The sequence below is a fragment of the Bidens hawaiensis genome, unplaced genomic scaffold (genome assembly GCF_021521415.1).
Source record: "Bidens hawaiensis isolate Kalapana, Puna unplaced genomic scaffold, B.hawaiensis_p1.1 tig00024866_1, whole genome shotgun sequence".
NCBI classification, from domain to species: domain Eukaryota; kingdom Viridiplantae; phylum Streptophyta; class Magnoliopsida; order Asterales; family Asteraceae; genus Bidens; species Bidens hawaiensis.
The window spans coordinates 239,281-306,407 of NW_027493949.1; the positions used below are offsets into that span (position 1 = coordinate 239,281).

The 67,127-nt window shown below is 37.7% G+C and overlaps 3 protein-coding genes and 2 long non-coding RNA genes across 6 annotated transcripts; 1 reads left to right on the plus strand and 4 right to left on the minus strand.

The window, feature by feature from the left end:
• Positions 1-14,566: 14,566 nt before the first annotated feature.
• LOC143570267 (uncharacterized) lies at positions 14,567-32,430 on the minus strand. Its single transcript, XM_077055951.1, has 6 exons — positions 31,609-32,430; positions 27,305-28,358; positions 27,160-27,206; positions 25,771-27,042; positions 25,611-25,677; positions 14,567-14,700 (listed from the first exon to the last, which is right to left on the minus strand). The coding sequence occupies exons 1-6, from the start codon at positions 32,428-32,430 to the stop codon at positions 14,567-14,569; spliced, it is 3,396 nt and encodes a 1,131-aa protein (XP_076912066.1).
• A 2,762-nt stretch (positions 32,431-35,192) lies between these two features.
• Positions 35,193-36,015, minus strand: LOC143570262 (uncharacterized). Its single transcript, XR_013141898.1, has 3 exons — positions 35,963-36,015; positions 35,780-35,851; positions 35,193-35,603 (listed from the first exon to the last, which is right to left on the minus strand). It is a non-coding gene; the product is annotated as an uncharacterized LOC143570262 (long non-coding RNA).
• Positions 36,016-36,532: 517 nt separating this feature from the next.
• LOC143570268 (uncharacterized) lies at positions 36,533-38,101 on the minus strand. The gene is made up of 5 exons (XM_077055952.1): positions 37,994-38,101; positions 37,278-37,898; positions 37,015-37,211; positions 36,815-36,929; positions 36,533-36,724 (listed from the first exon to the last, which is right to left on the minus strand). The coding sequence occupies exons 2-5, from the start codon at positions 37,431-37,433 to the stop codon at positions 36,533-36,535; spliced, it is 660 nt and encodes a 219-aa protein (XP_076912067.1). The 5' UTR covers positions 37,434-37,898; positions 37,994-38,101.
• A 4,976-nt stretch (positions 38,102-43,077) lies between these two features.
• On the minus strand, positions 43,078-45,084 carry LOC143570263 (uncharacterized). 2 transcript variants are annotated; one of them, XR_013141900.1, is made up of 4 exons: positions 44,938-45,084; positions 44,823-44,872; positions 44,456-44,527; positions 43,078-43,343 (listed from the first exon to the last, which is right to left on the minus strand). It is a non-coding gene; the product is annotated as an uncharacterized LOC143570263 (long non-coding RNA). The 2 variants fall into 2 exon arrangements; XR_013141899.1 differs by having other exon boundaries at positions 44,823-45,084.
• Positions 45,085-48,415: 3,331 nt separating this feature from the next.
• Positions 48,416-49,975, plus strand: LOC143570269 (CASP-like protein 1). Its single transcript, XM_077055953.1, has 4 exons — positions 48,416-48,454; positions 48,542-48,912; positions 49,012-49,141; positions 49,582-49,975. Exons 1-4 carry the CDS (start codon positions 48,416-48,418, stop codon positions 49,807-49,809), a joined length of 768 nt encoding a protein of 255 aa, XP_076912068.1. The 3' UTR covers positions 49,810-49,975.
• The last annotated feature ends 17,152 nt before the right edge of the window (positions 49,976-67,127 follow it).

Consider the following 67,127-nt stretch of genomic DNA (forward strand, 5'->3'; position numbering starts at 1 on the left):
CCTTTGCCCGGGCAGCCTCAAGAAGGGAATTCTGTTTTTTAAGGCCTCCTTCCATCGGCGAGCAGCAGCAGCATTCCGATCTTTTTCACCCTTGAGGGCAGTCTCCGCATCCATCTGCTTCCACTTAGCAGTTTTAGCTGCCAAACGATGCTCCTCAACTTCTTTCCTTGCAGCTTCAAGAGCTCGGGAAGACTCACCTTGCTTCCCACCCATAGTACGCCATTCATGTAAGATTTCCTGACTTCCGGCCAAAACATTAGCCAAGTGATGAGATAAGTTCGTATGAAGGTCGTGGCGGGAAAGCTCACGCTGGTGCACCATTTCGGCCGATGGCACGCAGTGTTCAACAAAACTCATACAGACCCCGGAATCAGTAAACCGAGATCCATTGGTAATATCCCATGGAGGGACAAATAGATCAAACTTATCTCCCAAGTTCGCATCACCATAGTAACTAGATTTTTGTTTACATTATGATGCAGATATTACGTGGCAGCACTGTCGGTTACTTGCTTTTACAGCATCATTACTGGTGTGCTATCAGTTCTAATAATGTTGAAACCAAAAAGAAGCTCCACTCGACTTCTGTTTCGCTTTCTTATCCTTGACACAGTATGAACAAATTACAAACTTATCCTTATTGTATGGTAGTTCATATAATAAAAGTATGAACAAGTTACAAACTTGTAGTTATTATCACTTGTTTGTATGTTGCAGCTTTTGTTTGGTATCATGGCTTCTGCTACAGGAGCAGCAGGAGGTGTAGCATACATAGGATTCAAAGGAAACTCTCATACGAAATGGAACATGATTTGCAACATGTACAATTCGTTCTGTGGTCATAGTATTTCCGGATCTATTGCTCTATCACTCTTACCCTCCATAGGACTTCTACTGCTAATTTGGCTATATATTTTCGTGCTTTCGAAAAAGATCGTTAGATGATAGTTAGGTTGGCATGGTAAAAAGTTTCTCATATGCTACAATATTTGTTATTTCCTTCTGTCATGAGATTTGAAAGGGTGTATACAATCCTTAATTTGTACAAGGTTACTTTTTGCGAAGTTTGTGACAATAACTGTCACATAAGAGCAAAGAATAATTACAGTGATTGTTCTTTGCCACAACACAAAGCTGTATTCGAGGTCCTAAGTTGACCAACACCTGAAACGAAGGCAAAAAAATACTAAAATAGCCCCAGGACCCCCCCCCCCCAAATTGACTTTTATGAATTGTCAAACTACCTTTGACTTTATCCTGATCATGCGCCAAACCTTCACCTCGTGCACCATTTAAAAAAAGTTAACTTCCTTGTACTGCGTCGTATGCTCAGCGCATCACCTACTACATCGTTTTCTTATGCCCTGACGTTTACTCATGTGGCATTAATTTTACCAAAACACACACAAATGTCATTTTCTCTTACATCATCCTCTCTTTTGCCAATATTTCTCCTGCACCATCTTTTTGTCTCCCGTGCCAAAATGATATGCGTCGATATTTGATTAAGTAATAATTTAACAAAGTTTATGGCTATTTTGGCAATTCTTTTAGTCAACTGGCTATTATAGTGACTTTCACCCTGTCAGTTGCAGATGATATAGATATATATACCGACGTACAGTCCAAAGTGTCTCACTAATTTATGTTATATACATGATATACTATGGTTTATATACGAGAGTTTTTCAATTGAAACCGCCTTTAACTTGAAAACCCGAATACAATTACCAACCAATTAGTTTTTATTTAATCTTCTTTTTATTTTTTTTAATTATAACGTTGGTATTGTAGAAAAATAAAAGGCGGGTCACAATAATATAGACCAAAAGTCTAGTGGGTTGTTTGATAACCTCTTATTGATTCCATTAAAAAGCTACATCTTAATCGGTAAGAGGTGGAGTGTGTTTGGTTCACTAAAAACACATCTTTAAATGTGTAGAGGTAGGGTACCAAAAAGACCCATATACCCTTAAATACTACCGCGGGTCATTGAGAACCCTCTTATAAACCACCCGCGGGACACTCGGGTCACCCGCACATCACGAATGAGAAGGAACGTCCTCATAACACACGCGGAAGCATCCTGGCATCCTTAAAAGTCACCCGTAGGACAAGACATTTGTCCGCCTAAACAACCGGAAGGCAATGCCAGTACGACAGCTGCCATCACTCAAGTATCCTCTAGAAGAAGGTTTACGATTCTAACTTGGGGAACACATAATATATTAACCAATGAATAAAGGACACCTGGCCAGGTTGTTATAACCTTGCACATGGCCAGGGCGCAATCCGTCCTATCATTTGGTGACGCGTGTCCAGGTTGTTATACCCATGCACATGGGACGTATAGCCCAACCTATCACAAGAAGACACGTGTCCAGGAGGTTATCAAAGATCTTCTAGAAGAGGACAGATGCCCCAATCATCTTCCATCATCCTTCGGCTATAAATACCTTGTCAAACGATATGAGGCATTCATTCACTCACAGATATTCGGACTACACTTAGTCTCTGTACTTCAGTACTTTCTTCATTACGAACGTTACTGATTCTCACGCCGGAGGGTGGTTATAGGAAGACCCCCCCTCTTGTCCTTCCTGTAACGAGACTCACGGTGTCTATTTTGCAAGTTCCGGTCACTGGACTTTAGGAGCTTTACTCATATCGTGGTAGTAGATATCGTATTGTACCCTGTGGACTCATTGGATCCAGGACCCATACCTGGGGAGTGGATCTGTGTTTCTTCATTGGCGCCATCCGTGATTTGTGTTAGAACAACAATAGTTTTCGTTGGTTTTTGGTTAGTTTGATATGAGTAAACTTCCTGAAGGGCCGAGGGGAACCCCTGCAACTAAGTCACGTGTAACTAACACAGAAGCACCTCCGGGTCTTAGTGTTTTTGCACGCACCACGACTCCAAATGGCCATACTCTTGAGCGAGTCACAGCTCCAGGGTCACGGAACATTGACGTAACACCTGGGGGTTTTACCCTAGAGAACGTCACAGCACCAACCGGTACCCCCCCCCCCCCCCGATATGGGACGGGCCTCGGCACCGAAAGGTTCTAATTTGGGTAATCTCAGAAGGATTGTGGAAGAAACTCGCCGAAAGCGGTCAGTGTTGGATCTAGAAAATGATTCAGGTGACTCTGACGTGGCGAGATCTCATAGACGCAATTCCAGATCCAGAGGAGCCTTGACTCATGAGGAGTGGCTCCACACGCAACAACAAAGTTTGGTGGCTGAATACGAGCGTAGAAAGCGTAACGAGCAAATTCACGCCCGCACGTTGGATTATGAGGAATCCCCTAGGGGATCTCCTTCTCCTCCACCAACAGTGCGAGGAAGTCAAACCCGTTACAATCAACAGACGGAACTAGAGTTTGGCGAACTTCCAAGGCTAGATCCTCGTCCTCGCATAAATATGTGGATGCCATCTTATTTAGATGAGTTTGACGGTTATGATTCATCCTACCACCCAGGAGATTACAGTATGTATACCGGAGACAGTAGGATGAGTTCTCAGGCAAAAAGCAGCCGTCCGCATGACATAGTCCGCCACACCGAATACCATAGCAATGCGGAACGAGACTTTACTAAACCATACCGTCCCGTGGCTTTCGCTGAAAAATCAAAGTTCATAGCAAGTATTGCCACAACACCCTTTCCCGTTAATGATAAGATACCTACATCGGTGGGTAAGTATAATGGTATGACTGATCCAAGTGATCATCTCCAGAACTTTATTGCGGTAGGTGGTGTTAGTGGTTGGATGTTGCCTTATTGGTGTCACATGTTCGCATTGACACTAACAGGGGCTGCAAGAGAATGGTTTGAAAAGTTACCTAACGGTGAAATTTCTAGTTGGGACGATCTGGTGAAAAAATTTTCCCAACACTTCAGTCAACAGAAAAAACATATGCGGGACCAATCAGAAATTTTGGATGTGGTCCGCCGCGATAACGAGTCTATAGAAGATTTTATCACCAGGTTCAATGACGAAAGTTTGAACATCGGTGGAATCAGTAAAGACATTCTTTGTGGTGCCTTCCGCAAAAACGTCAAATGTGACGATTTAGTCTGCACCCTTACGGGCAGAGATGGAATGCCAAAAGAGTGGGACGACCTAATGACTGCGGTAAAGGTGTATGCTAACACTGAGAAAACATTGAGAAATGGTAACACGAAACAAAAATTTAAAGTTGAGTTTCAGAATCCGAGACCTAATAGACAGGCGGAAGGCCCTATATGGTCAAGGCTTCAGCCAAGTGCGAAAGCGTCAAAACCGTTTGACGCAAGATCCCTCATAGGCAACAAGAACAAAGCGGGACCTATAAACCGAGGTCCCAACAATTGGACTCAGCTTTCAAAGACTCCCGCCGAAATTCTCACCACAGAGAATATAAAATTTAGAAAGCCGCAGCCATTAACAAGAAGATCATTCTTGGATGCTACTAAGCATTGTTCGTATCATGACGACATTGGTCATAATACGAATGAATGTAGAACATTGAAAAATGAAATTGGGACGGCTGTGAAATCTGGAAAGCTCAAACACTTGGTAAAAAATGGAAAACCGGACAATGGAAAAACACCTGTTCGGGACATCCAAGGCCCGAGTAAGAAACAAATTGAAGATTTGAATGTTCATATGATACACGGAGAGTTCCATACAAGGAATAAGAGGAAAGAATCTGATGATGAAGAGTGGAAGAATGAACCAGTGATCTTCCCTCGAATTAAAGGAGGCCCGAACAATAAGAACCCCCTGATCATCATTGCTCTCTTCGGACACTATCGTTCTCATTACGTCTTCTTCGACACCGGCAGCACATTAGATATCATGTATGAACAATGCTTTGATCATCTTGGCGAAGAAGATAAAGAAAGATTGAAACCCATCCACGCTCCAGTATCGGGATTCGAAGGAGAAATAATGCATCCGCGGGGTGTAATTTCATTTCCAGTCACCCTGAGTGATGGAATTCATTCGAGGACCGAGGAGGTCGAATTTCTGGTTTTGCCAGCAACATCAAGACATGATATTATCCTTGGACGAGAAGCGATTGGCGATTTCAATGCTCATCCGTCCACAGCACACGGTGCAGTAGGAATCCCAACTTGTACTGGCATCGCAATAATTCATGTTAATAGGCACTGCTTTGCAACCGAGAGCTCGAAGCCCAGCAAGATCCCAAAACAAACTTTGAACTAAACCGGAAAAGTGGGTCTTGAACAAAGATTTCCCTGATCAAACTATAACAATTGGACCTGCTATCTCCGAGATAGTGCGGACTTTCTTGAAACAGTTATTATCAAAGAATGTCGATGTTTTCGCATGGCAACCTGCGGACATGACGGGTGTCCCACGGAACATTGCTGAACACAAACTAAGGGTAAACCCGTTGTTTACGCCAATTGTTCAAAAACAACGTAAGATGGGTCTGGAACAAACAAAATCAATGAACGAACAAGTCCAGGACCTCTTGCAGGCAGGGATCATTCGTCCAATTCGTTACCAAACTTGGGTCGCCAACCCAGTTATCATCCCTAAAAGCAATGGGGCATGGCGGATGTGTATCGATTTCAAGGACTTAAACAAAGCATGTCCCAAGGATTGTTATCCTTTGCCTGAAATAGACCTCAAGGTTGATGTTGTAGCACCGTTCAAATTTAAGTGCTTTCTGGATGCCTACAAAGGCAACCATCAGATCCGCATGGCAGCGGGTGATGAGGATAAAACAGCATTTCGTATCGATCAAGGCACCTTTTGTTACAAAATGATGCCTTTCGGACTAAAAAATGCGGGAGCCACATATCAACGATTGATGGACATAGCGTTTAAAAGTCAAATCGGTCGAAATCTAGAGGTGTATATGGATGATCTCGTAATCAAAAGCGTTGAGGAAGATCAAATGTTGAGAGATATCGAAGAGACATTCGACACTTTGAAGAGTATCAACATGAAATTGAATCCAGCCAAGTGTTCATTTGGAATGGAAGAAGGAAAATTTCTGGGAGTGATTGTCACGGATGCAGGCTTCAAAGCTAATCCAGACAAAGTTCAAGCTATAGCCCGCATGCCTTCCCCGTCCTCCCTCAAGGAAGTTCAGACACTCAACGGGCGTTTAGTTGCTTTGAATCGATTCTTGGCAAACCATGCAGCCAAATCTCACCCATTTATCTCAACACTAAGAAATTGCCTTAAGAAAACACATTTCAATTGGATTGCGGAAGCAGAACAAGCTTTTTTAGAGGTTAAAAAATGTTTGATGGAGCTGCCCACGTTAACAGCACCCTGTACGGGGGAACCTTTAACATTATACCTATCAGCGTCAGACATTGCCATTGGGGCCGTCCTCCTGACAGATCGAAAGAATATTCAAACACCGATCTACTACGTCAACAAAACATTATCGGACCCGGAAACAAGATACTCCATGCTTGAAAAACTTGTTTTAGCACTGGTCTATGCTGCCTGACGCCTCCGCAGGTACTTTCAAGGGCACCCCATCAATGTTTTAACCGGATACAAGCTCAAAAATGTTCTCAGTAAGCCCGAATTATCTGGCCGACTGGCCAAATGGGCCATCGAACTAGGGGAACATGCAATAGAATACAAACCTAGGCCAGCAATCAAAGGGCAGGTATTGGCGGACTTTGTGACAGAAGTTCTGCATCACAAAGAAAAAGAATGTTTAATCGAGCAACAACCCCAAGCGCCTCCGGAATTAGGACAAATTTGGTCCTTATTCACGGATAAAGCTTCAAGCAATGAGGGATGTGGCGTAGGCCTCAGGCTGGTCAATCCCGAAGGCCATGAGTTTACATATGCCATAAAGCTGGACTTCAAAAGTACCAACAACGAGGCAGAATATGAAGCTTTCCTGGCAGGCTTGCGGATAGCTAAAAAGCTCGGGGTTAAACATTTAGAAGCCCGGGTGGATTCCATTTTGATTGCGGGACAGATCAATGATACATACGAAGCAAAAAACGATATCATGGGTTCATATGTGTCAAAGGCAAAGGATTTGATGCTTCAGTTTTCTTCTTGCAAAGTCATTCATATAAAAAGAAGTGAAAACAAATCAGCGGATGCTCTCAGTAAATTGGCTTCAACGAACTTCGAACATTTCGCCAAGGACTTCCACATTGAAGTATTAGATCGCCCGTCTGTTCCGCAACACCAGGATTTAGTGATCCAAACAGGAGTAGAATCCTGGATGACACCCATTATGGCATACTTGTCATTTGGAGCACTTTCAGAAGGAAAAACAGCGGCCCGGAAGATAAAGCACAAAGCCTTGAACTATCAGATTCTTGATGGTATTTTGTACCGACGTTCTTTCCTCTGACCACTACTTCGATGTGTGGATGCCGAGGATGCGAATTACTTAATCAGAGAGGTTCATGAAGGCATTTGTGGTCTTCACGCGGGTCCGCAGATGGTTGTAGCAAAGATAATGAATGCCGGGTATTACTGGCCGGGGATGCATATGGATGCTGTACATGAAATCAGAAAGTGTAATTCATGTCAACGCCATGCTCCTTACACGCTTCAACCAAAAAACGAGTTAGTCCCAGTCACTTCAGCTTGGCCGTTCCAGATATGGGCAGTTGACATAATGGGACCTTTCCCTGAAGCCTACGGACGTATCAAGTTCCTGATAGTAGCCATCGACTACTTTACAAAATGGGTGGAGGCCAAATCAGTTGCTTCTATAACAGCAGTGAGTGTTAAAAAATTATTGTGGGAATTCATCATATGCTGTTTCGGCCTCCCTCTAGAGCTCGTTAGTGACAACGGGACACAATTCGCGGACAGTGGGTTACAAGAATGGTTAAAAGAGTTACACATTTCTCAAGTCTTCACCTCTGTAGCCCACCCGCAAGCGAATGGTCAAATCGAAGGAACAAATCGGACGATCAAAGAAGGAATCAAAATGAGGCTGGGAACAAAACGAACGGGATGGGTGGACGAATTGCCCCATGTACTATGGGCCTTCCTCACTCAATGGAATTCCAGCAATTTCGAAACCCCCTTCAGTTTAACATACGGCACAGAAGCCATGATTCCCACCGAGATTGGTATCCCATCCGCCAGAGTCCTTATGATTGAAGATAATGATCATGAGCTCCGGATGAACCTCGACCTCCTCGAGGAAAGGAGAGAAATGGCATCGATCCGCGAGCATAATTACAAACGATAGTTGCAAAAGTATTATGACTCGCGGGTTCAAAGATGTGAATTCGATACGGGTGATTATGTCTTCCGCAATAACGAAGCCTCAGGCAAGAACCTCCGGGCAAGTTGGCCCCTACATGGGAAGGACCTTATAGAATCCAGAAAGTTCTGTCTAAAGGTGCCTATAAACTAGAAAGATTGGACGGGACAGAGGTTCCCAGAACTTGGAATGGGGCCCAACTGAGGAAATGCTAAATTTAGTATGTTTATTTTTAGCCTGCGTGCCTAACTAGAAGTTCACAACATATGTAATTTCATTTCTTGTATTTTGGCTTATGCCTCAGTTATGAAAATTTTCATTTTAGTCATTTGAGACTTGTATCAATAGGTAATCCTTTATTGGCGTACAAAGAAGATCCTACAAAACACTTATATTATGACAAATAAACAAAGTGTAACGGAGGCAAAATTAAAGCCTTCTTTATTCATACAAATGGGATTACAACAAAAGGATCAAGTTAAAAAAAAAAGAGAAAGTCAAGTTACAAGAACAAAAAAATATTTACGATGCGGCATCTTCAGGCCCCGCACCTCCGCCTTCCGCATCTTCAGCATCTTCTTCTTCTTCTTCTTCATTTCCTCCATAAAGTTCAAGAAGAGTCTTTAATTGCTGAATGTTATCCTCTTCATCAGCAAGCCCGGATATCTATTCCGTCAAAGAAAATTTAAAAGAATCAAAATCCTTTGATTTCTGCTTCAAAATGGCAACAGTATCCTGACCAGCCAAAACGTACTCCTCAGGAAGCTTGGAAGTGGAACTAAACTGATAACCTTCTTTAAAGCCCAGTTGGCGACCAGCTTGCTTCGAAGCTTTGAGGAGGATAGCAACACAATTCCCAAGTTTGTCACTAGCCCGTACATCGACAATGACCTGATAAGACAGTTACACATAAGTAACTCTAAAAATACTTGGAACATTTATGATGAGAATAAGGCACATACCTTGGGAATAGCTTCCGCCAATAACCATTTTCGGTCTGATTTGGCCTGGATGATTTCCATCTTATGTTTAGCACATTCCAAGGCTTGATCACGGTTTTTAGCGTTAAGATCAATCAAGCGCTTGTCCTTGGCCGCTGCTTCAGCCTGCAGGGCTTCCAGTAATTTGGCATGTTCATCTAATTGCTTTTGAAGAGCGACCCTGGCTTCCTCAGCAGTGGACCGAGCAGCTTTTTCCGCCTCCAGGGCCTGGCTGGCCTCCCTAGCTTCGTTTCTAGCTTTAAGAGCTTCTTGTTTAGCATCAGAAGCAGAGGCCGCCAGCTCATCCCATTGTTCATTCATCGCCAACCAATCTCTGGTTATCTCATGAGTAGTGGACATAGTATTCGCCAAATAATAAGAATGAGAGTTTAGTAATTCTTGGCGAATACTAAGGCGACGTCTCTCCTTTTCACCATGAAAGACATTCCCCCAGAAATTCAAAACATGTGTACACGTCACGGAATGTTGAATCCCGACGCAAGGACCAGTTAGGCTGGTGCGGGGTGGGATCTTCCTCCCCAGGAGAGGGAAATGTCGGGGAAGCATATGGAAATGTGCTCACACCCCCTTGATCCCTGAAGCGGTAAACGTTATGAGGGGGTGACACCTTAGTACGATCAGTTGTGTCATCCCCCTCCTTCTTCAATGGAGAATCATTCGTCACAACGACCGGATTCTCAACTATGTTAGGAGGTGGTTGTGACGGATGAACATGACAATCCTTCAAACCGGAAATACCTTCAGAAAGGTTATCCATGCTCACTGAAAAACATTAACAATGAGTTAGAAACATTCCAATTCAAAACAGATAAAAAATAAGGAACTTTGCATACCCAGCGAAGGGTCCTCCGCATCAAGTTGTTCCAATCGTGCTTCCAAGGCGGAAGGTTTGGTCTTTTTTGACTTCTTCTTCTTGAGAACATCCTTTACAGGATGAATTTTCCGCTTGCCCGCCGCCTTGGAGGCGCCCGCATCAACGGCCGAACGTTTACCCTCAGCAGTAGTATCATCAGGTCTCGGACCCTCAACTTCTGCAGTGGTGTCAGCGTCATCTGGGCCCGATGATTGAATGGTCGCGGCTCGTTGACGGGTGAGACCTGCAGTTGAGCCTATAATTTTGTTAACATCAATCGAACATATTTCTCCAGACAGTGACGACTCCTCGCTAGACGAGAAGAGCACAATCACTCCGCTGGAACTAATAGCAGTCACAGGTTTGGGTTTCAAAGCGCCCTCACCTTTCTGGATGCATTCTTTAACATATGCCTCACCTTTGGCATACATCGCCTCGGAAACTTTGGGTTCCGGGCGGAAAGCTGTGGGAAACACGAAATTAAAACGGGTGCGCTCGAGAAAGGACGCATCCCTTTTATCGATTGGGCGGCGCACCATCATTCCCTCCTTGCGATCCAACAAAGTTCTAAAGGCGGAACCTTCACCTACGAAAAGAAAGAAAACAAATTAGAAAATTCTTAATGACAAAACAGAGATAACAACAAACTTACTCTTGTCGGTCTCCTCGTAGTACGGCTCCAGAGTTGGAAATGGCCACAATCGGCTCATCCTCGCACTCACCATTGCCCCTTCGTGGATTGGGCGCATGGGAGTCGGTGTGGAGATCAGCGTTTGATAATCTTCATGGGCGGAGGCCACAACCACTGGCATAGCCTCTTTCGCCTTCCGTTTATGCATCGCGAAAGGAATAACATCCTCTCGGATCCAGAAAGAATTTAGGTTTCTAGCCATGGAGGCTACGGAGCCATTCCGTGCCTATAACCCTCTTCTCCACAGTCACGAAACTGTACCATCCGTCACGGAAGGTCATCTTGTAAAAAACGGCGAACATGCCAACAGTCGGTTCAAGGTCGTGGGTCTGGCAACAGAATTCGAAATGTCGAATCCTCAACATCCCGAAGGGATGGATCTGGGAAAGATGAATCATATAAGTTGTTAAGACCGATTGGACAAATTTGGTAATCGGAATCCGGAAGTTCTCTGTTGTAAAGTGGTCTATGTATACAGCTATTTTCTTTGAAGGCGGACTAGTAGCAATAGTACCACTAGCAGGAAGTTCTGGTTCCCACTCCCTCGTCAATCCATAAACATTGACAACATCATTATAGTCTTCTTCTTTAAGAAAAACGGTAACCTCGTCGATGGTAGGGGTACTCTTCTTTTCTTTAGCCATCGGAATAACAGTAAGATGAAGAAATCACAGAAAAAGGTTGAAAATCTCGAGCGTTTGAAAGAAATCTAAAAGTGATAAAGATTAAGTGAAAACCACAAAGGTCATATTTATACTCATCGCAATTAATGCGATCCATAAAGCGCCAGAGGAGAGAGAAACCGCGGACCGACAGATGACTGACACGTCAGGCGGGAAATTCAAGATAGTGAAAACAGACTGTCGGCGGCGTCATATACGTCTCGTCAGTTACGCTCAAAAAGTTTCTCTCTCCGCCACGTCACTATTGTTATCCAAAACTTTCAAATATTTCAACAAATTGAAGGATTCAGGAAATTCCTCTCAGAAGATATTAAAAGCAGTAAAAAGATCACAAGAAGTAAAAAGAAATATTTTTCATTAATGATCCAAAAAAGATTACAAGAAGGAAAGAACACCTTTTACAATTATAGAAACAGTAAATCTATCCTAAGGGTTTGCAGCGGACGGGTCTTCCGGAGCCTTCACAGACGTATCTTCCGAAGAATCTTCCTCAAAGTCTTCCCCAAGATAGGCCTTCAAAAGTTGTTGGCCATCATCCGCGGATGCAAACTCCGGAAGCATTTGCTGAAGCGGAAACACTAGGTCATCATGTTCCTTTACCCGCGTAACTCGGGCTTGCTTAACATCAACTCCATGAAGAGGATGATCTCTAAATGTGCGGTTGCTTTGAGCATACTTCATCCTTTCATGAAAGCCCACAACACGCCCAAGTGAGGAAGAAGCAGACATCGCATTGGCAAAGCTGTCATTTAGCTCCTTACTTTCTTTGATATGGCGAGCAACCTGTTAAGACAAAAACGTAAGTTCCCAATATCAAAAGGTACGAGTGAAATAACAAGTAATAAAGATTAACTTACAGCATCAACGCCTCGAGTAAGGAACCATTGGCGGTCATGTTCCGCGCGTTCTGCCCGCGCTCGGAACTCTTTAGCTTCCGCGGTAGTTTCCTCATGAGCTTTAAGAAGAGAGTCATAGGCAGTCTGGATTTCAACAGCACTTTGATCCTTAAGTTCAGACCGCTCCTTCTGCAGCTTTAGCTCCGCTTCAAGATCGTGAATTCGCGCACCTTGAAGGGCTACTTGATTTTCTAATGAAGTATTAGCCTCTTGAACACGAGTCAACTCGTCTCTTTCCCTTAGCTCGAGCAGCTTCAAGAACGGAATTCTGCTTTTCACAAGCTTCCTTCCATCAACGGGCAGCCTCAGCATTGCGATCTCGTTCACTCTTAAGAGCAATCTCCGCATCGGATTGTTTCCATTTAGCGGTCTGGGCAGCGATACGTTGCTCCTCAGCTTCTTTCTTGGCAGCCTCGGCCGCCCGACGAGCTTCCCCTACCTTCCCGCCTAGAGTACGCCACTCACTTAAGACCTCCTGGCTACCGGCTAAGGCATTAGCCAGATGATAAACAACATTTGTATGAAGGTCGTGGCGGGAAAGATCACGCTGATATGCCATCTCAGCAGGGGGGTACGCAGTGTTCAACAAATTCCATACACGTTCTCGGTTGGGAAAACCGAGAACCATTGGTAATGCCCCATGGAGGGACACACAACTCGTGTTTGTCACCCAAGCCCGTATCCCCGTAATAACGGGAACCCGAGGGTTTAAGGCGAGCCGGGGTGGATGAAGACTGTTGAAGAGGAGGTTGACGTGGAAGCTCGTCAGTCTTAGTACCCTCCTCCTCAGCAGTGGGACTGTCTTGTCGATAACCACTACCACCCCCACCTTGAAACAAATAATCAAAACGGGTATCACGGCCGGACTGATCGTCCAGATCCCCCGTTGAAATATCAATAGGAGGAGTAGGCATCTCCTCATCCACAGTAACCCCAGCCTGGGGGAAAGTTGGCTGATCCTCCACATTAGCAGCATCATGCAGAGTAGATGGTTGATCCTCCGCCCCTCCCCTTGAAAAAGGGGATGATGGTTTTTCAGTATGAGAAGTGGGAGTTGATAACTTATCAAATATATCTTCACTAAAAATCAACGGATCTACACAACAAGATTTATACTTAGCAAAATACTAATAAAAAGAATACAGTATTTAAAGACTGGCATGTACCTTCAACAGTGTCAAGACGGTCAGCAAGGCTATACTGTGGCTTCTTGGGACGGTGTATTTTCCGTTTTTTCTTTGACGGTCCCGCCTCAGTATCCGCAGCCTTCTTGTTCGTACGACCCGTCTGGGAGGCTAAGAAAACTCTCCTTTCCTCCAATTCTGCCAATAAATGTGAGACAGAGGAAGGTTCAGAAGTATCGAAATCCTTTTCCTCTTCGGAAGCAGAAGACATAGAAACGTTACCATCGTCATCACTTGACGATAAGATGGCAACTATCCCGTCCGAAGTAACAGCATTAAGAGGAGGAGGGTTTAGAATATACGCACATGTTTCAAAGGTGGCGTTGGAAGTCACAGGTTCAGCCCGAACTTTCTTCGGAAACAAAAATAGGTTGGTTCCCCGCCTCACGGATACTTTTGCGGACACAACCCTTGTTTTCAAAAAGGGGCATTGAACATAGAACTTCGGCCTGAAAAAGATAGAAAACAAATTATCAAAAATATTCAAGCAAGCAAAGAGACAATAAACGGAAACTTACGCTCATCCAAGTCTACAAAAATGGGCTCCATAAATTCTGTTGGCCACAAGCGGCTCATGCCCGCCCAAACTAGAGCTTCTTCCGGTAAGGCTCGCATGGGGGTCGGTTCCATTGTGAGTACACGGTACCATTCTTGACCCTCATGAGCAACGATAACAACGTCAGGAAGGGCGGAATTTACTGGGCGGCGAACCATTGACAGAGGCACCACATCCTCAGACACCCAAAAGAATTTGTTACGCCAGCCAGTGGACAACTTTTCAACCTCATACCCAAGGCTTCGATCGGAAAATCCCCGACACGTATACCAATCGCTCCGGTTGGCAAGACGATAAAAAACCAGAAATCGATCAACATGAGGCACCATGTCTCGTGCTATACATATAAATTCATAATGACGGATTCGCATCATAGCACGCGGATGCAGTTGGGATAAATGGATCCCATAGGCAGTTAAAAACCTCTCAAAAAATTTCGTTATGGGTAAACGGAAATTCCCATGAACGAAATAGTCAGTATACACAGCCATTTTCCCAGGCGGTAGAAAACTGGCTTTGGAACCCCGCCCCCCACTCCGGTGGAATGCCATAAGTCTCTAGCAATTTCTCGTATTCAGAATAATCCCATGAAGCTTCTATCTCGTCAACTTAAATAAGATTTAGAAAAAAGGTAATTTAAAAAGAACATAAAATTAAGATAAATAAACTTCTAACGTAAGATAGTCATTAGTTTATGTATGATGCATTACAAGTTTACAAACTTATTAATATGGATTTAATGAAGCTAATCGAATGTAGAGCTAATGAAAAAAAAATATTTTTAAAATAGTTATAATTAGTTAACGTAAATGATACGTACTTGATCCCTTAGAATCTATTCCCGTCTAAACCCATGTTATCAAACAAGCGGGAACAATTTAAGCAGAAATTAGTTGGGCAGTTATGTTCTAGAACCGTCAACTAGGTTTAGTATTAGTTGGGTTATCATTGTTTTATTAGTTATGGATGTTTATGTTTATCATAATTAGGGTTCTTTAACCTTGTAATTGGAGATCAAGTCTATCTCGAATGTGGCTATTATCTTAATTTCATTACTTTAGTTTTTCGGTTTCTATCATTGGTTCCATTGCCGGGAAATCGAAGATGGCTGCCAACAACCTTCAGTTCTACCATCATCAAATCAGGTTGTTCTTGTTACTCAATTAGCATTCATTGCTGACCCGTTGATAGCCTTGAAGGAGGACATCGCAGAGATCAAGGCGGTTTGGATAAATGTCAACGAGGAATCTCACAGCACTACTTGATATGGCTAAAGAAGAGGTCCCAGTCGAAGATTGGCTAAAACTTGCTTTCTGTGTTCAATTGGAACTTGAAGATAGTGTTCAATTAAAGATAGAAAATGATGTTCAGTTGAAGACCGAAGACTGATATGAGCATGTTTTGGATGTTCAATTGCGGGTCGGAGATTTGGAAAGTGACCAAAATTCAATGATGTTGTTGCATACCAACTTACATGTGAAAGATTTGAAAGAAAATCAAACTCACGTGAAGTTATCTCCGCCTCACATGACTTCATGGGTTGATGAAACTCACAAATGGGCTAAAGTTGGTGGCTGGAATGATCCAGATGTGTTGAAGACAGGAAACGAGGGTTACAATTCCCATCATCAAGTGTAGGTTAGCCCACTTGCACATAAAAAAATTACTAATTGGTTCAACATATGTCTCATCACGACCACATTTCATGATTTGGAACATATTGTTCGAAGATTACTAGAGGCACAGATCTTGGCAACCATTGGATGGCTCATTGCTTGGTGCATCGTTTTTTTTCCGACTTGAGGACAAGTCGTTTTACCAGGCGCGAATTAAGTATTTATACATACCTGGTCCCTTAGAATCTATTCCCGCCTAAACCCATATTACCAAACAAGCGGGAACAATGCAGTTATGTTCTAGAACCGTCAATTAGGTTAATTGTTAATAGGGTTATCTTTGTTTTATTAGTTATGGATGTTTATGTTTATCAGAATTAGGGTTCTTTAACCTTATAATTGAAGATCAAGCCTATCTCGAATGTGGCCATTAATTATCTTAAATTAAGTACTTTAGTTTTCTGGTTTCTATAAGTAAATGCATTAAGTATTGTATCATATAAATAAAATATTGTAAAATTATTAAAATCAAGATATTCTTAGCATGTCCTTCTCAAATGGACAAATGTTCTATTAGACTCTATCCACAATGCTATGAGCGCCATTAAGAGTCCTTATGTGTCATATCATATCCTTACAAATCCTCATTTCACCTCCAACCTTACAAATATCATTACAATTCTTAGTTTTCACCTCTTCATCTAGACACTACACACAACATTCAAATAAAACATTTTCTTTTACTTGATTGGGCTCACTCATATGCAAAAAGCAACAAAAACTAGTGTTTTGAAACCCGGCCCGCCCGGTCAGACCGGTACGACCAGGACCCGGATCTCTAAACCGGGCTGGGTCAGGGTATTTAGTCCGATTTCTAAACCCGGCCGGGTTTTGCGGGTGGCGGTCGGCCCAGATCCAGTGACCTGATGGGTCAACCGGTAAAACTCATTTTTCATTAAATTCAAAATGAAATGTGCACGCTGGGATTCGAACTTGGGTCATTTTCTGGATAGAAGCTTTAATAATTACCCATAAGCCAACCAACCAAGCGTCATTGATGTCTTTATTAATTAAATATAAATTATATATATATTCAAAATGCAATGTATGAAACATTAATAAAAATTAAAGTTTGTTATTATTATTTTTTATATGTATATGAATTATATCTATAAATTAATATATATATTTAAATTATTTATGACGACATTCGGTCAAACACCCCCGCTCTTCCGGGTCGGTCCGACCTTTGACCCAGTAAGGTGTCCGGATCGACATCCGGACCGGGTCTGAAAACATTGACAAAAACCAAGGCCTTTGTAGAAGAGCTTGATTGCTTCAAAGGCATGTAACTTAATACAAAAGGCATAATTCTCCAACGATAAGGACCTATACGAGCTAGCAAAGACATGTAACTTACGAATGCGTTGAAGATAGTGTAATATAGTATAGAGAAGTGGGCGCTTTTCTTTGACACACGACATGGTGTGCTCAACAACTTGGGAAAAATAAAGGGGGGTGGGGGAAAACAATACTCTTATCAATAATTGAAGTTCAAAGTTTCAAGTTATAGTTTTGTACAACCTGAAAAGGTTGTCCTTAAGCACACGATTAAAGACCAACGTGAGTTACGTTCACTTAAAGGCAGCATCTCTAGTGAATTGCTTCATGGACGTTGGCCGCATCTTTTAATGTGATGTTGACGGGAGTCGGCACCTGTATGATCATTTGCCTTTTATTTTTATATTTATTCTCTATATTTAAAATATTTTTTAATAAGTTATAGGCTAAACAAGTTTTGAACCGAATAATATAAATAATCAATCTCAATCTTCTCCTTATTACAATAACATATTTTAATTTTCTTTCAGTTTTAGTGATTACTAAATGCTTTTATCTTTTTGTCCATGGATTTAAATTAGTAGAGCTCCTAATAAGCTATTTGAGAACCCGGGTCAATAAAAGCTAAATCTATACAAGCTAGTTAATTAGCTATTCTAAATCGGCTCGAAGAAAGCTTGAATCAAGTTGGACTTAAATGAGCTCAATCAAGCATATCAAAACTAAATCAGAGATCATCTAATAACTGAAAAGTAGCTCAAGTTTCACATACCAAACTTAACTAGTTTCGTAAGCCTAAATGAGTTTATTATATATAAATATAATCAGTTTTATTTTATATAACAAATATACAATTACATAATATGCATTATACATAATAAAATAATTAAATCACATACATATTCTAATATATAAAGTTTTATTAATTTATATTACATAATATCATTTACAATATTCGTTTATAATATTTATATATTTTTTTGGATTTTAATTTTATTTATCGTAAAAAAAATTAATATATTTAAAGTTAGATTATGAAAGAGTTTCACAAATAAATAGGATGTTATAGCTAGGTTTAAAAGCTATCTGGGTTTGATGAGACCCATGACTCGTTTAGTTTTTACTATAAATTTTTTTTCTTAATTATAAATATTTTTTTTTAAAAAATGGATATTATTTTTTTAGTATATCTCTATTTTATAGGATTTTTCATATAAAATATTTGGTAAGATTAATTTTTAATTTAATGAGATATTATAACCGGTTTAAGGCCTATCTGAGTCTGGTGATACTCATATCCGTAAATTTGAGTCAAATGCATAAAAAACCTCAATTTACAAATAAATCAATATAGTGGCTTGATAGAAGCTAAAAAACAACAAGAGAGCTTTTAAATGTTTCTTTTATATATAATGGCAAAATATCCAATACAATAATACCTTCACGTACAATAGGTACGCGAATCCCTTTTTTCACTAATCGATCCATGAAATCACATCCCAACATCTCATAATCATCAATACATACATAATTAATCATTGATTCACCGAAAAAACAGATTTGGATCGTTAATTTTACTTTTTTTCACGAAACTCGTTTTTGAGCGTTTTAGTTTTGGTTGAGCGTTTTAGTATTTTTGCCTTGTTTTTTTCCTTTGAGCGTTTCTCGTACCTATCGTATGTTAAGGCATTATTGTACAGTATCTCGACCCTATATATAATTGATGTGTTGAAAAACACACTTATTTTTCCGTACCATTTTATCATCTTTTTTATTACTTTTTTATATAATAAATATTGTTTTAACTCGTTTTAACTTGATCTTATAAAGTTTATTATTTTGTGTAGGTGACGAGTTTTAAAAGAGAAAATGATCGGGTTTTTAAGAATTAAAAGGCTTTTATGATAAATGTTTGAAGAATCAAGTTAAAGCCCGATCCAAAAGACTATTTGTGTGAAGCCTTTCATATATATTATATAATAACACAAAAACTAAAAACCTTAAAACCTAATAAGAGAGCCGATCGGCAGCTTTATTCTAAAACAAATATTATTACAAGTTTGTGGTCGGGTAATATATAAGGCAATGTGTAGTGGGGCTTGGTCTTGGGCGAATAAATAAATAAATAAATAATAATGTTACCGTTGGGTAACGGATAAATAAATAAATAAATAATTTAAATTAAAAACTTAATATAAATATCAAACCAATTAAACCATTTTCACCATATCATACACAAACTCAAACATAAAAATACCAATCATTTTCATCATTTCATACTTCTTTAAACCCAATGAGTTCCCTGGATTCCACGAATTCTGCCGAGTTTTAGGATCAGTTAATCAACGAGAGTCGAAGAATTCATCAGATTCATCGACGAGTGGCGGAAGATCATTTAGAGGTCACGAACGCGGTTCGGGTCGTCGCCGGTGTCCGGCTCTGCTCCGTCTACGGCACCACGTAGACGGTCATATATCCTTCGGGATCGTAAGCAAGCGAACGAGCGTTTGATGAAGGACTACTTCAACGGCACACCTACATATAACGACGCTATGTTTTGACGTCGTTTTCGGATGTCCAAGCGTTTATTTTTGCGCATCGTTGGAGATATGGAGCGGGAGTATGAGTATTTTCAAAAGAAACCCGACGCAAGAGGATATTTAGGATTCTCCGCCATCCAAAAGTGTACTTCGGCTCTACGCATCCTCGCATACGGCAACACGACCGATATCAATGACGAGTATTTAAAGATGGCTGAAAAAACAACTAGAGATACGTTGGAGAATTTTTGCATCGATAAAATTTAAATTGTTTGTATTAACTATTGTTTTTAGTATAAATATTTTTTAATAATTTATTTGTATAGGAATAATAAAATTATACTCTCATCGTTATCTGAGGATTCCTACTTCAAACGACCTGACTCGTATATACGATGTACACGAAAGCAAACATTCTTTTCCATGCATGATCGGGAGTATAGATTGCATGCATTGGGAGTGGGCCAACTGTCCAACCGCATGGCGAGGTCAATACACTCGTGGTGACCATGGAGTGCCAACGGTTAGTCTTCAAGCAATTTGTTCACACGACCTCTGTATTTGGTCAGCCTACTTCGGCTCAGTTGGGTCCAACAACGACATAAACGTTCTCAACGCGTCACCCGTGCTAGAGTATTACATCAGCCGTAGCATACCGGTCTTCCCGTTTTATGCCAACGATACCTTCTATCGTCACGAATACTATTTGGGAGATGGGATATATCTAGAGTACTCGATCATCGTCAAGACATTTCAAGACCCGATCAAAGAAAAAAGAAATTATTTTAAGAAGAAGCAAGAGTCCGCGAGAAAGGATATCGAGAGGTGTTTCGGACGTTGGCAAACATGAGCGATGCCATGTATACGTGTATCATATTGCATAATATGATTTTAGAAGACGAGGGAAACGCAATATGTCAACACTATATACCAGGAAGCGTTCCAGAACAGTTCCCTGAACTAACCCAAGACCAACGAACGTATAACATTCACCAGCTCACATCAAGTGATATACATAACCAACTGAAGGTTTTTGGTTCAACACGTGTGGGATAATCGTCCCGTTGAGGAGGACGAAGACGAAGACGAGGACGGGGACGGGGACGAAGACGAAGATGAAGACGAATAGATTAGTTTTTTTATTTGTATTTTTATATGTATTTTGTTGTGGTGTGCTATTTTTATTATTGGTGTGTTTTTTTTAGTTTTATGTATTTTTTTGTATTTAATTTTAAATTTTAATACATTTTTGTTTAATTATTTAAATAAATTGGTTTTTATTTAATTAGTTTAATTATAAAAATAAAAAATAAAAAAGATACTTTAGGCCCAACTTGTAACCCCTACACCATTACACTCCAAAAATAAATTCCCACACTTTGCTAACTGGGCGCAACGTATCACAATTTACCCTAATTTGTAGCCCTCCACTACGCATAGCCTAATAAACTTTGTCTCAAGACAAAGGTTTTGTGTGGTGGGATTTAATCCCACGGCCAGCTGAAAAAAAAAAGAAACAAAAACAATAATTAGCACCTCATAATAATTGTGTACGGGGAGCTATCAATCAAGACATTAAAAAATAATAAACCTAAGTCTTGGTCAAAGTGGCTTCGCAGCATGGGACAAAAATAAAGAAGGCAATATCAAGTTTGCAAGTTTTGGAAAGGAGCATCATTTGGTTCGTCTATTATTCGGTTTTACTTGTTAAAACATTATTTACTACATTCAAGAATTGTCAGACATGAGCTTTGCTACTAGAATTTATTTGTTTTTGTTTCTTATTATGAGTAGCTAAACTATTTGCGCTACCTAGGTTGAGATGATTATTGACATTGTTTAGCGGTTTATTTAGTTTTAGTTAATTACACGACGTATTATTATTGAAAGACTTTATTTAATTCGATCTTTGATGTGTTAAAATATTGCTTTTATATAATTATTGCTTGAGATTCCGTGTTTGACTTTGATTGGTTGGTTATGTGTCATTTGGTTAGGGTCCTACGTTTAGGACATAGACTTGGTGTTTTTGATCTTGTCATGATTAGTACTACCATAGGAATTTTGAGTGCAATTAATTATTAAAATTCAATAGGTTCACATTCCTTGCGACTGAGAGGTAACAGGGAGTTGGTTTGTCTCGTATCTTTATTTGGTTAGGTTAGAATTGCGCGAGAGCAAGTTTTGGTCTTATCCGGTTTAGTTTTGCGTGCAAATATGTCTCTTAGATCGGATTAGATTTTGTTACCCCTTTATCCCTATAATTGCTAGTACCAATTTTGTAAGACCCCGTTACCAGTAGCCCTACTTTCGTGTTGGATTTACTCATAAACGCAGTTCTAAATATCAGAGTTAATTAAAACATTCGCGGAATAATATAACTTTAATAAAACATTTCATAGCAATCAAAAACTTGTCTTAAACAACCAACTTGTCTTTCTAAATAAACAAAACATTAACGTAAACGTCTTGAGTCTTCCGATGCCAGCCTCTTATTCAGTGCCACGTGTCTCCTCAAGCGAGCTGCCTCATCCTACTCACCTGCGTGCATACTAAAAGTCAGCTACGCTGAGTGAGTTCTAGTTAATCATACATTATACAATACACATAAACTTATATCCTTTCAATCATACTTTCATACTTTCTTTTGTACTAACTTGCTTTCATATCTTATGTTATAAAGAGCATTACGCCCTACATTCCTCGAGTATTATTAGGGCTCGGTACCCTCCTTCCTCGAGTATTATTAGGGCTCAGTATCCTCCTTCCTCGAGTATTATTAGGGCTCGGTACCCTCATTCCTCGAGTATTATTAGGGCTCGGTACCCTCCTTCCTCGAATATTAGTAGGGTTCGGTTCCCTAGTTCTCGAATATTAGTAGGATTCGATTCCCTTTTCGTTACCATACAACCATACATCATACCTCGAGTATTATTAGGGCTCAGTTCCCTTTTCGTAACCATACAACCATCCTTTCCTTCTTTTATTAACTTTATCACGTTCATACACATAAGCATATATATCATACTTACCTTATACATAGCGTTACAACCTGACAGTACGTGCAATATCCAAAGATCGTTCAAGTACCATCAAGCAATCATTCATACATTCACATTATTCACATAAGGCATACACTTATCTCTTAGGATAAGCGTATTAACAAACATATTGAGTATGCACACAGCCCCGAAAACATAACACATAATGGGGCTAGAAACTCACCTGAATCCTGTTACGTTCTCCGTTAATCGTTATTCCCTTCTTGAGCTGTGCACGGCTAACTGTATAATATTTACATGTATCAATTAACTACTACTACTCATGTTGTATTTCTATCTCTATATAACCCACAACGAACGGGGGTCCGGGGGAAGCGCCCCTGGCAGCGGGGTCTAGGGGCGGCAGCCCCTAGCAGGGTCCAAGGGGCAGAGCCCCTGGCTGAGGTCGAGCTATTTAGTCTTTAACGAATTGACTTATCTTAGCGAACTGGTCATTTGTAACGAACTGAACCCTCTAGCGAACTGGACCTCTGACGAATCTGTCCTTGTACGAACCGGTCCACATAGCGAATCAGTTCAAGTAACGAACTGGACCTTCTAATTCGTTATCTCCTTTAACGAATGGCTATAACGAAATGGGGGGGGGGTTAATTCGTTATCTTTTCCTTAACGAATCAGGACACGAACTAAGGCTAGTTCGTTATCTTTCCTCAGCGAATCTACTTAACGAATCACCCTTAATTCACTAATTTCCCGTTAACGAACTAGGGTTAGGTCAGGGAATGTCAGAACATTCCCTGACATACCCTTAACCTCGTATTACTTTTCCGGCGCCGCCTTTCCGGCGCCGTCATTGCCGGAAAGCCGCCGGAAAAACGCGAACTCACCGGAAAAACGACTTTTAACTCGTTTTTCACCGTTTTTCGCCCCGTTCGATCCAGATCTGAGCTAGGGTGATCCCTAAGCTCATCATAGGTTCGGTTTATACCCGATTCCACCCGGATCTCGTGATTTAAACGGTTTAACGGTGTCGGCTCATTGTTTCGCAACTTTATCTAACGGGTTAAGCTCATACAATATTAAACTATCGTTACCTCGGATCAGTGCTCGGTTTCCTTCTTGATTTCGGCTAGAGATAAGGAAGAATTTGAGAGAAATCTTAAGTGTGTGTTTTGGGTGGTGTATGGAATGTGTGAGAATGAATTAAATGAGGGATTAATGGTTTATATAATTATGGATCATGGGCTTAAGCCCATGGTCCTTTACTATTTCTTTCATAATCCAAGTCCATAATCCATATCCATTTAACCCAACACTAGCCCAACTCGTATTCTATTTCTCTAAACCGATAACGACCCACTATAAAATAGACGATATTTATTATATTAATAAAACCGAAATTAGGATGTTACAAATTTTATCAGGTTTTGTGTCGTTGTGTCCGAGAGGAGAAGCGTCATTAGGGTACCTTAGTAATCTTTTTCCCGGTGCATTTATTCTATCTTCTTAGATTTTTTAGGGTTAGTTGGTGAGACCGAGAGGTGATCTAGCAAACTTTAATGAGCCTTAGTTGATTATTTTAAGATCCTGGTGTCGTGTGATTAGTTAATTCCGTTAGTTGTTGAACTGTCAGTAGGATTCTTGCCTAGGTAGTCGTTTCTCCATATTTGTTAAAACCTCGTTAAGTCCCGTTAAGTTTTCTTGTTAGTTTCGTTAAGTTAAGTAAGTTAGTTAAATTATTTAAAATAAAAATTAAAATAAAATCAATTAAATATTAAGGTAGGACTTGGATTAGGGTTTATATTCTGAGCCGTTCTCACGTGTCTTCGAGTTCGATATCTGGACTTTCATTTTCTTTGCTATACGCGACCGGTACACTTGCCGTTTGTGTGAACTAGAATAGGTTGTTTGGTTTTTTAAAGCTTAGTTGCAATTCGTGTTTTATTTATATATATATATTTTTTCGAACATCAATAATTAAGATTTATATATATATATACTAGGCTATATACCCGTGTGACACACGGGTTGATAAATTATTTTTCGAACATATTAGTTATTATGATTATGATGTATGAAACTTAAATATTAAAAATATAATGTAACCAATTAAAAAAATGAACAAATTTGGATACACCTGGCTTCCATGTTACATTTGCTATTGTGTAAAACGGATGTACAATTTAGTAAGGTGTTCAAGAAACACAACTCCACGTGTCCCATTTTATAAAAATTCGTTTGATATTTTTGTTTAGAAAGTTATTTATAAAAGTTATTGAAAAAAGTTATGAAAATAGCCATATCACGTTAAAATTTATAATCGGGTGAGAATAAACTTTAAACTAAATCGTCATTAACCAACCTACTAACAGCCATGCTTCACAATTTGAAGAAGATTTTGAATATACACACACATCATAATCCTAATAAAACCCCGTTAGAATAAATCTTGATAAAGTATCTTTATCTTCCAACAACCTCGATTATATATGGGAATTTCATACCTTCAATAATAATCATCTTCTTCAAATCTTCACTATTCCGGTGAGTTATAAGTTAGATGTAAAGTATGTTAGTGTTTGATATAAAAACCTTTTAGTGTATGGATATGAGTATCAAATAATATAAATAATTAAAAGGTTGTCTCGCTTTTGGTTATAAAGAAAAGAACATTTATTGAATAGATATGTTAACAAGCTAGTAAAAATATATAAACTTTAGGAATGGTCAAAAAGTGAATAGTTTATTAGATGGAGATTATAATATCATGTTGGTAAAAAAATTTGAAGCATAATGAAGAACATAATTTATTGTTTTAAATTATGTAAGTTTTGTAATTAATGTCAAACATATTAATCATTTTTGTGTAAGACGTTTAAAATTTAAAGTATAAAATAAATACATATAAAAAACTATAAATATAAAATGACTTCAAATATTTCAATATATTTACAAATCAATTACAAATTTCTAAATACTTCTTTATATACAACATTCATTTTTGTATTTGAAAGATTACCCTCACTATCTAGAATAACTATTTTAAGGCCGTCTCGTCTTGTAACTCTTGATAATGCGACATACAACTGACCATGTGTAAAAATAGGTTTTTTCAAAAACAAACCAACTCTTGATAGTGATTGTCCTTGACTTTTGTTTATGGTCATTGCAAAACATACGGCAAGCTGAAATTGTCTTCTTTGTAACTTAAGGTGGAGTTTTTTATCTGTGGGTACCAAAGTAATTCTTGAAATGTAATGACGATCTCCAATGTGACTTCCATATATAATCTCAACTTGTATAACACGATTTCCCAATGAAACCACCTTTAATCGAGTTCCGTTACACAAACCACTTTTTTGGTCAACATTTCTAAGAAGCATAACTGGAACACCTACCTTTAACACCAACCTATGGTTCGGCAAACCTGAAGCTTTAATTCCATTAAGAATATCAGGTGAACATAAAGATTCATCTAAATTCTCATTAACCATTTCTGTTGGACATATACTATCTGAACTTAGATATTCCCTTTCTTCTCGTGAAAAAACTGAGAGCAGCCGCTCGTTAATTTCTTGAACAACATCGTTTTTTGGAGCGAGTATTGCTCTTTCATGAAAGAAATTAAGGTCATTGAAGTTATGTTGAACAGACGGATATACAAACTCTATTAAATCAGAAACGGGATCTGATGAATCTTTGATGAGAAGATCTTCAGGTATTTCAAGTGTTGCTTCAGCATCATTGTTACCACCAACATTACCTTCCCCAATATCCAAAAGCCATTTTGCAAACATCCTAGTTTGCTCTATGTGAAATGAGTCGTTTAAGGTAGTCAACCTCAAGTTTTTTGTCAATTTAAGCACTTTGCAGTTTTTCCAAATGTAAGACGAACTTAAAGAAGAATTTACAATTTGTTGCCTACTTCCACCGGGTACAACAGGTAGTATTTGTCGGAAATCTCCTCCAAAAACTATAACTTTCCCGCCAAATGGTAAATCTGATGATGTTCCCGATGCAGATTTGAATATGTCTTTTAAAGATCTATCCAAAGCTCCAAATCCATGTTTATGTACCATTGGTGCTTCATCCCAGATAATAAGCGATGTTTGTTCTAATAAACTTGCAACATCACTATCTGGCTTAATGAAACAGAAAGAATCCTCAACTAAATTTATAGGAATGTGAAATCGGGAGTGTGCAGTCCTACCTCCAGATAGCAAAAGAGATGCAATTCCACTTGAAGTAACACTTAAAACAATCTTGCTTTCAGATCTTATAGATGCACATAATGTCTTCCAAAGATATGTTTTTCCCGTGCCACCGAACCCATAAACGAAAAACACACCTCCTTTAAACTTATCAACTGTTGTCTTGATTTCTTCATAGATATGACGTTGTTCATCAGTTAATGAAGATAACAGTTGACGAAACTCTTTACCTAATATGACCTTGTTTAAGCAAGTTCTTCAGTAAGTAAAAGATTATTTGCGGAAGATATACAATCATGATTAGAAAAAGGCATGGTTGAGAACCTTTTGAGACTGTAATTATTTCTAAGTAGAAACTTTAAACAATGTCATGTTCTTAATTTGTTCTTCATTAAGTAGTAAATCTGTGAAGTTTAAATAACAATTGTTAAATTATAATAAATAAATTTATGTGTAACAGTAAGTATACAAATATGATATAAAATGGTTTAATTCATAATACCTGGATGCTTTAAAAGAACACGATGTTTGTATAGAATGTCATCTGACAAGTAAGTCCATGTACTTTCCCACACAAATTCAGGTCTGGAGATACTCTCTGACATTAACATGGTACAAAATAAAGTTCGTAAATAAGAACCAGATCCAGTGAAACTTTCTTCTACAATTGCTTCAACGAATTCATTGTCGTCATCCAAAAGGCCATATGCATAGCATGCATCTCTATATGTAGGAAATACAACATTATTTACTGTTCTAATTTCCTCAAACGTTGTTGGACCTTTTACTTTATTCAACAAAATTCGTAAATAATATGCTTCACCGAGAGAATGAGAAACTGAATGAATTCTACCAATTGAAAACCCTTTTTTCCTTGGTTCCCACTTACGTTTGTCGATTTTCCAAACAAACTTTGTAGGAAATTCGACGTAAGTTAGTTTACGTGCTTCTGGATAACTTTTATTGCAATTCAACCACTCTAAAAACATTGAAGCAGCCACTGAAGGTTTATCTAAGACATCGTCTATATCATCAAGTTCCTCATATATAACATGTTGTTGTCCTGGAAGATGAAAAGGAAGCCTAATGACTGAAGGATTCCTATAATGTATATCAAAAGAGAAAATTCGCCACGATGCTTCACATGCAGATATATATCTACAACTATAGTAGTCTTTTATTTCATCAATATTCTTCTCATGCTCATCATTTTGCTTATTACTTGATTCAAAACAAATTGAAGCCCTATCATGCCCTTTGTTTATATATTTAAACAAATATTTGATTGAACCTGCCTGATTGCACCACTCCACATTGATGTGTGCTTGATATCTTTTTAAAAGTATTTTATTATATGGAACAACGCTTCTATTATCAAACTTCACATCTGACTTCTCAACAAAAAATCCAGCCTTGGTTCTTCTATATAAAGGATAACCTTCACCGTCTATGCATTTAGATTCTCGGAATTGCTTTAGAAAATTTTTAGAACACTTCCCGTCAATCATGCATGGACAATTCTTATTTTGAACACCACAAGGACCATGAATCATGAACTGTAACATCCCAAATATTATAATATTAAATAAAGAAACATTTCGTTAAGTTGACGAGCGTTAAATAATAGTAGCTAGTGATTAATAAAAGATCATGGACTTGGATTAAGTAAGATGGATTAGGGGTAATGGGCCTTAGGTCCATGGGCTTTAAGGGATATAAATACCCCTTAAACCACCCTAAAACCCTAAATCCTCATTTTCTCCATCTTATTTTCTACACACTCAAAAACACACACACACACCACTACTTGTATACGTCCGTGAGAGGTAGGAGCGAGATCCGTGACCAAAACCGAGCCCGATAGAGATAAATATTCAATACACAAGATAGATACAAGATTCAAGTTCATAACCTAGCTAATCGAGACCAAACGAACACGTAAAGGTATGTCTTTTACCTTAAGGTTTGCGTTTTTATAAACGTTTAGTCGTGAAACTTAGAACGAGAATAGATCGGGTGAAAAAAAACGTAAAGTTGTGAACTTGATGCTAAAAACGAACTTAATGGACCTACAAATAGGTGCGGCTCATTTAAAATGGACCCTAGACCTAGTATTAAACGTTTAGCCTTAAAGTTTCATGCTTTATGTTACAAACGGGTCAAGTTTGGGCCGCAATTGGACTAGGGAATGGCTGGGACTAAAGCCGAGCCATAAACGAGCGGACTAAGGGTGGTAAAACGCATGTTTTGGATCGATAAACTGACCCTAGCAGCAGCAGCAGCTCGCTGCAACAACTTCGCCTGCAAGCAAGTTCGCTTGCAAGCAAGTTCGCTGCAGCTAAGTTCGCGCGCAGCAAGTTCGCCAATCAAGTTCGCCCTATATGTTTGCTTACTGATTAACTTCGCCATATACAAGTTCGCTGAATGATTAACTTCACTGAAGGATTAAGTTCGTTGAATGATTAACTTCGTCTCTTGATAAGTTCGCTGAACCTTAAGTCCGCCGAACCTTGAGTTCGCTTAAGTTAAGTTCGATAACGAATCGGATAGCAAATCAGACTTAATTCGTTATGAAGAATGAGTTAAGGAATTTGAAAATAAATTAAAATCCTAATGGAAAATGTGTTAAGACAGTTAATGTAAATAAATTTTTTCCAAGCTGACCTGGCAGCTCGACCCCAGCCAGGGGCTCTGCCCCTTGGACCCTGCTAGGGGCTGCCGCCCCTAGAACCCCGCTGCCAGGGGCGCTGCCCACGGACCCCCGTTCGTTGTGGGTTATATAAAGACATAAATACGATATGAGTAGTAATAGTTAATTGATACATGTAAATATTATACAATTAGCCGAGCTCGCTTAAGAAAAGATTATTGGAGGAAGAAGCAGAGTTCAGGTGAGTTTCTAGCCCCATTCCTTGTTATGTTTTCGGGGCTGTGTGCATACTCGATGTGATAGTTGATACACTTTCCTTAAATGGTAAGTGTATGCCATGTATGATATATGTGATTGATATGAATGATTGCTTGTCGGTACGTGAACAATCTTCGGATATTGCACGTATTGCCAAGGGAAGAGATTAATTCCTTACATGGATATTAAATAATAGCTTATATACATTGTTCCTTATATGGATAATATATAGAGTTCCTTCTATGGATAATGTATGATGTTCCTTCTATGGATAGTATAGTGTTCCTTCTATGGATAGTATAATGTTCCTTCTATGGACAGTATAGTGTTCCTTTTATGGAGAGTATAATGTTCCTTCTATGGAAAGTATATAGGATGTTCCTTCTATGGATAGTACATTGTTCCTTTTATGGATAGTACCGTGTTCCTTCTATGGATAGTATATTGTTCCTTCTATAGATAGTAAATTGTTCCTTCTATGGATAGCATCGTGTTCCTTCTACGGATAATATATAGAGCGTTCCTTCTACGGATAATATATAGAGTGTTCATTCTATGGATAATATATACAGATTGTTCCTTCTATGGAAAACATATATAGTACGGGTAGTAGTACTGATTCCCTTATTTGATATTATGTGATGTTCCCCTTATGGATAATTATACAGAGTTACAGTATTAATACGTGTCTTCGGATACGTGTAAAGATGTATGAGAACGAATTGTATGTTGCCTAATTAACTAGAACTCACTCAGCGTAGCTGACTTTTAGTATGCACGCAGGTGAATATGATTAAAGAGCTAGCATGAGGACGACACATGGCATGGATTGAACGGCTGGCATCTGAAGATAGAAGTAAAGATGTTTTAAAGATAATGTTTTGTGTTATGGTATCAAAGAAAAGATTTAATGTTTTGAAACGAATGGTTGAAGTTTTATATTCCGCGAAAGGTTTTAATTAACTCTGATTTGTAAGAACTGTGTTTATGAGTAAATCCGACGTTAAAGTAGGGCTACCGGGAACGGGGCCTTACATGAACTCCTTTACAAGGTAATACAATTCTGGATCTTGGTTTTTGTCTGGTATTTCGCTGAAATGAATGGATCGACATAATCCACGCTTGGAAGTTTGTGATCGGCATGCATAAATAAGCACAAATGAGCATGAGGCAAACCACGTTTTTGAAACTCCACGGTATATACAACTAAAATAAATATACCAAAACAAAAAAAAATATGTCTTAGAAATGAATTTTACAAAGAAGTAAAAAAATTTAAGTTAATACAAAATTGCCGTTTTATATTTATAGAAAATGTTTGAGTAATAAACAAATAATGTATACAACATAAAGTTTACTATATATGATTTATTTGTTTTATTTTTCATATGGAATATGATGATAGATATATAGAGTTTAGGCTTAATTATATCCTATGACCATCAAACTTCTGAAACGAAGAATACCTTCTGTAAAAACCATCTTGTTGGAGAAAGCATTAAATAATTACACATTGAATACTACTCCGCATTGAAGATGTAAGTTTTATCGATATTTGCAAATACTTTGACAAATATAACAAAATGAGAACCTTGGTTTCCCGGAGTTACAACAGGTTTGAGGATTGATTTCTTGTGGTATGTTAATTTTATTTTATGTTTTGGTATCTTTGTTAAACCGAAGACACTTTATGTTTTAGTGTTGATGTTTAAGGTTGTATATTAAACTTCTTTATCTGTATTTATTTTGATTTTGAAGTATATGACTTATGTTTGATTTGTCTCCCGGCTTTAGTTGATACAAGTATATAACCTACTTATTACCTACTTTGTTATAAAGAAATGTGAATGTAAAAACGTGCGAATAATAAAATGATGATGTTAAATACATGCTTGAACCTTTCCAAGTATTGCATTATCCCTTATGTCTTTAATCATAGAATCCAACTTGATTTTAAATAATCTGCATAAGATATCCGGTCTATCTTCCGGCTTAAGCGTTGTGTCTTCTAGAAATCTCTTAACTTCTGGCCATTTTGGGTTGCGTGTGATTGTTATGAAAAAATCCGGAAATCCATACCGCTTACAAAGAGACATGGCATCTAAATAGTTTTGTAACATGTACCGCGCACTACCGGTAAAAGACGAAGGTAATATAACACGTTGACCGATTTTGGAGACATCATTTTTCCCCTGATCTTTAACCAAACGTAGATTCTCGAAGGTCTCACATCTTAATTTCTTTTGTTGATTACGTATGTAAAAGAGTCTTTCACTTTCAATCATCGTATACGCATCAACCAAAAGTTGTTGAAAAAGCCTCCTAGAATATAGAATTAAAGAAAAACGATCCAATCTGTCTTGGATTATGTAACAAAAGAACTCTCTCATTGTACATGTATTTCTTTTACTGGTGTTTGATGTCGAAACATTGCGATGAGGGATGTCTAATCTGTAACCATCATCACCGTAGATGAAAATTATTGGATATTGAAGGGGTAGATAAGAAGGATGCAGCTCACTAATACGTTGAAGAAAGCCTTCTTTAGTCTTTACAATAATATTTCTAGGTTCAAATGAGCTGTCAATGTCACCAACTATTAAAGAAGCAACTTCAGAAGCAGTTGGCAAGTTATATGTCCTTCCATGTTGCTGTCTTTTTGCAATAAGGCGTAACTTTAGATTAGCATTAGGATTTGTTTGAAAACAATCCCGGGCCATTCTATAAGATTTGACCAATTCATTGTGTGAATCTAGCATGGCCTTCAATTCTTGTATAATCTCAAGATCTAAAATCTCAGAGCTTGATGTTGAGACATTTTTGGTTTGACTGATAAAAAATATTAAAAATACCAAGTAAGGTTTATTAAATAACATAAAATAGTTAAAATGGATTATTAATAATGTGGCTAGCATACCCTAATGCGCCTTGTCTATTCGCAATCTCATTATCAGTGTCATATATATATATATATATAACTGAGAGAATTTAGGCTTCGATCCAGACGTTGGAAGAAGACTTCCAATGCTATGGTAATTTTCACCGCTGAGTCTGAATATAAATGGAGCATTGCCTCTGTTAATCAACGAATCCACTTTTCCACCCATGGAAGTAAAGGCAAGCATTGAATTGTAACGACGAATGTTTTTCAAAAAATGTTTGCTTTCTGAATCCAAAGAAGTAAAAAGACTTTTATATCCAGAAGGCACGGGCTTGAAATCTGGAAGTTGTACTTTGCGTAACCACAACATAAAGAAAAGCTTGATTTAGCTTGTCTTTGGCTACTTCTTAAGCCTTCATCCTTCCACAACTTTGCATGACATCTTTGATATACATGAGTTTGATCATCATGATTCAAGTAATCTGGTAATAGTTATTTGCTATCTTGTTAGTCACTTATTATATTATGGTAATGTAAGACGTAATGAATTTTTTAGTAAAAGAATTAAGAAATAGAATATTACCTTTTGATTTACCAGAGAAAATGTAATTAATAAATTGTTCATCATGAGTATGATCTTCTTCTGTTAAATGTAATACAGAATTTTGTGATGTATCTTTATTTGTGGATTTGGGTTTACCGTTGGAAGATTTTGTCATGGTCAAAGGATCAGACTGAATCATATAGACTGATGAAGTATTTGATGAAGATGCTTCAATATTGTTAAAAGAAGTTGACGAACCTAAAAAGTTAATTAATGTTTAAGAACATGAATATATATATAAATACAAATGGATAATATTTAGTAACTTGCAAATAGATATTTATTGACTAAAATTATTTTACCTGGTATATCTTTTGAAACTTGGGTGGATAATTTTGTGGTTGATGAACGAAAGTTTATAGGTGTAGAAACAATGTTTGTTTTTTGGCTATCACGATATTGTTTTCTACTGAGTCGACACAACTTCGAGCTAGTATAAGAAGCATTGGCGATCGAAACTGTGAACTATGAAATTTGTAATTAAAATGAATGATTAGAAAAACATAACAAATATTATCATATAAAGGATAAAAAAATTATTACCCTTTGATTTAGCAGAAAAAATGTCATTATTAAATAATGCCGAATTTTGTTATGTATCTTTATTTGTGGATTTGGATTTACCCTTTGAAGATTGTGTCGTGGTCAAAGGATCAGACTGAAACATATAGACTGATGAAGTGTTGGATGAACATGCTTGAATATTGTTAAAGAAAGTTGACGAACCTAAAAAGTTAATTTGAGAACATGAATATATACAAATACAAATGAATCATATTTAGTAATTTGCAAATATAAATTTATTTCAATAAAATTTATTATACCTGGTATATTTTTTGAAACTTTAGTGGATATTTTTGTGGTTGACGAATGAAAGTCTATAGGTGTAGAGACAATGTTTGTTTTTTGGCTATCACGGTATTGTTTTCTACTGAGTCGACACAATATTGGGCTAGTATAAGAAGCATTGGCAATCGAAACTGTGAAGCATGAAATTTGAAATTAAAAATAAATGATTAGAAACACATAAAAAAGATTTTTATATAAGGATAAAGAAAAAATATTATACGATACGAAATGTGAATTGCAAAATTGGTGTAAATGATAAATACATTTAAATTTAAATTATAATGTACCATTTGTGATGTTTGATAGCGAAGGAATTCTTTGAGTTGTTAAGCTGTAGGAAGTAAGTTGTATGTTATGCAAACCTGGTTTAAGAAATTAGGAAAACAAAATAACAATTGTCAGTAAAGAATTAGAAATTTAGCATATGTTGTGTTACTATCAAAGAAATATGGTACCTTTCAATTTGTTTTGAGATTTTTTTTCATCCATAAGTTGTTTTCTCATTTGTCTTTTTTCTTTTGATTCTATAAAATGCTACAACATATAAGTGAGGATAGAATAACTACAAAACAAATGAAATAAAATTTATACTATTTGTAATGCTAGACAGTGGACTCCTAAGACTCCTAAGCTGTTCGTCTGAATATCCAGTATAACATTGCATATTGGATTAGTTTTTGTAAATAAGTGTATTGTAATTGGGATAAGTAAAATTTGAATGACATAATGAATTGAGAATATGACCTTGAATATTGTTACTGGGTGTAGCGAAATTTGATTTTTTGGCATCCAAATCTAATTTCCTCTTCTTTGGGATAAGCTTTGCATAAATAAATTGATTATTTGTATCTGTGTAAAAATTACAAAATCATATGAAAACCAATAATTCGTAAGTATTAAGAAGTAGATGGTAGAAATAAAAAATTCTTAGGCCATGGCACTTGAAAATTCTTTAAACTCTACACAAGTAAAAATCGAAATGATTCATAGATAAAATATTATTTTATTTAAAATGAGGAAATATGTTAATAAAGTTTATGAAAAATAATTTGTGTAGAAAAATGGTGAGCAGGTGAATACTTTTGTAAAAACATAAATATAACAAAACAAATACAAATTAACTAACCAAAACATAAGGATAGTTGAAACAAATTGTCTTACATAATTGACTCCAACAAAAGGAAGTTAAAAGTTCAAAAAACATAAACCTTGAAATCATCCAACAAAATGATATAGTAGTTTTGAAACGATAAACATAATTTCAAAGACATTAAATTAAAGTGCAAGACAACCACACAGAGAACATCAAGACTTTAAAGTCTTCATTTTTCAAGCTTGGGAATGAGGAGAATTGGCTTGCCATGAGAAGCGGCCTTGCTGGTGGATAGCTCCCCAATCTCCTCAAGATCAAGACTGTCAGACAATTTTTTTTTGAACTCTGGAAGTTTGGATTTCCTCTTGAATGTTACAGCTTCACCAACATGTATTTTTCCCATACATTTGTCATTGGAAATTTGTGGCAAAGGAGTGACATTGTCATCCATGATTTCAGAAATAGCCTAAAAAGTTTTATAAACAAATGGTGTGAAGATAAATATTCAACATAATTAACATTAAACGTAAAAAATTGAAAACAAAGTATGAAATGTTGATTCTCTAAATAATTATAAAATAAATTTATATTGTTGAGAATTTTATTAAAAATGTGAATGTAAATATGGGTATGTAAAAATACCTTTATGTTGAGAGTTTTGTTTGACTCGGCAGCAGCATTGATTCCAATAGTAAAATCATCCAAGTTATCAACCTAAATAACATATTAAAAAAGAGTTTAAAATGGACATTTACAAAGTTGGGCAAACTTAAAAATAAAAGAATAAACAGATTTTAATATTGACAAAGTTTGTACAACTCATACATTCAAGTTAACAGTTTCTTGTGACTGCGAATCGGTGAAGCCGTTGGTAACAGTGTAGGTTCCCAGCCGGATCGACACGGAATATCTCGTTCTACGTAAATGCGGAATCCCTACGTAAGACGTTACGAGCGTAGAAGACGATACAAGTTAACACGATTAAACACACGTTACAATAAACAAAGACACGTTGTATTGCAACTGGAAACACGTGATACAATGATCACTGATTACACAAACTCTCTGACTCGTTACAACTCGATTAACAAATAAATTACTAACTCAGCCGTAACCTAGCTGATTATATAGGCGACAACTTCGCCTAGCATGTTCAGGCGAAGTTGTCCATAACTTCGCTTGTTCCACAAGTTCGCCTATATCAAGCGAACTTGTGAGAACTTCGCTTACATACATAACACAAATCCAACTAACACGATTACAGACACTTGACACTGAACTACTGACATCATGCACCAACAAAGAGAACCAGAGGTGTCAAGCAACAATGCATTTAACATATTCATAATGAGAAGTGAATATAATGAAAAAATATAATTTAAATGAAGTGCTAAATTATTTAAATACCTCCACGATGTTCTCTTTTTTCTCAAGCTCATATATGATATCCTTATCGTCGGTGAGTTTAGAAACGCCAAAAACCCATTTATGATTGTCAAGGTTGTATTGACTGATGTCAATCTTAAATGCAAACTTTTTACCCAATAGAGCTCGAAATTCATCTGGAAGAATCCCATTTTCAACACCCTGTAATATAAAAACATATGTTAATGAAGGACGATATTAAAAATTAAAATATATAAAGATTTAAATGTAAAAGAACAATGTTACACGTACAGTTTTTTTAATTAATTCTGATGCAGTTGTTTTGAGAAGTTTACAAGCATCCCTATCAAACAAAGTCAAAGACAAAGTTCCTGTTGAATCTTGCACATCCAGTGGGATTTTGAAACTAAACAAAAAATTATAGTTACGTCAGTTATTAAATATAAAAAACAACTAATAAAGAAAATGATGCTCCATAACTATGATAACACCTTTGGAGATATTGAATGACAGTGTTATTGCAAGACTCTGTTTTGCACTCATAAACCTCATCTTCGTCAACCAAAACAGCAACATCACGTTTAGCATTGTCACTTTTTTTGTAAACCTTCCTGTTACAAGCGATATAATACCAAGGCACGTCTTGAGGTATCATCCGAATAGTCCCAACAATGACAATAGACTTGACCTAGAACAAAATTATTAATGTTATATAAAAAAAAGAATAATTATAAAATAAACTAATGCACTTTACCTGGTTCAAATTAACTTCAGCAATGTTGTTGAATTCGGTTCTTACAAGATACTCATCATACATAGATAAAAACATTCCCGAGAGCTTAGATGATTGACTTGAACACGAAGAAGCAGCAGAGTTTTGAAGAAAACTGTTAAGAAATACATTTTTCATTGATTAAAAGACATAAAAAAATAATTTAAGAAATAAATTTTTGATAAATAAATTTTTAAACCTGTTTCTAAAAGAAGTGATTTCATCAATTTCTGAATTGATGAAAAGCTTAGAAACATTGAACGAATTGTTCACATAACCAAAACGGTCAAAGTACTTCAATGTACCAAACTGGAGTATGACAACGGTAACGCCATGTTCATCTTTTTTTTTTGCCAATGCTCTATAATCCGATCAGCATAAGAGTCCCACAGAGTCAAGTAAACTTTTTGCATCCTTAAAAAAACAATCAAATAAAAAATTTTAAACTATGTTGATAACATTAAATATAAATAATATATTTATGATCTACCAAATATACATACTCTAGATCTTGAATAATGACATTCAGTTTTTTTGCGTCTGTCCCCCTTGCTGTCTTGACTTTCTTAACGTCTTTAACATCGACAACAAAACCAATCACATCTACATAACGAGAATGAGAATTGTTAACATATATAAAGATATGAAAGTCTTTGAAGTAATGAATAACTTTAATTTTGAGAGGGTTTTTTTGTTACCTAGAGGTTCATTTTCAGGTGCAGTTTTGTCAATGATATCCTTGAAGCTTGTGAATGAGAAAGCATAGGTCGGACCAGAAAAATCATTACATGGGTACACTTTGGTGTTTGGTAATGCAACTATCAAAGAGAAAACGTACTACAACTATCAAAGAGAGACTAAAGGAGTGTTTGGTAATGCTTATTTAACCTATTTCAAAATGATATGTTCATTAGTTTCAAAATTTACAATATAATACGAATGAGTAAAGTATAAATATGAAAATAAGAGATCATATACCTCTATATAAAATCAAAGAAAACTTTGTCAAAAGAAGAAATAAAAGTTATTTTTCAAAATTTTTGAATAGAAAAAAAACATATAGCAAACCTGAAAAGTTGAAAAAGGCAATAGTGTTTTGGGAAGACGAATTATTACCTTGTTGGTGCAATGTATAAATTTAAAATGTTGAATTTGAAAAGAACATATAGATACATATATAATGAATGAATGTGAGAAAAAAAATTATATGTATATTTCAGTCAGCTATGAAGAGTATGAAATATCTAAGTTTAAACTGGTTTGGAAAAACGGTTTTTTTACATTTGTGTAAACGGTTTTTTTTACATTGTTAGTGAAATGTATGAATGTTATATTTTACAATTTAAAGTTTAAATAAAATAAGATATGTCATGAATATAGCTAAAAACAACTTATATTTGAGATTGACAAGATGAATATGTTGTTTTGTGTATTTTTAAATTATGTAACAGTTTCAATTAGATGTGAAGGAAAGAATCGGTTAACCGAACCGACCCGAAACAGGACCGGTATGAAACTGACTGAAACCGTAAGTTCGGAGACGGTTTGTAATTTTTCCACCAAAACATGTTCTAAACCGGTTAACCGAACCAAAAACAATTGTAAGTTGGTAATATATCGGTTTGAATACGAACAGAAACCGAAAAGCAAGATATGAACTATGACTTACAGTTCCATCCATTTAAAGATGTGAATCCATATGCCCATTTGAAGTATGATGTGAATCCATTTGTCCATTCTCATTGCAGCCACAGTTTCATCCATTCCCAAATATTGAATACAAATATGCATAATAATAAAAATTAGAAATAAATTTGTGTAATTGTAAACTACATATTTTCTAGAAGAATTGGGACTTACTGGTTAATCCATTTGAAATGAAAAGCAAATCTGAATGTATATGTCTATCGTGTGTGATTCCCAACGCCTGGCAAAAAAAAATTACAGAATGGTCAAATATCAAATTTGTGTAATCAACGTAATCTATATTGAAGCCTAATTTTGTTTTACCCAAATGTTAGGCACCATCACAGAATCAAACTTCAAAGTATAAATATTATTACATACCTGTTAATAATCTAAAAATTGATGGTATAGTCATAGGTAATCAATAAAATCTGAAATAGAAACACAAATTGGTCAAATATCAAGTTGGGCAAAAAAAAAATTAGGGTTTCAGATTAAGAAAAAGATTTTAGCTTACCTAAAGCAGTGGCGCGTGACGGTGTTTAAGCAGAAATCGAAACCGCATAAAAAAATATGATGATGGAGAAGAAACCGGGAAGAAACAGGGAATGTTTATTGATGGAGAAGGAAGAAATCTTGTCGATGGAGAAGAAGAGGGAAGGAAAGAAAGAGATGCGGCGTGTATAAGATAATCAGTGGGTGTTTGGCGGTGGTAACTGAGGGGTGAGAAATTCTCTTGTTTGTTTATGAAAGAAAGAGGTGAGAAATGGAAATAAACCATTTCCATATCTCTGATTTTGTTTCTCTAAAAAAAACTGAGAATTGGATTTCTCTGATTTCATTTCTCCAATTTTCCTCCTTTATTTCTCCCATCTTTCATTCAGTCTCAACTCCTCCACGGCCACTCCGATCGCCGGTACACCAATCACTAAACCCTAACCTCCGGTAACTCATTTATTTACAAACTCTCACATTTACTTTATATAATAATGCTGTAGCAATATCACTATCATTTGTCAAATAATCGTAGCTTACCTCCTTTCAGGTGATACATATATTATTATTATATTATTCCGTACTGAATATATGTCCGTCAGAGGCGAGAAAAACGCGCCACCTCACTACAGACGATACGGTAGTGGTGGTGGCGGAAGAGGCGGCTCTGCATTTCATTCCGGTAAAAGGTAAAAGTAATTTTTAGGGTTTTTACTTGTTCAAAACAGTATATTATTAAATTAGGGCTTGTTTTGTAGTTATAAGAAAGTAGGTAGTAGTAATGCACAAGGAGTACAAGCTAGGGTGAATGCTTTGAATCCGAATGTGAATGCAAGTATGGGCTCTTCGAATTCTTCGGCTGGTGGTCAAGCGACTGCACATATTCAACATGCATTAAGAGGTATGTTTATTGATTGAGTATATAAATTAAGCTTCCTTGTGATAGTGTTTTAGTGAAAATAGCTAAATTAAGCTCAAATTTAAAGACATGTCGCCTAATATAAAATGAAGTTTTATCGTCGTTCACTGGACAACTTGTTTCAGTTTGGAGATGAGTTTACAAATCATTTTGTATTTACATCAACTGATGATAAAATCAGTAAAAGAAAATGTAGACCTGTAGCCATTGTTGTAGCAGTCGCTAGTCGGGCAGTGGGATGGAGGACTAGTGATTAATGGAATAAATCGGGGATTAGTCGGGATTAATTGGCGCCTAGTCGGGATTCTTACAACCATGCCTGTAGTGGAGTAACATAATATCAAATATCAAATATTGTAACATTTACATTATTTTGAAAAATAGTGTTTAAAAATGTGAGTTGATTGTTTGAGTTCTAACTCTACTTATTATATAGAACAATGGTTATCTTTTTTACATTCAGATTAGGAGGTGAGGACAACAGAATTTTAATGGATTTGTGTAGACTTTAGTTATGTACGTGCATTTTTTGTGAACTTTATATCATAGTTATCAAATGTGTTAGGCTCACTCAAGGCGCATAGACCTCACCTAGGGCCTAGGCACAAGGCGCAAAAATAGCGAGGGCCTGAGGAAAAATATGCGCACTTAAATAAAACATTTAAAATGTATTATGCATATGAAAAATAATACTATTCTTCAAATAAAATAAACAAAAGCTACTATATAACATTTAATATCATCTAATTAGTACTAAAAGTTCGAAAATAGTCAAGATTCAAATGTGATTTCCAAAACTTGAACAACAAAACATATCAATATAATGCCTTTGACTTCTCCTAGATCTAAGTTTCTGTAGCAGCCCTTGCATTTCTTTTGCTTGGCTTTTATGTTGTGACAATGCCGAAGCGCTCACCTAGGAACTAGAAGCGCATTTGTTGAGCCTCGCCTGAAAAATGGGCCTAGGCGCAAGAAGCGAGGGCTTTTAATAACTATGCTTTATATTGTTTAATTAATTATTTTAGGAAGACCTGTTGCTTCATCTACTAGTGCTGCTATAAAGCCGGCTGATGCATCGGTCCAGAAAAGCACACCGGGCTTGCCAAAGGCTCCACAAACAAATGTGGTTCCTCTTAATTCTGGCACCAAAGGTCCTCCTACTCCTGTTAAAGGTACAGAGTTTGTTACTTTTCAGAATTATAAACAATTTTGATGTGCGATTAAGCTTGAGTTATTTTAAGAGTACTTGCATATTACAATTTATTTGTTGGTGTTTTTTCGTTCTTAGGACCGCCTGATGCTTCTGGGGCATTTTCTCTTCAGTTCGGATCTATTAGTCCCGGTGTTATAAATGGAATGCAGGTATTTATCATAGCTATGTGCAGAGATTTTTTTTTTGAGTTTTGTCAATCTAGATAACTACTTAAGTAGATATGTGTATATAGTTTCATGACCTTTTCATAAGCTGTATGTATTTGTAGGTACCTGCTCGAACCAGCTCTGCTACTCCAAATTTGGATGAGCAGAAACGGGTAGTAAAGCAGTTGACAAATTGTGTACCATATTCGGTAAGGATAGAGCTACTGGTAGTAAAGTAGTTGACATTGGAGAAGAAGATGTTGTTCAAAAGATGCAAAAAAGCTCACCTGTTGATATTGAAGACTTTGATTTTGTTGATGAAGCCGTTCCAAATGTTGATAGATCTGAAGGACAAACAGGAAGTGTAACAAGCAAGCGCAAAAGAGGTAGAAGCACGGATGCAGATGAGATATATCGAGAGTCTTGCAAAGATATCAAGGAAGTTTTGCTTCGATTTGGGGAGATGGTGGGTGAACAACTTAGCAAAGAAGGTATGGAGGCTCGTGAAATCTATGAAAAGGTTAGTGATGAGTTGAAAACTTTACCAGGTATCACTACGAAAAAACGGTTCAAAGCAGCTCATTTGATTGGTAAAGATGTGGATCTAGGACGTTCTTTTCTTGCGTTGACAATAGAAGAGAAAATTGAGATGGTCGAGTTGTATACCGATGGTTCAATGGGATAGTTGTGTATGGTTGAAGTATGTTTTATATGTGAATTGGTTTTAACTATGGTTGATGTTTTTTGCTTAAAAACTATGTTTTGTGTGTGAATTGGTTTGATCAATGCATATTTTGGTTGGAATTTATGCATCTTTTTATATGTTTTTTATTTTTTAATAAATATTTGTTACGAAAAAAATACTTGTGCTAATGATAAAGTTGATATAATTCTCTGTTTATTTTCTATGTACCAAACAAGAGAAATGATTCTCAGCTATATTTCTCTACTGAAATCTCTGTACTACCAAACAGAACAGTCAATTCTCATTCTCCAGACCAATTCCCTTTCTTTGCAATTCCATTTCTCTATTCCATTTCTCTACAATTCCATTCTCTGTACCAAACACCCCCTTAGGGTTTGGAATATTGAAAGGGAGGCGTGGATACGTAGAAATCGAACACGTTAGTAAATTAAACGTGGAGTGAACACGATAGTGTTTGAAATATTAAAGTGACACGTGTCCGAACCATTTTGCTTTATTATGTATTAAGATTAAGGTTAAGATTAAGATATATATATATATACACATACTAGGTTTGAACCCGTGTTATACACGGGGTTGAAATATGAATAGTTTTTGTTGGAATTAAGAAAAGTACAACTTCTGGACTAAGAAATAACTTAATTTTATTATAGAATCTTTACCAAAAGTAAACATACAACAATATATAAATTATTATCATAAAAATGGCATTAACAGCAAATCAGGAATTTGACAACTCTAATTTTGGCAACTTCAACAAAATTTGATGTAAGCTTCCAATTACTGTTGACATCGGAGATAGAACCAATTTGATGTAAGCTTCCAATTACCATTACATCAGAGATAGAACCAATCTATATTTGTGCAACTTGAGTGCCAAGTCCTGTAACATATTTAACATGAAAAGTATATATAAAACTAATTTACAGTTAATGAGAATTAACGAAAATGACATGCTACAAAGAAGCGACACATAGCCAAAAACTTCAGCACCAACAAAATTGACCAAAACATATAACATAAAACAAACTGAGTACCAATTAACATGAAAAAATCATACAATTTTCACATGTATAAATACCCCCATGTTGTTCGCTCAAATAATAAAATACAATTATGCATAACTAAACACTTACATTACATAAAATCTTGCACATTAACAATTATAAGTACCTTACTACCTTAACTTAGATTAAGAGAGAAAAAAATAAGTCAAAATAAAAAACCTTAACTGAGAAAAGAAATATTGAATTTAAACTGATAAAATATATTGTTATAATATTTAAGTTAAAACACCATGTATAAGAGTACTACCAGAAGTCAGACAAAGTGAGTATAATTACAAAAGATCAATAACAAAATTTGATGAAATCAAATAAAAAAGACACTAACAATTGTAAGCATATAAAGCCAAAGGATATTTTAAAGCCAAAATCTCCAGTTGATTTTTTATCTTTATGCGTTATGCTTTAAATGTTGTTCGGTCTGTACCTAGGCCATAGCAACTTTTCCGAGAAGCATATACACGATTATACTAAAAAATTGCACCTATGAAAGACATTTTGGCAAAAATAAATAAATAAAATGTTTTGATTAAGAACACATCAAAAGTCAAAAGACTTGAGGATTGAAATTTGAAATTAAAAATACAGTGCTGCAATAACGAAAGACTCACACCGTTGGGAGTCTTTGACATGGATCTAACTGAAGACACCATTGGTGCACACGTTCATCTATACAAATAACAATCACTTTTGTACGTATCTAGATGCTTTTCTTTTTTGCAAAAACTAAACACAAAACTTGTGGCAATCACTTTTGTACAGCACTTGCTTATTCATTGCATACAATGCATTCAAACTCTAAGCCGTATGACAATATGAACATTCAATATATAAAAATTAAAGAGAATATAATGCTTTAAGCGAAGTGGAAATTCAAAAGCTGAAGATGTTGTGAAGCTTAACTAAAAAGTAACTAAAACTAAATGCAAACCTGAAGATGTTGTGAAGCTTCCGAGCTCAAAGCACCGTGGCTGCAGCCAATCCAATCACCATCCATCTATCCCTGAAAATCAACATCCAAATTTCAGTTATATGAATACAAATTAAACGAATTGTCATACTATTACGATCATCCAAAACCCTTGAAACTTTTAAAAACAATCTAAAGAAAGCATTATAGTCGTTTTGAATATTTCACCCTGATTAATCAAGTGATCAACAATAAAACCAAATCTTAGGATCTTAATGGTTAAAAAAAAATTAAGATCGGAATTGAGTGAAAATGGATATTTAAAAAAATAGGTATAATTCAAATATGTAAATTGTTTCTATTTAGTCGAATATGATATTGCTAATACCTTTAAACTTGAAGATGATGATTGCTATTGCACTTTTAGTATGATGGAATCTGTAATTCAAAATTAGGGTTGTATAGAACACGATTAACGATAACATATGAATTCAGATTAATACTTTAATCGTTGAAGAAGATAGAAGTTAGGTTGATGATGATGATCGAATATTGCTAAAGCCTAGGGTTAAGCCTAAAGGAACAATGATTTGTGTGACAGTGAAAATTTTGGGTTATAAAAATATACGATTATAAGAAAATGGTTAAAGTAGGGTTAATTTAAAAGACCTACGATTTCTTAAAAATTATTATTGAAACATATAAAATTTAAGGAAAAATTAGAAAATGCCATGTGGCAATTTAAAGAGTTTTGGTGAAAAACCAACTCATTTATTAGTAAGAGAGATAGGGAATACTAACGTACAAATGAAACTAACATGCTAAACGTGATAATCAAGTAGAGTAATTAATAATTACATCATAGAGTAATTATTAATTACTCTACTTGTATATATATTTACTCTACTTGATTTTTACGTTTAGCATGTTAATTTCATATATATGTAATCCAAACCTTATATATATATATATATATATATATATATATATATATATATATATATATATATATATATTTATTTAATATACAAGTGCTGAGTTAAAAAATTTATTAACGGTAATTTGAGTCTTAGACACATAGAGGTCAACTTAAGATATATTAAATTAAATGTGTTGAGCATGGTTAACTTAAGATATATTAAATTTAACGTGTTGAGCATGGTTGAGCAAAAGACGTTTGGTTCAATACGCATTTTCAATCATAATCAAGGGTTGAGTTATAATAAAAAGATTAGTTTTTCTAGGAAGAATAAAAAATAATCTTGTCCATTCATTTTAAAATTGAATGGTTGAATTAGATTAAAGAGATCATCAAGTGTAAAACAAGGATAAGGGCATAATAGGGATAACACATTTGTTGACTTTATCTCTCCACATGCAAGGCACATGTCAAATACCCCTATCATTTTAAAACGCTCATAACTTTTTTATACGACATTTTTTTTCAAAACAATTTCACCATAATAACGAGTGTTTTTTTATCTTTTATATGAGTACCATATTGCTATATAAAAATAAAAAAAATTCGTGGGTTTTTTACAAAGTGTGTTTTATCAAAATTGTGTTTTACAAAATTGTGTTATACAAGTGTGTTTTATTTTTTCATAGTGTTTTTTGCATTGTGTTTTTTACATTGTGTAATTTAATTGTGTTTTTCATTGTGTTTTTATTTTCATAGTGTTTATTCCATTGTGTCTTTTTCATTGTGTTTTTCATAGTGTTTTATTTTCCGACGAAATTTCCGAAGACTTTTCCGGCAAGGTGGTGGCGGCGGGCGGTGGTGGTTGTAGAAGATAAGTTAAAATTTAAGTGGGTTTTAATTAAGTGTGTTTTAATTAAGTGGGTTTTTGAAATTAAATTAAGTGGGTTTTCAATATTAAAGTATTAGGCAAAAATACCCTCATTCCTAGCCTTTTTAGGATAATCAAACTTCTTATTTGATTTTTTCTGTCATAACCAAATCGATTCTTAGTTATGGTTAAACGATTATTGTTTAGGTAATGGTCAGTTCTGTTAACGTTCTATTATATAAATCTTGTCTGCTTTTTAGATTTATTTTAAAAAGTAGTGATTACTTGAACTAGAAGGCAACTATGTAACAAGTTGTGTCGCTACCTTCTTTGAATTGCAAAATCCAATATTTTAAAAAATAAATTGATTGATCTTGAAATTATAATATTACTATGCATGACCAGTTGAACTTGGCTAAGTAACTCCACAACTTCAGGCGCGAGGAAACCAAAAGTGTCAAAAGCAAAGTAAAAGGTATAAATAAATGTTGATTGTCAAGACATACATTCTCATGTGTAGGCAACTTGTATGAAGCAACTTGGCAATCTGGGAAACCACTACTCCTTAAGCCCACGAGAGGGGAAACCACTGTTAGATCCACACACACATGTGTTTTCCTCATATCCATCCAAACACCAAAATATCATCCGGTCAAAGAGATAATCTTCCATTCAACGGGCCAATCAACAATCAAGAAATTAACAGGTGTTTTTTAAAACATAAATTCGAAATTTTATTATGAAATTATTTGCCAAAATCTAGATATATAATTTTTTAAAGATAATTTATCCGGTCACAATAATAAAATGATAAAATGAATCAAATTTGTAAACGGATGTTAGGAAAAAACTTATTGCCAATATTTTTTTATGAAAACTGTAAGAAACTATAAATCAATTTGTTTTGTATTAGTTTTTCATGCTACAAATAAAAATGTTTACAACTTTAGTTTTTGTTTTAGTTAAATCACAGTTTAACAAAATAAAAACTAAAATTTAGTTGACTAAAAATGTGTATGTTTGGTTCGGTTTATTAACGTTCGGTTGTTAGACACCATCGTCCATAACCATAAGTCCATAACCACAATTTATCGGTTAATCAAAGAATTTTAACCATACCGTCAGTTAATATCGTTAATTTGCTTTGGATATCAATTAATTTTGATTAATGGTTAAGTTTGCTCGCTCCTATATTGCTAAATTTGAGCTGACTAGCTTGAGCTCCACCGACATAGTTTATACGTACAATTTGTTTATGCCACACCAGTTATGTATCGCGTGCTAATAAAATAAACGATCTAAATTTATTTATTTTTCACAATATATAGTACTATATATATCTACATGTGTCACTCAAGTGCTACAAAACGAGAAATTTTGATGAAGACTACATTAATTGGGACCAGGTACATATATCCAGCAATCAATATCATGGCAAACAAGTTAAATAGGTGATAGTTAAATAGTTACTTTTATTAGAAAAAAAAAGATGTAGAGACATTTCAATACAAAAACAAATTATGTGCAGTATATCCATTTCAAACTTATACCATATTAGTTTATTTATTTGTTTATTTATCCAAATAGAAGCTAGATTTTCTTGTATAAATATAACACATGCATTACAACCATAAACACAACTAAACAAGCTTATCGATCTTTGCTACTATCAACCTTCTAGTGATAATGGCTCGGATTAACGACACCACAACTCCTCCACATGCCGCCATTGAGACGGTGATACCGGTAAAGGCCTATGGACACTTAATGTCTTGAGCTATACTATACTCATAGGGAGAGCTGCTCGGCGGTTCCTCACTCTAGCAGGTTATGACATGAAATGTGTAACTCCCAACGCAATGAAAAGTAAAGCCTTAGTTGATTTGCTTGCCCATTTCCCGAGTGGATAATATGAATATGTACCTCCATCAGAGCAGAACTCTCAGCTGCAGTATTGGAGGAAGCCAACAAATTTCAGAAAACTTGCCTCCAATGTAAATTCTACCCATGTCCAGCAGAATGTGCCTTAGAGCATTCTATTATGAAGACTGGAGAAAGCCCTATATTTATTGTATTTTTTTTCTGGATCACAAAATCCTCCCCTTTGAAACAAAAGATGTAGTTGGAATAAAGAAAAGAATGGCATTTCGCTTCTTTGCTAAGCAAGGATAACTTTACAAGAAGGGCTATAATGGCCATCCTCTCCATCCCTCGAGAGGATGTGCAGCAGGTTCTCGAGGAAGCCCACGCCCCAGACATATTGGCGGCGCAAAGATATATGATCACCTGATGACCCTGGGGTACTCTATGGAGATAGATTCAGCAACATTTGTTAAGAGGTGCAAGGTTTGTCAACTACAAGGCAACCTCATACATGCTCCAGCCGTGGAGCTCCCTACCCATTTCAAACTTGTGCCCTCGATTTCATCGGGAAAATAACCACTCCCTCGAGGGGAAAATGTTTCATTTTAGTAGCAACACACTAGAGCAGACGGCTAGTGGTGCAGATGGTATCAAGAACCATGGGGTGGTAATTGATGCAGTCTTGAGGGCGGTGGTGCTTGTAGCGGGTGTGGCTGCTATCATTATTATGGTCACATCTAAACAGAGCAAGCTGATGCCTTTACCCTTTTCGCCAACTACAATAGTATCCTTGGATGCAAATTGGAATCAGATTCCAGCTTATGTGTAAGTAGCACCAGTTTCAACAGGGATGTTTGGCCCAAAATATATAGCATGCATTGTGAATTACACTCGGCTAATAATAATTTTACTTCTGATGCACAGATACTTTGTGGCAGCATTCTCTACGGCTGGCTTATATAGCATCATCACTGGTGTTTCATCGGTGTTAATTCTGAAGAAGACGGGAAGAAGCTCGACGAGGCTGCAGTTTTGTTTTGTGATACTAGATTCTGTAAGTGCTTCTTGCATCTACGTACTAATCTATTAAAAATCGCGTACCTAGCTATTCTCTTCCAGCTCAAGGACTATTGAAAGAATTCAAACAAAGAAGACTATAACGAATCATATTTTCCGTGTTTGAATAACAACAGAAAAATATATTTCAATGAAAAAAGATAATGATAAAACTAACAAATTAATTGATGATAACGAATAAAATGTCAACGAGTTTTGTAATATTCAAACCGGATGTATGATTTTTATAAGTAATAAACAAATAAATTCATAATCCAAAAGCATTTAGTCTAATAACTATAACAGATAATACATTCGGCTAACAAATATAAATGAGGGACTAGTCATGAGCCAATATAATAACTAAAATCAGGGGCGGAAAATAATAATAATAATAATAATAATAATAATACATGAATAAACGTTTGGAGTACGCAGCTGCTGTTAGCTATTCTATCCGCAGCGTTAGGTGCAGAACTGGCGGTATCATGGATTGGCCTCAAAGGAAATTCTCATTCATTCTGGCATGAGGTCTGCAATACGTATGGTTCCTTCTGTCACCACTTATCCGCCGCTGCCACTATGGCAACCGTATCCATCATCGCAGTTTTACTACTGGTTTGGCACTCATATTACACAATCTGGAAGAAAATTGCGAGCCGATAGTTTGGTCCATAAACAAAAATTAATTTACGTATACCAGTTTGGTGTTATTTCTCATTCTATTGTTGAACATTATGTGAGTTCATGCTTTTACTTAATTTGTACCAGTTTGAGTCTGAATGTTATGATGTAAACGTTACACATGATCCATGGTTCTATTAGAGTATCAATATTAAACGACAATGAAGACGCACACATCACAATTGAAGGGCAGGTGGTCCCGCAGGTAACGAAGTTCAAGTATTTAGGATCATTTGTACAGAGCGATGGGGAATTAGACAGTGATGTGACCCACCGAGTTCAGGTAGGATGGTGTAGATGGAAAGCAGCCACAGGTATATTGTGCGACAAGAGTTTCCCGACTAATCTAAAGGGAAAATTCTATAGGGTGGCAGTTAGACCTGCAATGCTATATGGAACAGATTGTTGGGCCATCAAGAAGGCACAAGTGCGGAAGATGGAGGTAGCAGAAATGAGAATGCTACGTTGGATCTGTGGGCACACAAGGCTAGACCGAATAAGAAACGTTGTGTTTCGCGAGAGATTAGGGGTGGCGAACATAGCAGACAAGATAAGAGAGTGGAGATTGAGATGGTTTGGACATGTAAAGAGAAGACAGACGACGAATCCTGTTAGATCCGTAGAAAACATTACTATAGAGGGGAGGAGGGGTAGAGGACGACCGAAATTGACTTGGGATGAGAGGATTAGTCATGATTTGATAGACCTAAACCTCTCCGAGGACATGGTTGAGGATAGGAATTCGTGGAGAAATAGAATTAAAGTTAAGGATTTTTAGAGAGAATTGAATACCTTAGGGCTTAGACTTAACTTATTTAGGTCACATACCATAATGGTATTTCCGTTACATATATTATTATTATTATTATTATTATTAGCTTTTATATAGCTGTTAAACTGTGACCTTATTATTAATACTATTATAATTAGTAGTAGTTTTTATATAACTGTTAAACTTTGATTTCCTTTATTTTGCTTCATACACATGTACTTAGAGCCGAGGGTCTCTCTGGAAGCCACCTCTTTATTCCTTTGGATAGAGGTACGGTGTGCCTACATCCCACCCTCCCCAGACCCTACCTATAGCTTTGCTGTCGGTGGGATTTTACTGGGTATGATTGATTGATTGATTGATATCCAGGTATAATAATGAATGTTTATTAATTACATGGATTGGATTATTAGAGATTTAGAATATGATCCAAGTACACCAGTAATTATTTTGATACATAATTTGTATACATGGTGAAATTATTGATGAAATGGTGGTACTTTCAAGAAAAGAGTAAAGGAGCTTATATAATAACCAAAAACAAAATGTGGCAACTTTTAACAAGCTAGTCAATTAAAGATGTTGCATTCTTATTTTTTTAGAAAAGTGTGACATTCTTATTAGCACAGCCATTCGCAAGGTCAGATTATAATTGCTAACGTTACTATCTCATTGGAGTATATATATGTGAGACTTCAACTACTATATTATAAGCACGACCACTAACCATTTTACATTTAAGTATATCTACTTAACCAATCTATCCCTAATTAATGTTCCCACCCAAGCGAAACGGTGGAGGACTAAGAGCATTCTTATCTCTTTCTCCATCTATATCTCTATAATTACACTAAAAAACACTATATTTGTCTCTCTTGTTCAATCAAATAATAATTTTATACCTTTATCATTACAGTTTTCTCTCTCCTCTACTCACAACCAATCCAACAAATATTAAAAAATAAATAGGGGTAAACAATGTTCCCCAAATGTTTCCCCATATTTACAAAAAATCACTACATTTCTCTCTCCACCTTATAATTTACACTCACAAACTCACCTTATAATTTGCAAACTTCACTCACATAATTATGGAGAATGGGATGAGAATGCTCTAAGATGACACATTGCCCGAAACAACCGGACTGATTGTGAGTGAGTAGTCGAGACCTTGAGCAGCGCATCTAGCTTTGAGATGCTTAATAGAACCACCAAAATCGTATTTGGTATGAAACACGCATTTCGAGCCAACTAAATTTGAAATTTTTGGTCTTATAACTAACTCAAATTAGATTTTGTTGCGAAGCCTCCATTTCTTCATGCATAGCAATCATCCACTGAGGATTTTTTTACAGCACATTTAAAATATTTTGGATCCTAATGAGCAAAATAAAGCGGTATAGAGATTGTGTTAAGAAACAAGAGCCAAGTCTATCTGATGTTTAGTTTTAAAAATGCCCAATTTGGGTTTCTCAATGAAGACCCAAGTTCAAACTTCACTAACAACATTTTGGAGGGGACATAGGTGGCTCAATAAAGTAAGACTAAGATTTTTGTGATCTCAAGTTCGATTCCGAGGGAGTCCAGGTTTTACCACTAGTGGGCCTTCGGGTGGGTGAGTTTTCCCCAAAACTGAAGATAACTTGGAGGCGCTTAAGGGTTTTATCATATTAAAAGCAAGTACATTGTTTAGTTTTGTACGTGTAAGCAGTGGCAGATCTAGGAATTTTTTAGGTGGTGCACTACTTTTAGATTCTTCAATTTCGTAGAGTTGGGTATAAAGAATTCTGGGTCGGTTCGATGGTTCGAGATTTGGGTCGGTTTGAGGTTCGATGGTTCAAGCTGATGAATCAATTCTGAAACACTTAGGGTTCAGCTAGTCTAAACCTACAATTTGAAATCATCACCAAACACAATATCAATCCAATTAATCATGTATATGTCTTCCACTTTCCTATTCATGTGTATAACAAAAGCCCTAAGGTAATTTAAACAAGGGAAAATTCCCAAAATAAGCGTTTATGAATACGTTTTTCAGGTTTTATGTGTCATTTCCAACAAATTCCCAAAATAGGTATTATAAACTAGTCGTGACGAATAGTTTATGATTACCCATGAGTAGTTTGTGTAACCACTTAAAACTTGTCACGTGTCTATAAACTAACCGTAACGACCAGTTTCACTAATCATCTACTCGTAAAGATTAAATAAGTTTAAAGCCTCGTAATCAACACGCGTGAGTAAAAAATAAATCATTTAGTCGCGACGAGTAGATTCTATAACTTTACGAGTCACGAGTAGTTTATCAAACTAACCGCGACGATGCATTTGATTACCAAATGTACCGAACTGGTTAGTTTACTTGGTAAACATTACGCATACGAGTAGTTTATATGTAGTTAACTTGTCTTGACTAGTTTACTTTGTTTACATTCCCCATACGAGTAGTTTATTAGTAATTAACTCGTTCTGATAAGTTTACATGATTTACATTACCCATACGAGTAGTTTATAGGTACTTAACTTGTCATGTCTTGTTTACCTTATTTACATTCCAATACGAGTAGTTAATTAGTAATTAACTCGTCTTGGCTAGTAATTAACTCCAACTGATAAGTTTACCTTAATTATTCATATTCATTTGATGACAAAGGTATATTCAAGTCCGGAGCAATCCCCACCAATTTTCCCGTTTCATTTTCGTTTGTAAGTAACTCATTCGACATCAAACTTTGTTTTGCAATGTCTCCATTGTCATCCTCAACAACGTAGATATAAACGACTTCATTTGGTCTTCCTTTAGAACGTTTTAGAAAAGGCGTCATGCCGTAGTTGTCGTGTATATCCACCAGATATGAGTAATTACAGAATTATAAGATAATCGTTTAACATGATCTATTTTAAAACGACTAGTAACAAAATCTATAAACTCACAATAACCGAGCCTCAAAGATAGAGATACACCTTGCCGCCCACAATCAAACGGAACATACTCAGTAGCTCCTTTTGTTTATTCCCATTTTACGTCATAACAAACTATAATATTATCAATTTCCTCCTCCATTGATGTGCGGGTTCAAACCAACAAGAACATGTCGTTTATATAAACCCACCAACTTCAAAACAACATTGTACCGACTAGTTTAGACTATAAAGTAATGAGACGACTAGATTGTTACGTTAAACTAGTCAAGACGAGTTAATTACTAATTAACTACTCGTATTGGAAAGTAAATAAGGTAAACGAGACACGATGAGTTAACTACCTATAAACTACTCGCATGGGTAATGTAAATCAGGTAAACTTATCAGGACGAGTTAATTACTAATAAAATACTCGTATGGGGAATGTAAGCTAGTCAAGACGAGTTAACTACATATAAACTACTCGTATGCCTAATGTTTACCAGGTAAACTAACCGGTTCGGTACATTTGGTACTCAAACGCATCGTCGCGGTTAGTTTGATAAACTACTCGTGACTCGTAAAGTTATAGAATCTACTCGCCGCGACTAAATGATTTCTTATTTACTCGTGGGAGTTGATTACGAGGCTTTAAACTTATTTAATTTTTACGAGTAGATGATTAGTGAAACTGGTCGTTACGGTTAGTTTATAGACACGTGACAAGTTTTAATTGGTTACACAAACTACTCGTGGATAATCATAAACTATTCGTTACGACTAGTTTATAATACCTATTTTGGGAATTTGTTGGAAATGACACATAAAACCTGAAAAACGTATTCATAGACACTTATTTTGGGATTTTCCCTTTAAACAAACATACAAGATCAAGTAGCCAACAAACACCCACATAGGGTACGATTTTGAAAAAAAAATTAAGAACAGGAGATGAAAATGATGACGTGAGTTACATATTAAAACTAACAAATCAACAACTACAAACTAACAAATTAAAACTAATTTTGTTAATAACCTAACAATCAACAGCATCAAGAATAATTAACACGAACAATTAACAAATGAATATAAACTTACCTTAAAAGTAGGAGGATTCGAGGAAGAGTAGCAAGGCGGGAAGGAGCAACGGACCAACAGTGGTGTCGGCCGGAAAAGCAGCAAGCAACAACGGTGGTCGTATATGATATAAGATTGAATTATAAAAAAAATCAAAAATTTCGCTGGAAGCCGGAATTGAACTTGCGACCATCAGTTTACAAAACCAACGATTTACTAGTTGGCCCAACGCCTTTAATGTTTACAGGGTGGTTCTTCCTAATTTATAAAGTGGTTCCTCTAATATTATATATATACACACACACACTATTATTTCGAAACTCGGGTGGTTCCGAGTAACCACCCATTCATACTATAGATTCGCCCCTGCGTGTAGGCAACAAGAGCTTAAACGAGTGTATCATAGCCATTATGGTGTAGATTAAGCAAAACTCGAGGATAAGGGAGCACGTGGAAGGTCTGAATACCTTACGAGATTGAAAACGAAGAACCCGTTAACAATGGACCTATGTCGGTTGTGTACACTGTGTATGTGACATCTGACCCGATCTGACCCGACCCAGGTACCCGTTTCTCTGACCCGATCTCTTTCTTTTATGATTTAGTATTTATTTATACTTATACTTTATTTTTAATAATAATATATATATATTTTCCTTCCCGCCTCTTTCTCTCTCTTTCTTTCCGCCGTTCCGTCCCTCTCCTCTCTTTCCGCCTTCTTTTCCCTCTTGTCGCCGTCCCGCCCTTACGCCTTGTTTCCCTCTTTTTCTTCTAACTCTTTGCTTGTCCTTTGTTCCTTCCCGCCTAAGGTTGTCTGCGCAGCTCCACGCGCCAGACTCCCTTACAAGGAATCCTGCGTGAAGACCACCTGTTTCAGCGATTCGCGAGACGAACTCTTCTCGCAGCGCGCTAAGAATTGTAATTCTTCTCGCAGCGCGCTAAGAACGGTAGTTCTTCCCGCGACGCGCTAAGGATTTGTAGTTCTTCTCGCAGCGCGCTAAGAATCGTAGTTCATCCCTCGACGCGCGAAGAATTATAGTTCTTCCCGCGGCGCGCTAGGAATTTTAGTTCCTCCCGCGGCGCGCTAAGAAATGTAATTCTTCCCGCGGCGCGCTTAGAAATGTAGTTCTTTCCGCGACGCGTTAAGGATAGTTCTGTCTGCCTTCGCGCTCGCGCTCTCTTGACCTTCTGTGTCAGCCTTCTCGCGCTAAACCCTTTTAGTTTTCTTCTGTGGAATCTAGCCGTTTGCTTTTGTGTTGTCTTATCTTTTGAGCTGTTGACCTAATCTGCTTTATGTCTGAAAAGTTACTTTCGGCGCAGCATGCGCGCCAACCCCATTGGTTGGCAGATAAAGTGACTGACATAATCTTTTGAGATCTGCTTTTGCCATGCTTGACCAGTACCTTTTTCTGAACCGCCCATGCCTTTTTACTGTTCCCTGTCAGTCTTCCCTTTTTGCTTTTTCTCTTTTCCTGCAGCCGTCATATCTTTTGTTATCTTTTGGTTTGTCTTGTTCTGTTTGTCTTGGAATCTTTTCCCCTTTTTCTGGATTTATGTCTCCTAGGGTTTCTCTATAAATAATAACCTTATTTTCTTAACACTACACACACAAAACACTTAATCTCTCTTATTCTCCTGTTTTCCTTGCTCTCTGCCGCCTCCCTCTCTGCCTCCGTCTTCCTCCCTGTTCTGTCCTGCTGTTCCGGTAATATATATATTATATATAATAATTTAATTATGCTAACTTATAATCAAGACTTAAAACCAATCATTAAAACAATAATCTTGTTTATAGGTTAACTAGTGCTTGTTTAAAGTTGGTTCTTGCTTTATCTTACACCGCATCGTTTATCAAGTGAGTAATCTCGTACCTAATCCCTTTTTATCTTTAATGTTTTGGGATGTTCATGTGTTCATACAAACTTAGAGTCTTAAACTTGTTTATGAACTTTAGTCGCGCAGTATCCCATGTGTTGAGGACGTTTACTTGGCTGTTTATTTGTATGTGTGTATCATTAACCGCTTTGTTCGGCCTATTCCGAAGTTTTCATGGATCCATTAGATGAACACGGGAGACCTATCGTTTACGGTTTTCTTGTTTTACACTTGCACAGATGTTTTCTCGTTTTTGTGCTCAATTGGGAGCACGGATTGAACTATGAACTATGAGCTATGATCTATCTAGGCTTGATCACAATCTGATTGCACCCTTGTTAAACACCAGACATACACGTGTTGCGCGCAGATTTATTGTTATCTATGTATTGTATTAAACTTGATTTCTCACCAACACGCAAGTGTTTGACGGTTATTTTAACACATGTTCAGGTTTGCAGTAGCTGTTTTGGAGCTTGTGGACACGTAGGAAGTTTTCTTTATTTTGGACCTAGATTAAAATGTATCAAGACAAGTTTTTGCTGTTCGAATATTATGATTTATAATATATTGATTTATGATGTTTTATGTTATCTTGTTTACTTTGCGCGTGCGCGAATGAATGTATTTATTAAATATTGACACCCAATAGTGTCACGAGTAATGAAACAATATGTGGCGCCCCGATGTATAATCCGCCTTTGGTCGGGGTGTTACAGATTGGTATCAGAGCTCGTTGACTTTAGGATAGGTGGTTAGACGTAACGGCCTAGAATACCTAAGAGTCCCTTCTCGCGCATGAGAGAAATCTCATGTTTGCGCGCTTATTGTTAATTACTCGTTGTTTATAAATATGCTCGCGCTTGCGCAGTATATGATTTTATGTTTTATTCCGCGATATTTCGATTTTTGTTGAATTTCGATTTTTATTGATTTTTCTTACGTGTTCGTTTGTTGGATTTGAAAATCCGAAAAGTCATGGTGATGCATGAATAGTTGATTTTCAATTTCCATTTACGATTATGTTCTGAGGTTGGAGACTTGAAAAGTCATGGTGATACATGAATTGTCAACCTCCAATACTCATTTTCTTGTGTATTTTATATTGAAGATTGAAAAGTCATGGTGATACATGAATCGTCAATCTCCAATACTCGTTTGCTCGTATATTTTAAATTGGGAATCCGGAAAGTCATGGTGATACATGAATTGTCGATTCTTGATTCGAATTCGTTACCTTTATTAAGTCTGCATTTAGGGTCATTTATTTTACTTTAACTTTTGACTGTAACTGACTCCGTGAAACCAAGCTTTATAAGATTAAAACTTTGCGCTAAAATCAAGATATTAACTAAAATTAAAATTTTTATAGAATGCCTCCGCTATCTCGCCGATTTCAGAGAAGAGAAGCCTCGCGCATGCGTAGACAGCAACGTTCCCAGGAAATGGCCGCCGCAATAGCCCAAGCCTTGAGCCAAAATAATACCTCCAGTTATAACATTAAATCCTTCAACGCGGGTAACCCTCCAAAGTTCACAGGTCTTGAAGGAGCCACCGTGATGCTCCAGTGGCTTGAGAAGATAGAAAACACTTTCCTCCATACCCAATGCCCCTCAGACAGACGAACCCTGTATGCTTCCAGTGTCCTGGAATCTAGAGCGCTTACATGGTGGAATGGAGTAGCTCATGCGCGTGGCGCAGAAGCTGCTTCCAGCATGCTCTGGGAGGAATTTAAGGAAATTCTTACGCGAGAATTCTGCCCTCCCAACGAAGTTAAGCGCCTGGAGGAAGAATTCTGGAACTTAAAGCAATATAGTGGCGAAGCGCGCGAGTACGCGACGCGCTTCCACGAGCTAAGCTTACTGGTCCCTCACCTTGTTACCCCTTCCCGCCGAGCCATAGAGAAATTCCTTGGGGGTCTCCCCATGGAAATTCAAGATTCTGTATGGGCCAGAAACCCAGTTACCCTCTCTGACGCCATTGAGTTGGCCGCTGTGCTCAGCGACAACCATGTCAGAGCAGGAACCCTGTTCCTGCGGGGAACTGAGAAGACCAAACTCACCAAGACTGCCCCTGAACCAACAGAAACCAAACCTGAACCCTCGAACCGTAACAACCTCAAGCGCAGGCGCAAGGCCTATGCGCTTACCAACCCGCCCACTGTCCAGCAACCCACCTACCAACCTCCAGTTTACGCGCCTAACCCACTGTCAGCCTACCCAACTCCCCCTGTAGTTCACAACTATGCCCTAACCAATCCAGCACTCCCTGCCCCACCAACTAAGAAACCTTACACAGGAAACCAACCCCTTTGCCCAACCTGTAGACTTCACCACCCAACTCATGTAACACCCCGACCAAAGGCGGATTATACATCGGGGCGCCACATATTGCTTCATTACTCGCGACACTATTGGTGTCAATATTTATTAATACACATTTTATCGCGCACGCGCAGCGGGGAAAATAAAGAACATAAATCAAACATAAATCAATATATTATAAATTATAACATTCGAACAGCGAAAACTTGTCTTGATACATTTTAATCTAGGTCCAAAATAAAGAACTTCCTACGTGTCCTTAAGCTCCCAAAACAGCTACTGCAAACCTGAACATGTGTTAAAATAAACGTCAAACACTTGCGTGTTGGTGAGAAATCAAGTTTAATAGATAATCATAGATAATCACAGTAAATCTGCGCGCAACACGTGTATGTCTAGAGTTTAACAAGGGTGTAATCAGATTGTGATCAAGCCTAATATAGTTCATAGATCATAGTTCAATCCATGCTCCCAATTGAGCATAAAAACGAGAAAACATCTGTGCAAGTGTAAACAAAGAAAACCGTAAACGATAGGTCTCCCGTGTTCAACTAATGGTACCAACGGAACTGCGGAATAGGCCGAACAAAGCGGTTAATGATACACACATACAAATAAACAGCCAAGTAAACGTCCTCAACACATGGGATACTGCGCGACTAAAGTTCAAAAACAAGTTTAAGACTCAAGTTTTGTATGAACACATGAACATCCCAAAGCATTTAAAATAAAAAGGGATTAGATACGAGATAACTCACATGATAAACGATGCGGTGATAGATAAAGCAAGAACCAACTTTTAAACAAGCAAGGTTAACCTATAATTAAAGATTATTGTTTTAATGATTTGTTTTAAGTCTTGATTATAAGTTAGCATAATTAATAAGTAAATTATAATATATATTACCGGAAAAGCAGGAAGAACAAGGAGGAAGACGGAGGCAGAGAGGAAGACGGCAGAGAGAGCAAGGGGCAAGAGAACAGGAGAGATTAAGTGTTTTGTGTGTGATGTGTTAGGAAAAATAATACTATTATTTATAGAGAAACCCTAGGAGACATAATCCCTAGAAAAGGGGAAAAGATCTCAAAAAGCAAAAGATATCAAAAAGCATAAGAATCCAAAAGCAAAAGATATCAAAAGATATGGCAGCTGCAGGGGGCAAGATAAAGCTGACAGGGCACAGTAACAGGCATGGGCGGTTCAGATAAAGGTACTGGTCAAGCATGGCAAAAGCAGATCTCAAAAGATAATGTCAGTCACTTTTTCTACCAACCAATGGGGGTTGGTACGCATGCTGCGCCGAAAGTAACTATTCAGACATTAGATAGGTTAGGTCAACAGCACAGAAGATAAGACAACACAAAAGCAAACGGCTAGATTTAAACAGAAGATACAAGGGTTAAGCGCGGGAAGGCTGAGTGCGCGAGCGCGAAGGCTGGCACAACAATCCTTAGCGCACTGCGGGAAGAATCACAAATCCTTAGCGTGCTGCGTGAAGAACAAGAATTCTAAGCGCATCGCGGGAAGAACATACATTCTTAGCGCATTGCGGGAAGAACATGCATTCTTAGCGCGCTGCGAGAAGAGTTCTCTTCACGCATCGCAGGAACAAGATAGACCACGCAGGCTTCCATGCAAGGAGTCTGGCGCGTGGAGCTGCAGACATCCTTAGGCGGGAAGAACCAAAGGACAAGCAAAGAGGAGGGAAACAAAGCGTAAGGGTGGGACGGCGACAAGAGGGAAAAGAAGGCGGAAAGAGAGAAGGAAGAGGGACGGGACGGCGGAAAGAAAGAGAGAGAGAGGCGGGAAGGAAAATATATATTATTATTAAAAGTAAAATATAAGTATAAATATTAAATAATAAAAGAGAGATCGGGTCAGAGAACGGGTACCTGGGTCGGGTCGGATCGGGGCAGATGTCACAGTCTCCCCTACTTTAAGAAATTTCGTCCCGAAATTTATCTCGAAGTAGGTTGCGCAGAGAACAGGTGCGGGTACTTGATCTTCATTTGATCTTCCCTTTCCCATGTAAACTCGGCTCCGCGCTTGGACTCCCAGCGAACTTTCACGATAGGGATACGACTGCGCTTGGTTTGCTTAACCTCGCGATCCATAATCTCAACAGGCTTCTCAATGAAATGCATGGATTCATCAACTTGAACTTCATCAAGTGGAATGTGAAGGTTCTCGTCAGCTAAACACTTCTTGAGATTGGAAACATGGAACGTTGGATGCACATTACTGAGCGCGAGCGGCAGGTCAAGTCTGTAGGCAACTTTTCCCACACGCGCGAGAATCTTGAATGGACCAACATAACGAGGAGCAAGCTTACCCTTCTTCCCAAAGCGGACAACACCTTTCCAAGGCGACACTTTGAGGAGAACAAGATCACCAACTTGAAATTCGAGAGGCTTTCGCCTACGATCTGCGTAACTCTTCTGTCGGCTTCTGGCAGTCAGCAAATGATCACGGATCTTGGCGATTTTATCGGTTGTCTCTTGAACAAGTTCGGGTCCTGTGATTTGAGTTTCACCCACTTCGCTCCAACAAATTGGGGAGCGGCATTTACGACCGTAAAGTGCTTCAAATGGGGCCATACCGATACTGGAATGATAGCTGTTGTTATAAGAAAACTCGATCAAAGGCAGGTGTGAATCCCAATTACCTCCAAAATCAAGAACACAAGATCGGAGCATATCCTCAAGAGTTTGAATAGTTCGCTCAGACTGACCGTCAGTCTGAGGATGATATGCCGTACTCATGTCCAAGCGAGTTCCTAGCGCAGATTGGAGAGATTTCCAAAAGCGAGATATAAAACGGCCATCGCGATCGGATATGATGCTCAAAGGAGTACCATGGCGGCAGACGATTTCCTTGACATAAAGCTGCGCGAGATGCTCAACACGGTAGTTTTCACGAATGGGCAGAAAGTGAGCAGATTTAGTCAATCGATCCACTATTACCCAAATGCTATCATGTTTGCTTGCTGTCAAAGGTAACTTGGTAATAAAGTCCATCGCTATACCTTCCCATTTCCACGTAGGAATTTCTGGTTGTTCGAGCAAACCAGATGGGCGTTGGTGTTCAGCTTTTACTTTAGAACAAGTCAGACATCTAGCTACGAACACAGCAATATCCTTTTTCATACCGGGCCACCAATAAGTTATGCGCAAATCCTTGTACATCTTATCAGCGCCAGGGTGAATAGAATATCGGGATTTGTGCGCTTCACTCAGGATATCAGCACGAAGATCCTCATCACAAGGGATCCAGATGCGATTGAGATAGCAGAGAATTCCACTCAGATTAGGGACAAAGAGTGCTTCCGCGCCACACGCTAACTCGGCGCGAAGGTTACCATTACTGATGGATGCGCGCTGCGCGTCACGAATACGCGATTCAAGGTTGCTTTGAATCGGCGCGAAGTGAAGCTGGGTGCGCGGCAAGATACAGTTAAGTTGGCAGGGTTTTCGGCTGAGCGCATCGGCTACCACATTAGCCTTACCAGGATGATACCGGATCTCACAATCGTAATCGCTGATGAGTTCGTTCCATCGGCGTTGCCTCATGTTAAGTTCCTTTTGATCAAAGATATGCTGAAGGCTTTTATGGTCAGTGTAGAGGATACACTTAGTACCATAAAGGTAGTGTCTCCAGATCTTCAAGGCAAAAACAACTGCACCAAGCTCGAGGTCGTGAGTTGTATAATTCTTTTCATGAACCTTAAGTTGCCTTGATGCGTAAGCGATAACCTTGCCTCGTTGCATAAGAACACAACCGAGACCTTGGTTGGATGCATCGCAATACACGACAAAATCATCATTACCCTCAGGTAGCGCAAGAACAGGAGCTTCACACAACAAACGCTTGAGCGTTAGAAAGGCTTCTTCTTGCTTCGAGCCCCAAATATACGGTTTACCTTTGTGCGTCAGAGCTGTTAAAGGCAAAGCGATCTTTGAGAAGTTCGAAATGAAACGCCGGTAATAACCAGCTAAGCCCAGAAAGGAACGGATCTCAGAAGGAGAGGATGGCGTAATCCAGTTCTTGATTGCTTCAATCTTGGATGGGTCGACATGAATACCCATCTTGTTTACAACATGACCAAGAAACTGTACTTCATCAGACCAAAATTCACACTTGGAAAGCTTAGCATAGAGTTGCTCGGCTCTAAGCTTTTGCAATACCAATCGGAGATGTTGCTCATGCTCGGCCTTGGTCTTAGAATACACCAGAACATCATCGATAAACACGATCACGAATTTATCCAAGAAAGGCCTACACACCCGATTCATAAGATCCATGAAAACGGCGGGTGCGTTGGTTAAACCGAAGGACATGACCAAGAATTCAAAATGGCCATAACGAGTACGAAAAGCAGTCTTCGGAACATCTTCATCGCGGATACGCAACTGATGATAACCAGAACGGAGATCGATCTTCGAGAAACAGGAGGCACCTTGGAGTTGATCAAAGAGGTCGTCAATACGCGGTAAGGGATACCGGTTTTTAATGGTGAGTTTGTTCAACTCGCGGTAATCAATACACATGCGAAACGATCCATCTTTCTTTTAACGAACAACACCGGAGCACCCCAGGGCGAAGAGCTAGGGCGAATGAATCCTTTAGCAGTCAACTCTTGAAGTTGGCTGGCCAATTCTTGCATCTCAGCGGGTGCAAGACGGTAAGGAGATTTAGCTACGGGGGAAGCACCAGGGACAAGATCAACACGAAACTCGACTTCACGAGCGGGAGGGATACCAGGAAGATCATCAGGAAAAACTTCAGGAAAATCACGCACAACAGGGATATCGCGAAGCTTCTTTCCTTCATCGGGTTTAACCACATGGGCTAGAAATGCAATACACTTCTTCCGCATGAGTCTTTGGGCTTCGGCGCAAGACATAAGTTTAAGACCACTGGAGGGTTTTTCGCCGTAGATATGGAGATCACCATTTCCTCGAGGTATGCGAATCAATTTCTTGCGCAAATAACTTCGGCGCGATTCTTCGAGAGCCAGTCCATACCAATGATAACATCAAAGCTTCCAAGAGGCATAGGGATGAGGTCGATCAGAAAATCGTTTTCGTTAAGGTTAAGCGTACAATCTTTAATCACCGAGTTTATTAAAACAGTTTCGCCATTAGCCAATTCAACTGAAAAATCTTCTTTTAAGTTATCGCGCGGTCGCGCAAGCTAACATGGATATCGCGAAGATCATCAGGAAAAACTTCAGGGAAATCACGCACAACAGGGATATCGCGAAGCTTCTTCTCTTCAGCAGGTTTAACCACATGGGCTAAGAATGCAACACACTTCTTCCGCATGAGTCTTTGGGCTTCGGCGCAAGACATAAGTTTAAGACCACTGGAGGGTTTTTCGCCGTAGATGTGAAGATCACCATTTTCTCGAGGTATGCGAACCATCTTCTTGGCGCAAATAACTTCGGCGCGATTCTTCGAGAGCCAGTCCATACCAATGATAACATCAAAGCTTCCAAGAGGCATGGGGATGAGGTCGATCAGAAAATCGTTTTCGTTAAGGTTAAGCGTACAATCTTTAATCACTGAGTTAATTAAAACAGTTTCACCATTAGCCAATTCAACTGAAAAATTTTCTTTTAAATCGTTGCGCGGATCGCGCAAGCTTCTGCTCGAAGGCGCGAGAGATAAAACTTCGATCGGCGCCAGTATCAAAAAGTATAGAAGCATAAAATCCGTTAAGCAAAAATGTACCATTAACTACGTCATTATTCGCTTGCGCTTGGTGCGCGGTTATATTAAAAGCTCGTCCACGCGTCACTTGGTTTGAAATCTGGTTCACCGGATTCGCTTGTGTGATTTGCACTTGTAGTCTCGGGCACCGCGTTCCGGAAATGACTGGGATCACCGCAGTTATAGCACGACCTGGGTCGTGGGTTTTGGTAGATTGATTGTGGGTTCTGCGGGTAGACTGGTGGTGTTGGCGCAATTGGGTTGGCGGGAGGGACTCTACAGTATTCGGTTGAGTGACCAATGCGGCCACATCGGTTACATTGTCGACACGGGGTCTGAGTTGTGACATCTGCCCCGATCCGACCCGACCCAGGTACCCGTTCTCTGACCCGATCTCTCTTTTATTATTTAATATTTATACTTATATTTTACTTTTAATAATAATATATATTTTCCTTCCCGCCTCTCTCTCTCTTTCTTTCCGCCGTCCCGTCCCTCTTCCTTCTCTCTTTCCGCCTTCTTTTCCCTCTTGTCGCCGTCCCACCCTTACGCTTTGTTTCCCTCCTCTTTGCTTGTCCTTTGGTTCTTCCCGCCTAAGGATGTCTGCAGCTCCACGCGCCAGACTCCTTGCATGGAAGCCTGCGTGGTCTATCTTGTTCCTAGCGATGCGTGAAGAGAACTCTTCTCGCAGCGCGCTAAGAATGCATGTTCTTCCCGCAATGCGCTAAGAATGTATGTTCTTCCCGCGATGCGCTTAGAATTCTTGTTCTTCACGCAGCACGCTAAGGATTTGTGATTCTTCCCGCAGTGCGCTAAGGATTGTTGTGCCAGCCTTCGCGCTCGCGCACTCAGCCTTCCCGCGCTTAACCCTTGTATCTTCTGTTTAAATCTAGCCGTTTGCTTTTGTGTTGTCTTATCTTCTGTGCTGTTGACCTAACCTATCTAATGTCTGAATAGTTACTTTCGGCGCAGCATGCGTACCAACCCCCATTGGTTGGTAGAAAAAGTGACTGACATTATCTTTTGAGATCTGCTTTTGCCATGCTTGACCAGTACCTTTATCTGAACCGCCCATGCCTGTTACTGTGCCCTGTCAGCTTTATCTTGCCCCCTGCAGCTGCCATATCTTTTGATATCTTTTGCTTTTGGATTCTTATGCTTTTTGATATCTTTTGCTTTTTGAGATCTTTTCCCCTTTTCTAGGGATTATGTCTCCTAGGGTTTCTCTATAAATAATAGTATTATTTTTCCTAACACATCACACACAAAACACTTAATCTCTCCTGTTCTCTTGCCCCTTGCTCTCTCTGCCGTCTTCCTCTCTGCCTCCGTCTTCCTCCTTGTTCTTCCTGCTTTTCCGGTAATATATATTATAATTTACTTATTAATTATGCTAACTTATAATCAAGACTTAAAACAAATCATTAAAACAATAATCTTTAATTATAGGTTAACCTTGCTTGTTTAAAAGTTGGTTCTTGCTTTATCTATCACCGCATCGTTTATCATGTGAGTTATCTCGTATCTAATCCCTTTTTATTTTAAATGCTTTGGGATGTTCATGTGTTCATACAAAACTTGAGTCTTAAACTTGTTTTTGAACTTTAGTCGCGCAGTATCCCATGTGTTGAGGACGTTTACTTGGCTGTTTATTTGTATGTGTGTATCATTAACCGCTTTGTTCGGCCTATTCCGCAGTTCCGTTGGTACCATTAGTTGAACACGGGAGACCTATCGTTTACGGTTTTCTTTGTTTACACTTGCACAGATGTTTTCTCGTTTTTATGCTCAATTGGGAGCATGGATTGAACTATGATCTATGAACTATATTAGGCTTGATCACAATCTGATTACACCCTTGTTAAACTCTAGACATACACGTGTTGCGCGCAGATTTACTGTGATTATCTATGATTATCTATTAAACTTGATTTCTCACCAACACGCAAGTGTTTGACGTTTATTTTAACACATGTTCAGGTTTGCAGTAGCTGTTTTGGGAGCTTAAGGACACGTAGGAAGTTCTTTATTTTGGACCTAGATTAAAATGTATCAAGACAAGTTTTCGCTGTTCGAATGTTATAATTTATAATATATTGATTTATGTTTGATTTATGTTCTTTATTTTCCCCGCTGCGCGTTGCGCGATAAAATGTGTATTAATAAATATTGACACCAATAGTGTCGCGAGTAATGAAGCAATATGTGGCGCCCCGATGTATAATCCGCCTTTGGTCGGGGTGTTACATGAGTTGGGTGGTGAAGTCTACAGGTTGGGCAAAGGGGTTGGTTTCCTGTGTAAGGTTTCTTAGTTGGTGGGGCAGGGAGTGCTGGATTGGTTAGGGCATAGTTGTGAACTACAGGGGGAGTTGGGTAGGCTGACAGTGGGTTAGGCGCGTAAACTGGAGGTTGGTAGGTGGGTTGCTGGACAGTGGGCGGGTTGGTAAGCGCATAGCCTTGCGCCTGCGCTTGAGGTTGTTACGGTTCGAGGGTTCAGGTTTGGTTTCTGTTGGTTCAGGGGCAGTCTTGGTGAGTTTGGTCTTCTCAGTTCCCCGCAGGAACAGGGTTCCTGCTCTGACATGGTTGTCGCTGAGCACAGCGGCCAACTCAATGGCGTCAGAGAGGGTAACTGGGTT

Coding starts and splice junctions, on each gene's coding strand:
- LOC143570269 (XM_077055953.1), top strand. CDS start 48,416: ATGGCCATCCTCTCCATCCCTCGAGAGGATGTGCAGCAG. Junction 48,455..48,541: donor CTCGAGAGGATGTGCAGCAG/GTTCTCGAGGAA, acceptor CTATGGAGATAG/ATTCAGCAACATTTGTTAAG. Junction 49,142..49,581: donor GTTTTGTGATACTAGATTCT/GTAAGTGCTTCT, acceptor TGGAGTACGCAG/CTGCTGTTAGCTATTCTATC.
- LOC143570268 (XM_077055952.1), bottom strand. CDS start 37,433: ATGAAAAATGTATTTCTTAACAGTTTTCTTCAAAACTCTGCTGCTTCT. Junction 36,930..37,014: donor GTCATTCAATATCTCCAAAG/GTGTTATCATAG, acceptor TTTTTTGTTTAG/TTTCAAAATCCCACTGGATG. Junction 36,725..36,814: donor CAGAATTAATTAAAAAAACT/GTACGTGTAACA, acceptor TTTATATTACAG/GGTGTTGAAAATGGGATTCT.
- LOC143570267 (XM_077055951.1), bottom strand. CDS start 32,430: ATGGCCCGGGATTGTTTTCAAACAAATCCTAATGCTAATCTAAAGTTA. Junction 28,359..31,608: donor ATAATGCAATACTTGGAAAG/GTTCAAGCATGT, acceptor GGGATGTTACAG/TTCATGATTCATGGTCCTTG. Junction 14,701..25,610: donor AGTTATTCTAGATAGTGAGG/GTAATCTTTCAA, acceptor ATCTTATTTAAG/TTGACGAGATAGAAGCTTCA.